Genomic DNA, 72,089 nt, shown 5'->3' on the forward strand with positions numbered 1-72,089 from the left:
AAACATCATAAAAATCTCTAAGATCATGTAATAAAAAGGGATACAACATTCTATGGTCAAGCACACACTAACAACCATAAACCTCATTATATAACTATACTGTACTTTTACATTACAATTTGATCATGTCCATTGCTAGCTATTACATAAGCATGACTTCTTTACTCTATCCGGACTCCCGCACTATACTGTACCTGCAAGCCTGGGGGTAAAGGGAGAGGGGTGAGCTAAAAGCCCAGTGAGTAGAGCTATTAAAACACATTAACACTATGCTCTATGAAATGCATCATAACACAAACAGTTCACATAAGGGTTGGGTGAACTTGTCACCAATTAGTCCAAGCTAACATAGTGCCAGGCCGTAGCATGGGGTCCTGGTCTTCCTGTCATACATACATTACTTACCATTATCCCAGGGCCTCCTCTAGGCTCCTGGTCTTCGAGTCCACAATCGTGCCAGGCCGTAGAATGGGGTCCTGGTCTTTCATTTCCGTGCCAGGCCGTAGAATGGGGTCCTGGTCTTCCTGTCATGGACTAATTGGGTCATCCAACATTCACCCACATCAACAATAATCGATGCAATGCGGCATATTCGTGAATACTAATGCAATCATCCTGTTACATAATCATGATGCATGAAACATGATAAAACATTTAATTTAAAAGATTGAGTTTAGTTCCACTCACCTCTGGCTGACTCTGACAACACCGAAGCAGCTGAACTCACTGCTGGGGTCCTCGGTTCCTCGGGTCCGAACCTACACAGGTGGACTCAAATGAGGGACCAAACAGACGTAAATACAACTCTAATATATTCCCTAAAAACCCCCTAAAACATCCTGAAAACATCACATAAAAACATGCAAGAAATGGCTGAACAGGGCACTTTCGTCGGCACCTTCGACGGCCGAAAGTCCTGGACAGATCCGAAAGTCAGGCACTTTCGGCGGCACCTTCGGCGGCCGAAAGTCCCAGACAGAGACGAAAGTCTCTTTTCAGGGGCAACTTCGGCAGCCGAATGCTGCCTCCACAAAGGGGGTTCGGCGGCCGAAACTCCCTTCGGCGGCCGAACCTGGTTTCTACCAAAAGGGCAGAAACTTGGTTCACATGAACCCCTTGCCTCCCAAAACCTCAAATCATGCATAAATCTCAACTAAAACATGCATACAAGTTCCTAGGGGCCTCAAAACATCAAATACCCCAACTACAACACTTCAAACATACTCAAACAACACACATTGTTCAAAACATCAATATATACCCATAACTCAACATATACCCTAACATGCATTTCTACCCTTAGATCTTGCATAAAACTTATTTAGAACTCATAAGGAGCTTAAGATCGGCTCTTACCTCTTGAAGATCGAGAGGGAGACGACCTAAACTTGGAGATCCACGAAAATGAGCTCCTGAGTTCCCAAAGCTCCAAAACTTGTTTCAAAAGCTTAAATCTTCAAAACCAAGTGAAAACAAGTGAAAATCTCGAAAGATTTAGAGGAAGAACATCAAAAATGAATGAGAGACGGCGAAGAGCTCACCTTGGCCGAAAATGGGAAAAAGCTCGCCCGTTTTCGGCTAAGGGACCCTTTTATAGTGACTGGCCAGACCACGTTCGGGGGCCGAATGTGCCTCCGCATGCATGCCATGTTCGGCGGCCGAACATGAGGTTCGGCGGCCGAACCTGGACTTCCCTCACTCATGCTTTCGGGGGCCTAACGTGCCTCCAAAACGCATGCATGTTCGGCGGCCGAACTTGACTTTCGGCGGCCGAACCTGGGTTTTCCTCAAATTCTATTTTCATGCAAGAACTCATTTTCTTCCATACTTAAAACCATTAAAAACATGAAAACATTTTACAAAAACATGATTTTACCCTTCTAGAGGTCTCCGACATCCGGGATTCCACCGGACGGTAGGAATTCCGATACCGAAGTCTAGCCGGGTATTACAATATTATTCACATATGAACAAATAATCGCATGTGTATAAATTTTGTAAACATATACACTAGCCAAAACTTAGTGAAATATCTCATATAACTATTTAGGTGCTTATTTCAAACCATATCAAAATTTAAGAATTTTATTTTCTTGATTATAAATAAAACAACCCTTATGCCACACGAAATATAAGCATATTTTTAGCAAAATATCCCATACTTTTAAAAATTTTAGGTCAATCTTATAAAAAATTTCATAATTTATAGGAGTCTTTTGAATTTATTATTTTATTTTCTTCTATTGCATTACTCTTAATCCTATTATGAATAAAATAAATGCAAGCATGTGTAAGAATAATATAGTATTTCATAATAATTTATTACTCTAAACTTTTCAAAAATAAAAGACCACTAAAATTCTACTAAAAAAAACTTAGGTGCTACTTAAAGTCAAGTTGTTGTCCCTGATAAAATTCTCAAGTCCTTTTTTTATTTTTCTAGAAACTTTCTCAATATGTGCTATCAAGAATATAGCATAATTATTTATCAAGAATTAAATTAGAAAAAGATTAACATTGAATGGGTCGAAGAATAAAATATTAAAAAATCACATGCATTGCATTAATGCACATTGAACTGTTGGAATCAATGATTAATTTTTTCAATTAATAAATTGCTATCTTATGACATTTTCAATAAATAAGTCAAATAAATTAACATCTTTACTTGCTTTCCAAATACTTTCTAAAATAAATATGGGTTGAACAACTTAATTCTTTTTTTTATATATATCAATAATAATATAAGAGTATGTATTTGTCGATAAGAATATGAATATTATATAATAAAATAAAATTTTTTTCTAATAAATGAAACTAAGAAATAAAGATAAATAGATAAAATTTAAGTAAATAATAGAATTATTAATTTTTTTAGCGATGGCAATATTTGCAATTTGTAAACTAAAAAAAAAACTATTTTCTTATTCATCAAAATCCAAACAAAATCATTATTTTAAACTTATAAAACCACATCATTGGAATACAAAATTTAATTTCTCCAACAAATATTTGATATGTTCGTTTCAATGTTGTTTACACTAGCACATGCAAATATGTACCATCACAATTAGAAAAATTTTGAATTCCAATTTTATTGCTAGTCTCAATGACTAAAACAAAAGAAAAAAAAAATCACATAAATCATCATATCATTTATCTTCTCAAATTTGACATTGCACTATATTTGGCAATCACTTTAATAGTAGAACCTTACTTAATATTTCTCATATTCAAATAATATTTATTCAGTTTGTCAGCGATTATTTCAAGCATTTCCACTTCAAATCATGATGAAATGAAATTCTGCAACTAATATGTTCATGTCAATATACAACCCCAATTTAGATAATGGAAACTAATTAATTAATTCCTTTTTCAGTTTATAGCTTAAGAAAAATTGAGTGAGTTTCGATAATCATTACAAAGTAATTAAAAAAACTAAACTTATTTAAACATAACTGCACTTGAATTTCACAGAACCATATGAATAATCATCAAAAAATTTTACAGGTGAATTATGGCTACTCTTTCTACAATACTTTTTAAATTAAAAATAACTAAAGCCTTAGAAGTAAAAGGATAAATAAAACCATAAAGTCATAGAAATAAAGAATAAAAATTAAAAAAATATATAAAAAGTAAAGAACTAACCTTAATAGGAATTTTAAAAAGTGATATCCACTTTCACATTTCACCTTAATAATTATGGTTGCTTTAATCTTTCAATGTTTGATATTTGAATCTTTGTCTCACGTTTCGGCTTGCTATGATTTCTTTCGTTTCAATCTCTTTATTCTTAGCTACTGTATTTCTTCCCCACCATTAAAAGAATAAATCCTTAAAATTATTGACAAAATATGATAAAATAATAAAATCTGAGTCGCGTTGGACACTGTCCTTAAGGATTTATTTTGCAATCCAGGATTATAACAACAATAATTCATCTCTAATTTGTAACCCATTTGAAATTTTTTGGATTAAAACAATAAAATTTATATCTAATTTGTAACCCAGCAGAAAATATAGAGAAGATAAGGAATAAAGTATAAAAATGAGAATGTTTTTCTTTGTAAAGATGCAAATTATTTATAGTGGAAAAAATAGTCCTTGCAAGCTGTTATGAAAATCTTGAGATAATATAATCAAATATGCATAAAATTATAAAGATCAAATTTAATATTAGATTTAAATATCAAACCTGCAACAGTAAAAAAATCTTATAAGATGAGATAATTATATTTAAGATTTAAAAATGTTTGAAAGATAAAAAATGAATATTTATTAGTAACTTAAAATCTTTTGAAATATAAATTCATTTTTACTACAGTATACTCGATCATTGAGCATGACTGTTTGACCCTTGGAAAGCAAAATCGCCATAGGGGCTCTAGCTATCACGCGATTTGATTCTGATTTGAAGATGCAAATTGTATATATGAGGCTTTGGTAGGAATGGTCATGCTAGTGTGATACAAAACCCCAAGGATATTATATCTTGAAACTCCAAACACGCAAGTGATAAAGAATAAGAAGAAGATGTAGATTCCTAATCTATTGAACCCCCAAATGACCAATGCAAACGAAAACGTAAATAATTGATTAATTAAGAAGTCAAGAACAACAATTCACTAGTATATAAATATATTAATGAAATTCAATTCTTAATACAATAGACATTCAAGCCAAAGCTAAACCTTGAAGAAGGGATTCAAAACTAACAAAATGTTTCTTCATTTAAAAAAATAAATAAATAACTGCCCACACATTTTTGGAGAGAGTAGTTATATCCCCTATAGTTCACCTAACCTAAACAATCAGATTAGTTCTTAAACTTGGGCCTCACATCCCTTATAGTTCGAGAGTCTTTAGAAAAAGTGCACTTTCATCATAACCCAATATGATCTTGTAGAGTGCAGGATTTTCTACATCATTTGATGCAACATGTGTATCAATTCTACTTGGTTTTTTTAAGGTAAGCTCATTTATATAATTAGTAAATTCAAGAATATAAATGTACCTCCTCTGATGTCTGCTTTCTATGTCATTATGTCTTTAAACACTTAAGTCATAGGCATTCAAAGAATATTTTAATTTTTTACCAACAGCCAATATAATACACTACTTCTGTTTTGAACTTCGTATTGTGAACCGGTTATATGTTCCAAGAAATAGCATCTATTGATAGTAAACAATAGCTTTTTGACATATTGAAACATATATATCTATGACTTGTTAAATGTTTACTCACTTGGTGTGATTTCTTTTTCCTCTTCTAGATTTTAATTTCAGACCCAGCTGAAGCGTTACAAAGTTTGTCTATAAAATGCAAATTATCATAGAACTTTCTTTTCATTTTCAAGTCAATAGCCTAGCTTCTAATGTAGACTTGACATTGCAGGGTGGGATAGCAAACAGAGTAGTTGGAGAGACTCGTATTCCTTTTTTTTTAAAATCAACTTATGCGTGGCTACTATTCAACTCTTTCATGGTTGTCAATGCCATATTTTTCTAATTGAATGTACAATTAAGTAAACGGATAAAACTAGGACATACAATTTGATATATTTTTCACTTATGCAAAATGCCTGTTGACATTTCTTTTGTCTCTATAAGAGTTCCTTCTTGACACTTTCACCAAGTGTTTCACAAATATAATTGATTAATGTATCTAAGCAGTTTGATACAAGTTCCAGGAAAGGTCATTCTTTCACTCATATTGCTTTATAGAAATTTGACTTCATGTTAGAATTTATTGTTAAATATATAGAATATTGTAGGTGTGTATGTGTGTGTTTTCATATATAAAGTGCCATGAAAATATATGCATGTAGCTTAAAAGTGAGAACAAGGCTCTTAAAGCCAGAATCAAAGTTGCCAGAAGGCTTAATGCACAAGGAAGCCGGAGAAAATGCAAGTGTGACGAGAAAGATTTCAAACGTCCTAAGCTTCTTCGTCTCGTGAGTCAGATCATTCCCTCTGGTTAGGATGTTGAAATGAAACTAAATACTTGTGGGTCAAATCATTTCCTCTAATTATCTTACTTTTTTAGTGTTAAATTATTACATAGAGACTTATTGATACTGCTAAATTGATACATGAAGAATTATTAAGACAAATCATATTCAAAACAGTCAATATTGACTAATTAGCAACTTATTAGCGACCAATCATTGACAAATGCGAACAAAATAAATTTTTTTATTTTATTGTCAATTTGCGACGAAATAACGATCAAATGAAAGCATTTGTCTTCAACCAATTTATCAACATATTAGCAACCAAACAACAATCATTTTGCGATCATGTTTCAAAGACCAATTTACGACGAATTTAGCAACAAGAAATTTTAATGTTAAATATGTTGTGACACCTGATTAACAATCAATTGGTGGTCGCCATTTGGTCCCTAATTTAGCGACTAATGTACATTTGGTCGCTAAAAATTTAGCGGCTGAGCAAACACCGACCACTATACATTGATCGCAAAATGGTAGCTATTTACAAATAGCGACCAAATTCGCAAATTTAGCGACCAAAATTTTGGTCGCTAAATCTCTATTTTTTTTGTAGCTAACTTGTTATCTCCTACCCATCTCACTTGCTTTTTCTCACTTGTGCACTTACTAACCTTCGGGACTTTTTCTTTATTTTTTTCTCCATTAGCCTCTTTTCTCTCTTCATTCTTCTTTTGCTCGCTACCTGAACACACACATGATCATCATAAATTTCTTTAGGGGATAAAGGAACAAGTGTGATTTTAGTACTATTGTACTCAAATGTATACCTATTCTATACTCATTGTATATAATACGCTTATCAAATTGCCAAAGGCCTACCCAACAATATGTAACAAGCTTGCATAGGTACAACATCATAAAAAACAACATTATTATACTTCCCAATAGTTTACTCTTTCAACTTGAAATAATTGATTAAATATGAGTTGGATTTTTCTTGCAAATTCAACCCAATTTGATTAGATGAAACTCCATTGGCTTTCTATGTATCTTGTACTTTCATTTCCTCTAATATTCTGCTAATATAAGTTTGAGTGATTCTTTGAACTTTTTGATTCTCAATTAATTGGTTCTTGAAGTAATGCTAACTCTGCCTTTACTCCTCTTCTCTAGCCATCCATGCTTGTGCTCACATCTCTCATAGAGGTGTAAGAGAGAGTGTCAGACGTTAAGACATTGGGTCGCATCCCTATGAGAAACAATCCCCTCCATCTTGTATGCTCCTGGATTTTAGTGGGTACCAATTTCCATAGTGAGTTTTAGGCCTTCTGTCTCTCTATAGGCCATGCACTACTATATTTTAGAGTTTATATAATAGTATTGTAGTAGTGGTTATAAAATTATTACCTTAATGCCATTAAAACAATAGTTGGATAGTAAATTAAAATTGATGCAAAGAAAATTTAATTTTTCACTGTATATAATAATATCTTTTAATAAATTTATTTATATTATGTTTAATAAAATTATAATTTTAATTATATTTTTTATTTATTTCAAAAAAACTAAATAAATTGTTGCCTTATATTATACTAATAGAGTTAAATACAATAAACTTCAAATCATTATTATTAACTTAAAAATATAATTTAAATATAAAATAATAATTTTCCACCACTACTTTTGAAATTTTTATTACAATGATAGTTCTGAATTAATATATCAAATTTAACTCTATTGCAACTAATTTTTGTATATATTAATGCAATCTCTCTGTTCTAAAAAACAGAATCTATTTTATTTTATTTGTCTGAATAAAATTATAAAATCAATTAATGTATAAAAATATGGTTAATGTGAAGTGGGTCCCATTTTAAAATTAGGAAAAGTGGATAATATGAAAACCACACCTACTTACGCAATGGTCACGTTACCTACCAAGTTTCACATGTGCACCCGTTATTTGTTATGAGGCTGAGGCTGCGGCTGCGGCTGGAGTTTTCTAATACGTTTAATTCACCTAAACACAATTCTTCATTTGGGATCCACAAATCGAATTCATTAATAATAATAATTATCATCGGACTATAATCAAATTTAAATTTAATTGAATATATATTTTCGCTTATTTATGACATAATCAACATAAATAGAATAAATAACAGATAAATATTCTATTCATATATATAATTCACTGCAGTTTGAATTTATTTTTATTAAATGATGAACAACGATATTATCATATGGACGCACAAAACATAAAAACAATTTTATAAAGTAAAACAATCCCAAAACAAGAAATCAAATTTTATTTAAAGAAAACACTGAGATTGGAGAAAGTTAATAACCTGTAAATAATTGATTTAACTTTCAATTTTTAAAATCTAAGGTCCTGAGTCAATTTGAACCTGAATAATAAGATTTTAGCCTAACATATCACTGGTAATTACTATTCTCTGGGGCAGAGGGAAGGTACGGCAAGGGGGCACGTGCCGTATCGGTGACCGGAAAATGTTTTGAAGGGGGATGAACGTGCCGCAGCGGCGCAGCCGGTGCCCTACCAAAGAGAAGCTCTTGAGTCCGCCATTGACTATCCTCATTCTTTTCAGACTGCAGATGTGATCACATTTTCTCGTAAATAATGAAAAACGACACCAAATCCCACAAAACTCTCAATAATATTGCTGACATCAACATCAATCTTAATATTTCTCTTAACTCCGGAGCACACCAAGCACCGTTGAGAGCTTGCAGGTGGAAGAAACTGTGTTTATTGAAATTAATCTATTAAATATTAAATTATAATTATAATTTATTTAATATTTAAATTTATAAAAATCATAACAATCGAATAAAAATTAATAATATTAATAATATAATTGATTTATATTCAATTATTATTATTTATGTATTCAGATGTTTAATAAATTATAATTTTAATGAGTGTCGAATAGACTAATTCAAGTAATTACAGAAATGTAAACATGTGTTTATTGTGATTGATTAGATATGTGAATTTTTTTCTTATTAATTTTCATATTTAAAATGAAAAATTCATTTCTATATCATCCAATAATAAATTCCTGTTAAAATGTAAAAGTTATGTATAATTATGCTAAAAGTTAATTTGAATTATTTATTGCAAACGATTTATTTTAATCAGAGGATAAGATTTCAAATTTAAATTCTAATCACATCAATTTATTATTCTTTGGAATCAATAATTAAATATTATTTTAATTTTTTGAATTACTTAATATAAATTAATATTTTTAAATTTATAATTTCAAAAATAATTTAATATCATATAATTAAAGCTTATTAATTAAATTAATCTCATTTCATTTTATCAACAAATATAAAATTAATATTATAAATAATTGTAAGATGTATGTATTACATGTGGAATCTATAAATATTTTAATTATCATAGTATAGTTTAATTGATCTATTTATATTAAGGTTCGAACTTATATCTAAATAAGAAATTATCATTTAATTTGGTAAAATGGATAAATTTGGTTTTCATAAAAATTATATTATTATTGATTAATTAATTTATTTGTTAATTTTAATTTATACCATATGTGATGTAAATCCGTTAATAGTTGGTTCTTTAACTTTTTTAAAAAAAATTATATTTTAAAATTTTTTAAAAATTTATTAATAAATCGCTCTGCATTAAAAATATTTTAAATTTTTCTTTAATATTTAACTATTAAAATTAATAAAAAGACTAATTAATAAATTTTTAAAATTTTATAGAAATTTTAATATATATCTCAAAATCAAATGATTAATAAGTTTTTAAAAATATCTTAGCTCATGTATTTTTAATATTACAATATTTAGTCCCTTAATTTTTCCTCTATTATCCATTTAGGTTATTCCATCTGTTTCATCATTACTAGATATTGCAATATTTACAGTTTATTCTCCACAAGTTTGTAAATTATTTATAATTTTATTAATAATTTAAAAAAAATAATTTATCTTTTCACGGACATAACAGAGAGATATATAAAGAAGAAAAGAGATAAAAGAAAATGAAAAAATGAATATGAATGTGAGGTATGAAATGGTAACTAAGTATAAAGAAATTATAAATAATTATAATATTTAAAAATTAAATAATAATTTAATTTTAAAAAAATAACGGGTAAAATAAATAAAATAATCTAAGAATACTATCGAGGAACTAAATAATTCAATTTCGTGAAAATTATCTACGATTTTAATAATGATTTAGCTACGTTTCTATTTATTTTTATTTTTTTAAAATAAATATATGTTATAGAGAAAATTTTACTATACAAAATTTATATAAATTCGAGTAGGATTTATATAAAATCTTATGTATTTATATTGTGAGTCCGCCAGAAGTACATAAGATTTTTTATATATATGGGAAGAACCTTAAAGGCCTTACAAGCAAAAGATGGTGAGTAGATGGGAACGTGTGGCAAAATAGTTCACCAACTCTTCTTCCATTATTTCTCATCCATTCATCTCACCAACAAATTCTCTCCCCTATACTTCTATAAAGAGAAACTCGTATAAAACAATCAACTACAAGAGAATCAGTAGGCAATAGCAACAACAAAAGAGAAAGCTCAAAAAAAAAAAAAAAAAAAAAAAACAAAGGCCAAAACAGCTAGAAAGATTAACAATGGATGATGAAGTGCTGCCTGCAGTTTGTGTTCTTGATGCTTCAACCTATGTGGGTTTCTGGATTCTCAAGGGACTCTTGAGCAGAGGCTACACAGTTCATGCAGCAACCCAGAAAAATGGCAAGCTTAATTATTATTATTTTTTTCTCCATTTTTGGTTGGGTTGGATGATTAATCTGATTATTAATCAGCTTTTATGATCTGGGTTTCTTGCAGAAGAGACAGAAATAGGCAAGAAAATAAGAGATATGGAGAAAGAAGAAGAGAAATTGATAGTATTTGATGTAGATATTTTGGATTACCATAGCATTCTTATTGCTTTAAAGGGTTGCTCAGCTTTGTTTTGCTGTTTGGACAGCCCAGATGGATATGATGTGAGCTGATTCTTGATTGTTTAACATGATTTTTGATAATTTTTTGTATCTGTGATTTGATTTCTGATGAAGCTTTGTGTGATTTTTGAAGGATGAAATTGTTGATTTGGAAGTTAGAGGAGCAATCAATGCAGTGGAAGCTTGTGCTCAGACTGATAGCTTGGAGAAAATTGTGTTTACTTCTTCTTTAACTGCTGCAATTTGGAAGGAAGATGTTTGCTCACAGGAAGATGTTGATGAAAAGTGTTGGAGTAATCAAGAATTTTGCAGGAAATTAAAGGTTTGATTTCTTCAACTAATTTATTTTGACTATACATTTAATTTCATCTTTGTATTTATCGAATATGTTTAATTTTGCTTTTATTTAGTTTTTTTTTTTATCTAAATTAATTTAAATTTATTTTCATTAAAAAATAAATTAAAGATGTTAATCACTTGTAGTGGTGTTTTGTGAATATGACCTTTGAGAGAGTCAAAGGACAATTCCAAGTGGTAATATCTTTTGTTTTCTGAAAAAAGAAAAAGATAGACCAATGAAAAGAAAATTAGGAAATTACGTGATTAAATGGAACTCTTTTTTTTAATAATTATATTAATCTTGGAGTTCCTCTCAAGCTTTTTCACATGTTTTTCAACTTCTTATCTTCTAGGCATCCACCTGCCTCTCACTTAAGGTGCATCAATATATTAATTTTAAGATAATTTATAATATTATTTTTTAAATTTAATTTTTATTATTTTAATAAAAATAATTTTATTTTTATGATTTTATTTTTATGATTTTATTTTACTAATAAAATAATATTTTATTAAATTTCAATTTAAATTAAATTTTACTTTTTTATAATAATTTACCATTATAAAACAGATCTAAAAGGGTGAATATAAATTATTATCTTATATATTTTAATTGTAACTATACATTAATAATAATGCTTTGAAAATTATTATATCTGTCTTTTTATTATTAAATTTAAAATAATAATTTAATAATTTTTTTATAATACATTAAAAGTGCAGTAAAAATTATAATTTTATTAAATATAAAATAACATTTTTTATTAAAATATATTATTATATAAAATAAAAAAATAAATTTTTTAAATAATTTTAAATTATTGTTAATGTATTAAAATAATAACTTTATAATCGCTGCAAAAATATCATTGTTTAAATTTTAAAATATAGTAGTAATTTATTTTTATTAATTTTAATAATTTATAATAATTAAGTTTTTATATTTTAATATTTGTAATAATTTAAAATTTTAATTCAAATTAAATTCAGTAATTTTTTTTATTAATAGTAAATTTAATAGAATGAGGATTAAATGATTTATTATTAAAAAAAAAAGTAAAGTGTAGATTTTGCTAAATTTCATATATAAATTACCTTATATTTTATTCAAAATAAATATATTTTTTAAAACCAAATGAACTCATAATTTTATATTTAAAACTAAATAGATAGTAATATAATTAAAATATTAATGTTTTAATAAATTTCTTAGATGCAATTCTTTATACTTTATTTTTATTTTAATTAAAAATAATATATAAATTTTGAGATTATGTTTAAATGCATTTAGCTTTAAATTTAGTGGGTGTATTTAGGGCCAATTTAGATTTATTTTCAATTTTAAATTAACAGTAAAATCATTTTTTTTTTTGAAATGGAAAATTATTTAATTTATAATCTGAAAATTATGTCCCATCAATACTTTTCAAAACTCATAAATGTCAAATATTTCGTGCTTGAAATTAATCTTTACATAAAATACAAAAATTTATTCAAATTAAAAGATTAATCTTCAAAATCTCATAAATATATTTTTATAAATTTTTGTTAAAATATATTATTAACCAATATAAGATATATCAATACAGCAACTTTTTTTTTTTTTTCTGAAACCACTTCCACTAAAATATTTTATATTTTTAAAATTTTTAAAATTAACAGAAAAATATTTAATAGACTTATTAAAATTGCAAAGGCATTTAAATATATTTTTTAAAATAAAAGAAAATAATAATTTTGATATTATTAAACAGTTGTGGTATGCACTTGCGAAGACACAATCAGAGCAGGCAGCTTGGGCTTTAGCAATGGATCGAATGCTTGACATGGTTTCTATTAATGCTGGGCTAGTTTTGGGCCCTTCTGTTGCTCAACAAAACCCTAGATCAACTATCTCTTACCTCAAAGGTAAATCTCCGATTCACATTTCACAACTCTCCATCTTATTAATTTTTTAAATTAAAAAATTTTGAATTGAAATAAAAATTTGATACTTTTTAGTTTGAGAATTACGAAATGATTTTTGTATGGGAAAAACCAAATGAAAACAGGAGCAGCTCAGATGTATGAAAATGGAGTGATGGCAATCGTAGATGTGGAGTTCCTTGTTGATGTTCATATTAGGGCTTTTGAGGACAGATCCACATGTGGCCGATACTTCTGCTTCAACCAAATTGTTAATACTGAGCAAGAGGCTCTCAAACTTGCCAACAGCTTGACCCCTTTAATCTCTTTACCAACAAGGTAATACATAATTACTTTTACATCCTTCAAATATGACAAAATTAACATATATTCCTCTTTATTTTTAAAACTTAACATATAATAAAATTTAATTATTAAATCAGATCAAAATAAATTTTTTTTAAATATAAATAATCTAATTTTTATATTTTAACTATTTGCAGGTACGAATACCAAGGAAACGAAGTGCAGGCGGAGAGACTAAGGAACAAGAAATTGAACAAGTTGGTTGAGGGTACTGCCTATTAATAATCATTTCATGCAATTTTTGTATGTGTTGTGTGGCTAATATGTTATTTGCAGATGTAATCTCCTACTTCATGCAAATATATTTTACCATTAATAAAGATTGGTTTTATCTTTATTTATTTAGACCCCAGTATTTTAGCAGTATCTGTAAAATTATTATATCATGACTATAAAATTATTATAAAAAAATAATATTTTATTATTATATATAACATGATGCATCCATGGAATGTCAATGTTTGGGGTTAATTGGAAAAATGGTGCAATTCAACGATGTATGTTCATGCCATAATTGGCCTGGAAACTTAATCCTAAAAATTCAAAGACTAAGAGGCTAATAATATTAAACTTCCTACACAGATTTCCCGAATATAAATGGATATCTAGAATCCTAATACCCCAAACATTCATAGTCTCAACCTTTAGGGGGCTTACTCTATCTTTTGCGAGGCTTCGAATATCCAACACCAAAATTAATTACATAATGTTTTGCTTTTTGCGGGTTTGGGACTCATGGCTTCAAACTTGGCTTTGTACTTTCGGTAGGTTATTCCATGAAAATTAAACTATTCATATTAGTAATATTTAAATCTATTTTAAATTTAATTAAAAATTAATTTAAATTATTTAAATACATTTTAAATTCAATTATTATTAGAATAAAATTCAAATCTATTTCGTTTCATATATTACAAATATTTTTTATTAATAATTTTTATTTAAAAATTTTAATATTTATTAAAAAAATTAATTTTAATAGTTAAATAAAAATATATAAAAAATTTTATAAATATTATTGTAAATTATATATTTTTATATTAAATTAATTATTTATATAACGAATTTGATTAATGAATATCTTATAAATAAAATTCAAATTTATGTATTACTAAGTAATACAATCTAATCTGTTTTAACCTCGATTATAATTATTTCATTTTAAAAATTGAATATCAGTATAACTTGAAAACTTGAAAACTCTCAAATTTACTCAAATGCACTTACTACCAGACTAAACATATAAATATAAACTTAATTATAATTGTTAAACTCAATTATAATTATTTAAATCCGTCTTATAAATAAAATACTTGAAAATACTTGAAAATACCGAATCTACTGACGTATCTATTCATAGATTTCAAAAAATAAATTGAGATCCTAATCTCTTTGCTTGAAATAAAAAAATTTCTCAAGAATTCAATTCCTTCAATTTTTATTATTAATTCTCTTATTTAAAATAGAAAATTCATTTTCTTTAAATTTATAAAATTTCAATTTTAAAAAAATAAAATAAATGTATACATAATTTTGTAAGAAAAATTTTAAGAACACAATCAGTTAGTGTTGTTATTTTCTAGATCCAGACCCATACAGAAAATTACGAATAGCATTAATTATAATTAGCATAATAAATTGTATTGTTATCGTTATTTATTATTTTCTAAAATATAAAATTACTGAATGATATTAAAAACTACAAAATTTCTAATCAATAAATTCTAAAAAAGCAATGAGATCTAAAAGTAAAGAAAATAATAAAATCTTGATAAATACGTCAACTATCTTCTATAAGTTTAACATGCTAATTGATCAAATTACTTCAACTATTTAAATATTTATCAATTGCATTTAATAATTAAACTAAATATTTTTAATACCATTATTATTTTTCTCCTATATAATGAATACCTATTTGGTTTAACAAGTTAATTTTAACCGCTAATTTATTCTAATTAATATATCTTAAATATTTAATAAAAAATTATGTCCAACTACTGTACTTCAAATATATAAAATAATTAATGAAAATATATATTAATTTATTATATTAATGAAATGTATAAAAGTATTAATTTATATATAATAACTTAAAACACAATTTTTAAATATAATTATTTTTTGTGTGTGCATAATTTTTTATCCTATAAAAAAATTAATTTAAAAATTATAATTAAAAAAATTTAAAATATAATATAATCTAAACAAAAGATAAAGTAAAATAAACTCCGACTAGAATCCTTTCTAATGTATTTTCCACGAGCAAAATTTAAGTGTGAAGTGATCTAGGAGAATGGTTCCCCACCCAAAAATTAAAAAAAAAAAAAAAAAAGTTTTAGATTTATTTTTTCATTTGTTAAAAACAATTTTTGCAATTTTCATTACTTGGTACTTAAAACACAATCAACGTTCAGAAACCTGAATGTCACTGAAACTGAATTCATGTTATGCAGAAATGAAATGGAAGCTGGGTAGTCTCCTTCACCCATAGCTGTCCTAAAACGTGTCCAGAAATATGGTTAGGCAGGTAAAAATTATGATAAAAAATAATTAAAATAATAAACAAGTAAGATTAGCAGCTGGCTAGCTGGGCGAACTACTACCAATGCTTCTAGGTTGATGATTAGTTAATTTTATAAACAAGTAAGATTAGCAGCTGGCTAGCTGGGCGAACTACTACCAATGCTTCTAGGTTGATGATTAGTTAATTTTAAAAAAGGGGTCATAATTGGAAATTGGAAAAGAAAATAACAATCTGAATGATATTGAAAGAAACCAGTTAGAGATTTGTACTGTCCAGGAAATTATCCCAAAAGGGTTGATATCTAGTGCCCTCTTCTCCTTGATGCTATTTCTAAGGCCCAAGCTTTTCCTACTTCAGTTTGAAACTTCCCTGCAAAAATTTGAGCAATAGTTAGTAAGGTTAAGTTATTCCTCCTACCTCAGAAATTTAAACGAAAAATGTTTCAACTCTCATATTAATGCTTTGACAATACAAAAACATATTCGAAATATTCAGTTGCTTTCTGATAGGTTTCAGAAAAGCTTCGAATGTAGATGAAGGACAGGAAAAATCTTGATCAAAGTGTAGTATTTTCCTCTATTTACTATGAGCCTACTGTCCCAATCAGAGAAAGTAGTTGATCCTGTTTCAGCATATATCTCAATAACTCAAGTACGCTTTCTCTTCCTTTTATGATGCAGCAGTTTTCTAATAAAATAGCCAATATTAGCAGTCCATGCAAAAAGTTTTAAATGAAAAAATAGTAAAGAGAATCCAACTTAAAAAGTGGCACACTGTCACGTTCTATAGATAAGGGAGAAGAATAAGAGTCGTCAGCTGTAAATTGGAGGGAAGAACAGTAATAGGAGGGAAATAACAGAATTAAGAATTGGAGGGAAAGTTGCTAGACAGTTGTTTGGTAGTAATGTAGTATAAAAGAGAAGACACACACTAGTTTAGTCATTAAGAATAATCAATAAAATCTCCCTCTTCTCTCTCTCTCTATTCTCTCATCTCATTTCTCTTTCTCTTCTCATCTCAATTCTATTTCCTGGATTCAATGATTTTAGATCTGATCTACAGACCATTGGTATCAGAGCAGGCTTCCATCGGACCTTGGTGAATCGGTGATTGGCTGATAACGCAAGGACGACTAGAGCTAGCGCGATGCAACAAAACTCGGATTCGACGAGAATTCAGGAATTGGAGGAGCAGTTAGGTTTCTGCAAGAAGAAACTAGGAGGAATCAAGAAGAAGTAAGGAGAAACAAGGAGGAATTGACCCTCAAAATTGAAGAATCCATGAACCACATACTAGGGGAAATGAAAACTCTATTCACGATGCAAGGGATGGAGAAGAACAAAGGATTCCAATGGAGGCAATGAGGAAACTGGAAATTCATCTGCTGCTGCTTTCCTCGGAGGGAAAGGGACACTCGAGACTCCAAAAGGGATTGGGTCACAACAACAGCAACTTCTGCCCAGGGATAACAATGCCGGATCTAATGACATTGAAGGTATGCCTAAAAACCTATCCAAGGTTAAGCTAGTTACTTTTGATGGAAGGGACCCTAGGGCCTGGATAGAAAGTGCATCAAGTATTTTGAGGTGTTTGCGATAGCAAGATGGCATATAGTTGGTGTAGGGCGTCTGTTTCTTGTTGATAGATACCATTGGATTAAGGAGGAAGGTGATCATTCTTGGGAGGAATTTGAGCGAGATCTATGCAGTAGATTTGGAGAGGAAGTGTTAGAGGATGTAGCTGAAGAAATAATGAGGATGAGGCAAGAAGGCACTATGGAAGAGTGTCAAGATAAATTTGAAGATATAAGGATTAGATTGGAGAGGTTGATGCCCAATCCAGGAGAATCCTACTTTCTCTCTAGCTTTATTGGAGGGTTGAGAGATGATGTAAGGCCCATGGTGAGAATGATGCAGCCCTCTACCTTAGCTCAAGCTTTTAAGGTTGCGAAATTCCAAAAACAAATTCTGAATTGTGGCAAAAAGCCTACCTCTTACTTTAAACCATACCAAACAACCCTCAGCAGTGCCACCAATACCTATAATTTTGGCCCTTACAAAAATCTCCAACCACCACCAAGTTTTCCATACTTTACCAAGCCACCCAATATAGACACTAAAGCCTCTGTTACTGCTTCCAAACCATTGCAGCAACCCTCCCAAAACAGCCAATCATCAGTGGCATTTCCTGCAAGTAAGCCCAACTCCAGCATCACCAACACCACTACCAATTCCAATACCATAAGCCAACCCAGACCTTGTTTCAAATGTGGAGACAAATACTTTCCTGGGCATCAATGTAAGCAGCAGAAAACTGTGATGTCCCTATAGACATGTCACGAAGCAGGAGCTATAATCCGAGTACAAAACCAGGAAGGGGATGAAGAATGGCATGATGTCATGGAAGGAGAAATGTCGGAGATGTTGGAAGAAGTAACCTTTTCGGTGCATGTCCTGGAAGGAAGTGAGGGAGCTGAAACTACAAGGGTGATTGGCAAGTACAAAAACAGAGAATTATTAATTCTCATAGATAGTGAAAGTACCCATAGTTTCCTAAGGACCAAGGTGGCTGGAGAATTGAAGATACCTGTGGTAGAAATGCCTGCTATGGCAGTGTCAGTGGCTGATGGAAGGAAGATACGGAGCAACAGTATGACTCCCACCTTTAGCTAGAGAATTCAACAATATTACTTCAGCTTTGACTTCAGGTTGTTGGAGATGAGTGCCTACTGCCTTTGATATAATTTTAGAAGTAGATTGGATAAGATCATTCAATCCAATCCTATTTGACTTCATTAACTCAACAATTAGCTTCCACCAGAAGGGGGAAGTGGTGCTGCAAGGGGTTAGGAGTCTAGAACCTCAGGCTAAGCTACGACAATGTGGGATCTATCAGCAATTAATGAACAAAAGAGGGAGAATTTTCAAACACCACTATTCTACATCAATTTCTCTCAGGAGTCTTATTGTCTCGAAGTAACAAAGGAAGCTGTGGGATGTAGAAATATAATATTTTGTTATTGTCTCACAATAGAGATTACAATCTATTTATACATGAGAGACAGTATCTAAACAGGAAGGAAAATCAAGCCTATGATTATACAATCCCTAAGATTAAGCAACTGACCCATCTATCAATATTTACTTCCTATATTAACATATTTACTTTCTATAACTTATAACACTCCCCCTCAAGTTGGATCATAAATGTTAATCATGCCCAACTTGTTACATATACAATCAACTCGAGTCCCATTCAGAGTTTTAGTGAAAATATCTCCTAATTGTTTTCCGGTTCGAATATGTCCTGTTGATATTATCTTTTGTTGGACCTTTTCACGAATAAAATGACAATCAATCTCGATGTGTTTAGTCCTCTCGTGAAATACTGGATTGGAGGCAATGTGGATAGCTGCTTGATTATCACACCACAACTTAGCAGGCACCGAATTTGTGAACCCAACTTCTTCCAACAGTTGACGTACCCACAAGATTTCACAAACGGCTTGTGCCATGGCTCGATATTCAGATTCGGCACTAGAACGGGAGACCACATTTTGCTTCTTACTTTTCCATGAGACCAAGTTACCTCCCACAAAAACACAATACCCAGTAGTTGGCCTCCTATCAACTTTCGAGCCTGCCCAATCAGCATCAGAAAAACATTCAATATTTGAGTACCCATGGTTACCATAGAATAGGCCTCGCCCTGGGGCCCCTTTAAGATAACAAAGAATCTGTCCCAGAGCATCCCACTGGGCAACAGTAGGAGAAGACATAAACTGACTTACCACACTCACTGAATGTGCCAGGTCGCCCTCCCATCTTTCATGTGTATTCCAGATGCTTGGAGGACTCTGACTCCGCTTCTTCGTTGACAGATCCTGCTCCCACTAATCTTTCACTGTCTGATTTGGATTTGCCCATTGCTCTTCGCAAAGGTAAATGTACTTGCACTTATCCTATTTCAGCTTGTGTCTCTTATGATCAATTATCCTCTTCTTCTCATTGTTTTGCCACTGCTTTAGATTCTATTTCAGTTCCCAAAACTGTTATTGAGGCTTTGTCCCATCCTGGTTGGCGTGCTGTAATGGAAGAGGAAATGGCCCTTGACACTAATGGTACTTAGGAGTTGATGTCCTTGCCCCAGGAAAGCAGGCTATTGGGTGCAAATGGGTGTTTGCCATGAAAGTAAATCCTAATGGATCTGTTGCTCGCCTCAAGGCCCGTTTAGTGGCCAAAGGTTATGCACAAACTTATGGAGTTGACTATTCTGATACATTTTCCCCAGTTGCCAAGCTCGCATCTGTTCGATTGTTTATTTCCTTGGCAACTACACATGATTGGCCTTTGCATCAATTGGATATTAAAAATGCTTTTCTTCGTGGTGATCTTCAGGAGGAGGTGTATATTGAGCAACCACCTGGTTTTGTTGCTCAGGGGGAGTCAGGCAAGGTTTGTAGACTTCGAAAATCCCTTTATGGCTTGAAACAGAGTCCTCGGGCATGGTTTGGCAGGTTTAGTGAGGTGGTCCAACAGTTTGAAATGAAGATGAATAAGTGTGATCACTTAGTGTTTTATAGAAATTTTAATAGTGGAGTAATTCTACTTGTAGTATTTGTTGATGATATCGTTATCACAAGAAGTGACATCGCGGGAATCACATCCCTAAAAGAATTTCTTAAAACACAGTTTCATACAAAGGATTTGGGTTCATTGAAATATTTATTGGGAATCGAAGTTATGCGGTGTAAGAAAGACATCTTCTTGTCTCAAAGAAAATATGTTCTTGATTTGTTAGCAAAAACAGGAAAATTGGGTGCTAAGCCTTGTAGTGCCCCAATGACCCCTAACCTTCAACTTACCATAGAAGACAGTGAGCCATTTGCAGATCCTGAAAGGTATAGAAGATTAGTTGGCAAGCTGAATTATTTGACAGTGACTCGTCTTGATATTGCATATTCAGTGAGTGTGGTAAGTCAGTTTATGTCCTCTCTTACTGTTGCCCAGTGGGATGCTTTGGGACAGATTCTTTGTTACCTTAAAGGGACCCCAGGGCGAGGGCTATTCTATGGTAACCATGGGCACTCAAATATTGAATGCTTTTCTGATGCTGATTGGGTAGGCTCGAAGGTTGATAGGAGGTCAACTACTGGGTATTGTGTCTTTGTGAGAGGTAACTTGGTCTCATGGAAAAGTAAAAAGCAAAATGTGGTCTTCCGTTATAGTGCTGAATCTGAATATCGAGCCATGGCACAAGCTGTTTGTGAAGTCTTGTGGGTACGTCAACTATTAGAAGAAGCTGAGTTCACAAATTCGGTGCCTGCTAAGTTGTGGTGTGATAATCAAGCAGCTATCCACATTGCCTCTAATTCAGTATTTCACGAGAGGACTAAATACATCGAGATTGATTGTCATTTTGTTCGTGAAAAGGTCCAACAAAAGATAATATCAACCGGACATATCCGAACTGGAGAACAATTAGGAGATATCTTCACTAAAGTTGGGCATGATTAACATTTATGCTCCAACTTGAGGGGGAGTGTTATAGGTTATAGGAAGTAAATATGTTAATATAGGAAATAAATATTGATAGATGGGTTAGTTACTTAATCTTAGGGATTGTATAATCATAGGCTTGATTTTCCTTCCTGTTTAGATAATGTCTCTCATGTATAAAATAGGTTGTAATCTTTATTGTGAAACAACAACAAATATTATCTTTCTACACCTACCTCCATTTCGAAGTCATAATCATTCTATCCCACTAATTCTAGTTGCACATCCTGTCAATGTGAGACCATATTGATACCCTCACTTTTCAGAAGACTGAGATAAAAAGGCAAGAACAAGAAATGCAGAAGAAAGACGCACTTGGCGCTTTTGCATAGATTACTGGAGGCTTAATGATATCACTGCAAAGGATAAGTTCTCAATTCTCATCATAGATGACTTATTGGATGAATTACATGGGGCGACAATCTTCTCCAAGATTGATTTAAGGGCTGGTCACCATCAAATTAGGATGGCTCCTCTGGACACACGTAAGATAGCTTTTAGAACCCATCATGACCACTATGAATTTACTGTTATGCCTTTTGGGCTAACAAATGCACCAACCACGTTCCATAATAAGCCATATGTTCCAACCCTACTTGAGGAAATTTGTGTTAGTTTTCTTCGATGACATACTAATATACAGTTGTTCATGGGAGGAGCATCTAAGGCATTTAGAAACTGTATTTGAAATATTACAGCAACAGCAACTGTATACAAAGCTTAGCAAATGTTCTTTTGGCAAGCAGGAAGTGAATTATTAGCAAATGTTCTTTTGGCAAGCAGGAAGTGAATTATTTAGGACATGTGATTTCTAGAAAAGGTGTGGCTGCAGACCCAGAAAAGGTATATGCCATTTTGGATTGGCCGAGCCCTAAAACAGTCAAGGAGTTGAGAAGTTTCCTAGGGCTTACTAGATACTACAGAAAGTTTGTGCATCACTATGGTGCAATAAGCTAGCCGTTCACTAACCTACTTAAGAAAGAAGCCTTTCAATGGTCACAACCAGCCCAACAAGCATTTGAGGGATTGAAAAGAGCCATGGTTTCTACCCCTGTATTAGCACTTCCCAATTTCAGCCAAACCTTTCATGATTGAAACAGATGCAAGTGGAGCAGGTATGGGGGTAGTTTTGCAGCAGAACGGGCATCCCATAGCTTTCATCTCCAAGGCATTTGGACCAAGAACTCAAGCCTTATCTATTTATGAGAGGGAACTCTTGGCAATTACATTTGCGGTCACAAAATGGAGATATTACTTGGAGCAAGGTCTTTTTTTTTAATTAAAACCGACCATGAAAGTATCAAGCACTTACTAGAGTAGAGGTTACACACTCAACTGCAGTTGAAAGAGTGTCCAAGTTATTGGAATTACAGTACAAAATTCTCTATAGGAAGGGGGCAGAGAATAAGGTTGCAGATGCACTCTCCAAGAGACTTACAGTTCAAAGTGAGCAACTGATGGCACTGCAATCTGTGGTCCAGCCCACTTGGATGATCCAATTGGTGGCAAGCTATGAAGGAGATGATCATGCAAACGAGTTGTTGGCTCACTTATCCATAGACAAGTCTATTATTATATCACAAAGGCAAGTTGTATGTTGGTATCAAGGGTAATTTAAGACATCAGCTTCTTGAACTCTATCACCACTCTCCCTTAGGGGGACATTCGGGTATCAATGCCACTTATGTAAGCATAAGCAGGCACTTTTATTGGCCTGCTATGCTTCAACAAGTTATACAGTTAGTAAGAAGTTGTGAAGTGTGTGTAAGATGCAAGAGTGAGCATGTGGCATCCCCTGGCTTATTACAGCCTTTACCAAGCCCTGCTAAGGCTTGGCAATATGTTACCAGGGATTTTGTGGAGTAGTTACCTAAGTCCAAAGGGAAGGATGCTATGCTTGTTATTTGTAGATTCACTAAATATGGCCATTTCTTGGCTTTACAACATCCTTTTTCAGCTATATCTGTTGCTAAATTGTTTTTCGAATTTGTGGTGAAGTTGCATGAAATTCCTAAATCTATAATTTCAGATAGAAACCAAATTTTCACAAGTCCCTTTTGGAAAGGGCTTTTCAAGTTGATGGGCACAAAGTTGGCTTACAGTACGACATATCACCCTTAATCGGATGGACAATCAGAGAGGTTGAACAGAGTCTGGAAGGGTATCTGAGGTGTTTTTGTTTTCAACCTCAGTTCTGGGTAAAATGGTTGTCATTGGCAGAATGGTGGTACAATGCCAGCCATCACAGTGCAATTAAAATGTCCGCTTTCGAGGCATTATAAGGACACTCACCTCCTTCCCTGACGTTTGCACCTGAACAAGATTGTCTAGTATATGCAGTTTCTGAATTTCTCAAACAGAGGCAACATGTGTCTCAGTTACTGAGAGAGAACTTACATGCAAACTAGAATAGAATGAAGCAATACGCTGACTGGAAGAGGACGGAGAGAAAATTGGAAGGAGGGGATATGGTGTATTTGAAATTGCAACCTCATCGTCCTCTCTTGGTCTTAGAAAGCAACTCAAGCTTGCTGCCAAAGTTTTATGGCCCTTATCAGGCAGAAGCTAAGGTTGGAGAGATTGCATATAGGCTTAAACTCCCTCAGAAAGCTCAAATTCACCTTGGGTTTCATGTTTTTTTACTTAAAAAGAAAGAAGGGGACGATAATGTTGTGCAATCATAGTTGCCTATCTACAAGGCTGAAGAAATTATTATTGCTCCCGAGAAGGTTCTCAAGACAAGGGTTATCAACAGAGATGGGCAACGGATACTTCAAGGACTAATCAAATGGGCTAATATGGCTGATGTAGATACAACTTGGGAAGACCAGTCCTTTATTCTCTCTCAGTTTCCTGAATTTCAGTCTTCTTGGAGACAAGAAGAAACTCTTGGGAGAGATATTGTCACGTACTATAGGAAACGGAAGACGAATAAGAGGAGTCAGCTGTAAATTGGAGGGAAGAACAGTAATGGGAGAGATAACAGAATTAAGAATTGGAGGGAAAGTTGTTAGACAATTGTTTGGCAGTTATGTAGTATAAAAGAGAAGACACACACCGGTTTAGTCATTCAAGAATAATCAATAAAATCTCCCTCTTCTCTCTCTCACTCTCTCTCTCTCTCTCTCATTTCTCTTTTTCTTCTCATCCCAATTCTATTTCCTGGATTCAATGATTTTAGATCTGATCTACTGACACACACATCCTATGCAAGTTTCAACCATTGGTAACAATATCGCAAGTTTCCCATCCTTGATCCACTGGTCAGCATATTGCGCCATGAACTTGTTTCAGCAACGAAAGCAATCCTCTACATCCATGCATAAATTAAATTCCAAATTCTCTGGAAAAAAATAGTTTCTACGACATCTTCCACTCTCCAACTATGAAATGAAAAGATTTAAATGAGAAACTATCCTACTGCACTCTTCCATTCGTCTTCTTGGGATGTTGAAGGCATACTATAGGACCATGACACCAATATTTCAGTCCCCTTCAAATTTCTGGTAATTTCATTCTGCATCTAATACTATGTATCTCAACCACTTATCCCTGTGTAAATCACTCAAGTCTTCTACTTAGAAAATAGCACTCCACCTTATATTATTTCCTAGGCCTAAACTTTATCAATATTTTAAGGTCACAATTCACAGTTATATTGTCAGCCTATTAAAAACACCCCAGTTAATATATATACAGTGGGCAACAAGTTATCAAGTCGGTTTAATTGGCTTGTATACTTAAATATGAGACAGCACAAACATATGATCTTCTCTGTTTTTTTTAAAAAAAAAAAAAAACTTTACCATGGCCCATAAAAGAGAAACTAAGGCAAGTTAATATCTCACTCATGAAATAACCAAATCTCCACCATTCACAAAGCACGTTGGATATCACAGCATTCCAAAAGGTACCTTACAAGATTCCCCTGAAATTTGACACTAAATATTACTCTCTTAGATTGAACGAGATGATCCTGTATCTTCCAAATACATAACATATAATCCTACTAATAAAATATGATACACTGTAGTCGTCAAGTTTTAATAGAAAACAACATTTTAATCTTAAAGTTTTTATATACATAATATCCATGTTAGGGACCATAAGTCTAAACTGTATACATATTAAAACTCAAAGATTAAACAGTTGGTCCATTTAAAAGTGAAGGATTAAAGTATAATGAAGAACCATAATCACAAGTGTATATTTTGGTCAAGTATTAATGGATGCATTTCAGAAATACAATACCTTCAGTTGACTGGAAAAACTCATCCAAGTCCCTCTCTTGCTCTGCACAAAGCCAGAAACAACTTCAGTCACCACTCCATATTTATTCAGTCCACTGAAATTTCTAACAGGTTAAAAGAAGAATGATATAATAAGAATACTCTATTTAAAATTATCATTACATTTTCCTTGCTTTTAGTTACCTACACAATAGGGGTTAAATCCACAGGTTTCAAACTTGAGATCTCCAAATTGGAATTCAAATGCTATTTATATAGTGAATGAGATGCATGCACCAAATAAAATGGTTGGATTCACTTTTTGCCTTAAAAAGGTAAGATTTTTTACTTTATAATACTAATGTTCCCAAAAATATGAAGCATTAGATAGCTGTGACCTCTGAAGAGAAGCCTTAACTGATATTTTAGCAAAAAAAAATAAATAAAAGATAATAAAAATAAATTCAAAATTTAAACAAGGCCATGAACTCATAAATAAATCCAAAAAATGGTAGTTATGACATGTCAGTGCATCAGGAAGCAAACTTTTGTACTTGGTTGACAAAATACACAAAAAGATAATGATTGGAAAAAAAAAAAAGAGTAAGAAGTTGAAAAAAGTAAAGTAGCTCTTCATGCCAAAATTCAACTGATGGTCCAGGCAGCTATAAAATCAGCACAAGCATCTTGTTACATATAGGAGAGAGAAATAAAGGAAGAAAGAAGTAGTGACATTAGCAAGGAAGAAGCTACTGCTGCAACGCAAGTAAAGAAGCATGGGAATAGATTACCAGAATAGTGGAAGGGAGTAAACACGGGGAATGAATATTTATGGGTTCTCAATCAGCATTGACATAACAATATCTTCATGAACAACTTTGCTATTAGTTCGGATTCGAGAAGCTAAACAACATAATCATTAAACAAATGCATGACATTTACTTGGTTTTACAATGAGAGGCGGATTAGTACTTTGCAACATACATATCCTATTCCACCTACCCATCATATTTCATATGATGTTAGCGGTGCATGTCTATTGGCGTATTCCACCATGATAAAGCTATGCACCACTTTCTAAGGAATTATAGGAAATAATATTGAAATTAATGATACTAGTTAGTAAAATCAAAAGGGGGAGATGCTCAATTCCAGAAGAGACTAAAATTAAGGTTCAAAAATAATTTGGTTCTACTCAATGTATTCTTCACAGAGACACACACAATGAAGGGGGAAGATAAGATCAAAACAAAGCCTCACCATTTTCATACTCTAAGGCTTGAAGTATCATCTCAACCTACATAGAAAAATAACAACAGTAAGATTAACCAGTGTATGTTTCATTTTGAATAAGAAAAACTCATACATATGCCCCATAAATTTTTAATAAGGGGCAAATATAGAATTGATACTTTGAAGAGACAAACATAATTAAATATATTACATGAATTCATAAATAATAAATGACATTACATAAAAATGAAAGATATATCATAGAAACAAGTATGTTATACACAAAAAGTCTTTTAAAAGTTATAGATATAAGCTCAATAAACTGGTAACAATAAGACAATTGGAGAATAAGAAGTCAAAAGCCAAATTAAATTATAAGAAAAACACTTACTAAATGACCTATTGTTAGGCCTTTCAATAGTGGAACAAATTATTTAATTGGGGATGGGGGTCTTGAAAAATAATTAATTACCCCAATTTTTCACATCAGGAAACTTGCATTTATTCCCAGATAGCACATATTCTCATTTTAAGCAATTCTTTCCCCTTGAAACAACCCATCAAATTCACTAATCACTAGAAAGTCAAGCAAACATTGTCCACATTCCAAAACTTCAATTTTACAAAGAAACTTAATCCATTAAAATTGCTTAGGGCCTAACTCCACAATAAAAGGCCCCTTGTGAGGGGATTGCCAAGTCTTACGTCTTATACTCAGTTGATGTGGGAGTGGGACAACACACCCCTATCATGCATAGGACTAGACAACTGGAGACTGGAGCATTAGGTTTGCAGGATTAGATATATGCAGATAGTCCAATATTGAGACAAGGATTAGTTCCCATGCCACGCCGATGAAATGGCTGAACCTAACTCCACCTCAAAAGGAGGGTATGGAGGGATTGCCAAAGTTCTATATACATATGTGTCTCATACCAAGTCAATATCAGGCAACACCTTTAATACATTAACAATGAGGATGAAATAACTCGACAACTAGGGTGAAATTATTGCATTGTCTATATTTCAAATCTAAATAACACTATTTTATATTATTATTGTGCACACCATTGCACAACCTCATAATATACATTAACTAACAGGCAACAAGTCAAACAAGGAGACACCTATAAGGAATATTAAGGATTCCTTAATAACAAAAAAATATCAAATTTGAAATTGATTATAACAATAAGATGTGTATCATTATGCAATTAATATACCATTGCTAAATGAATACCTTGTCAAAATCCTTCACAATTTTGGCTTCTAGTGATGAATTCTCCTCATACTCCATCCACAACTGATGTATTTCCTTGGCTAAGATTTACAAATCAATCCATTCAGCATAAAATATTATAATTCACCTGGTAAACTTACTTTTCTTTTTTAACTTTTTTTTATTATTATATTTATACAATAGCAAAAAAGAAATATACTTTTTAATTTTTATTTTTTTTTTGAAAAAAAATAAAAGAAAAGAAGAAGAAGAAGCAAATTTACCAAATGAAATCCTAGAAAATAAAGTACCTCTCAACCCTCCTCCTAGTAATTTGCACATTTGATCTAAAGCTTCCTGCTCTTGTCGACTTTTCTCTGCCTTAGATATCCCATCACAAGGGGTTATGTCTCCAACAATGGCTGTTCAAGCAATATTCTCATAAGAAAGCACCAAAAAGAAATAAAGATTAAAGAAAAACCCTTGATTTTAAGATAAACAACAAAACAATAACAAAAGCACGTAGAAGTGGCTTTTAAAATCCTCAAAATCCAATTTAAAAATAAAAAAAATTAAAAACCTTTTAGCAGGTGTTGAAGACATCTGAAGTAGGACATTGTAAATAATCAAACAAACAAATTTGCTTGAATTGTGACTAGGTTGCTTACTAAACAAAAGATTAAATCCAAATATAGTAAAACAAAATCCATTCTGTTGTTTTAGTAAAAGGAAGCAATACATTGATATCGCTGTTTAGACAAAATTCAGGAAAAACATAATTCCTCCAACTCTGTTCTTCAAAGCGGGGAAAACAAAGCCAAAGTAACGTCAGAGATTACCAATCTAGATATACTAGATAAGAGCCCTCATTATCCATTCTTCTCAGAGATTAACAAGTACAAACACTCGTTTTTCTTTTTTTCACTAGGAAATAGTTTAGGATCACAAATGCTTTTCTATTTAGATCACCTCTCGTACAAAATTGTGTAGTTGACAATACTGCCTTATTATTTTGGAGAAGAATCATTGCCCATTTTAAAATGTTACAAAATAAAATGATATTGTACAATTAAAAAACAATTAAAACAAACGCACTTGAATAAAAATACCTTCTGCAATATCATGTACAATTGCCATTTTTATGCACCTGAAATGTATACAAATAAAATAAAAAAAAATAAAAAAAAAAAAAACGCTCCCATCAATTTTTTTTTTTAAATGCAGCTCATTAGAATGAGAAAAAGAGAAGAAAAAAAAACTAACTTGTCTCGATCAATGCCAGGAATATCAGGAGCAATAAGAGCCATCAAACCCATTCTGTACATGTGATCAGATATCGATTCAGGATTATTTACATTTCTCTTCACCCATCCAGCTCTCTTCGTTTTCTAATTCAATCAATCCAAGAAACCAATCAATTCTCAAAACCAGCAAAAACAAAGATTATATTCAGTATTTCATACCTTGAGGTTGTGACACAAAGAAAGAAAATCAATAGCAGAGGAATCACTAGGAAAAGAAGACGCGGCGCCGTCATTCGCAGAAGGAGAAGCTTCAGCGGCCATGCGATGATGTTGATGAGCTCCTGAGGTACTCGGAGAAGGAGAGAAGGATTTGAATCTGCGTTGAGAGCAAGTGAAAGCAAAAGAGGTGCGAAGAAGAAGACTAGCGAACCCTCCACTTCCCATTTTTAACGAGCTCCTTTTTCATTATCATTTTTATTATTATTATTTATTATTTTAGTACCGTGTACAAAAACTAAAACTAAAAATATAATTTATAATATAATACATTTAATAAATCTATAATTTAATTTTATTATTTTAATATAAACAATTTAATCTCTGTTAATAAAATAATTTTTTTATTAAAATTTTTCAATTAAAATATAATTTAATATCTTTAATTTTAATAATTTTTTAATTTTTATAATTTTAATATTTAATTCTTTTAATTTAAATTCATCTTCGTAATTAATAATTAAACATGTGAACCTAATTAATAAAAAAAATTATTAATTAGTTCCTTCATTAGTTTTAATTAGATACAAGGATTTGGTTGATTCGATTTAAAATCAAATTAAATCAAATAAACTGAAAACTGATATTCTAATATTATCTGATTTAGTTCGATTTGATTGATTGAATTTTTTTATAGATTTTTTTTATAGATTCTTTATTTTTAATATTTTAAAATTTAATTAAAATATTTTAATTTTGATTATAATTTAATCTTTTTATATTATAAAAAATAATATATTATTATCACTAATCGATTCGGTTCAGTTTTTTTGATTTTTTTATCAAAATTGAACTGAACCAAAATAACTGAAATTTTTAAAATTAAAAATTGAATCGAATCGAAATAAATAAAAAAGTACTGAATTTCTGAATTAATTCAGTTCGATTGATTTTTTAGATTTGAATTGAAAATTTATTCAGATGCACTTTCCATCAAGTTAAATTTGTTAATACAATTAATCAATTTTTAAAATATCATAAATATTTTAATATATTTTTTAAAATTAAAAAATTAATTAATGAGTTTTTCATAAAAATTAAATATTAATTTTCGCATTTCATAATTATACACTAAAACTTTGCCATTATGTTATTGAGACGTGTAAAAATAATTAAGGGATACAAATTGAAAAAATTGTCAAAAGGTATTAGTTACAATAGATGAAATATAAGATAAATAAAAGATATAAATTGGAAACAAGGGTTTAGTTAATTTATTTTTGAAAATAGAATTTATTTCATATGTTTTTGAAAATGAGGGAATATGAATCTTAATGACTTATTATATAATATTCGTTTTTTCTATAATTTTTATTATTTTTTATTATCTGAAAATTATTATAATTTTATTTAATTTTATTTTTTTAAAAAATTTTTAAAAATAAATAAAAATTATCGGATGGAATAATTTATTTATTGATAATCCCTAAATCATGCATATGTGTGATTTTGCATATATTATGCAAAATCGTTACTATGGATTGTTGGTAATAAGAAAAATAAAATAAAAAATATTTAAAGAAAAGGAAGATTCTAAAGCTAAACAAAGGTTCGAAGACTTAGCCTGATGGAAAGTGTATCCTCTAATCTTGAAAGGTCTAAGGTTCGACTCCCCCAACCCCTATTTTAGAAAAAAAAACAAAGGTCAACGAGAATCGAAATCAAATTAAAATAATTAAAATGACCTGTGAGGGAAAAAAATAAATTTACAAGACTATTGGTCTAATATTCCATGCAAGAGACTTTCAAAATGAGCTTTGAGAATGCAATGGGATACAATTGCCAAAGGATGGATGCTGTAGGCGGTGGACAACACGATTTTAGTCATGTTGTACACCTGTTTGGGAGGTGGTTGAGTAGAATAATATTTTTTAAAAATATGATTTTATAAAGTGATGTTTTTTTATGATTTTATGATTTTTATAATTTTTTATTAGTTCAAAAAAAAAAAGTTTTTAAAGACATTAAAGGTTTTTTGAGAGAAAAAAAACTCTTTAAGGTTTTAAAAATTTTGTTAAAATTTACATAAATAAATTTGTTAATATAAATTATTTTTAAAATTAAAATTAAATAATATAAAATAAATTATTTTATTAAAAAAATATTTTCAACAAAAAATAATTTTTAAATATAAATTATTTTTTGCAAATAAATAATTTTTAAATACCAAACCCATTTTTATAAAATGATTTTTTTTAACAGAATTAAAAATTAGAAAAGTAAAACTTAAAATTTATCAAATTTATTAAATACAATTATCACCGGACTAGACTTGTTAATGCACTCATTTAGAAAGTTATTAAGATATTTAAATTGATTAAAATTTTAAAAAAATTATATATCAAACAAACGAGGAAAAAATAAATAATATATAAAAAAAATAGAAGTATTATATAAATTATTTAATATTATATATGATAAATATAAAATAAATTTATTTTCAGTATAAAATTTAAATTAAAAAATTATATATTTTATTAATATAAAATTTTAAAAATTATATTATAATTTATTATTAATTTTTCATATTTAATTTAATTTTCATAATAAAAATTATGCTAAATTAAAAATATAATTGATGGACTACACAATAAAACATAATTTTCTCTTTTCTCATAGTGGAAGACTCAAATTCGATATTTTCATGACTCCAAACTGCTTTGAAAATAATTTAACACTGAATCAGTCGGAGCTAATATGGCACCTAGCACCAAAACTCTTGAAAAATATATTCAATTTAATACATAATTGACAAGCTATTAATCAAATTAAAATATGATACACATGAAATTACTTTGTGGAAATAACATAAGACATCATGTTATATTTATACAGTTGATGCCATGCATGCAAAGGGAGTAATGAACCAAATACATATACAAATTCTTAGCTCTCATAAATCTTCAAGAGACTCTTAAGAATTCCCAGTTGCATTTTTAGCATTACAATATGCTCAACGGACTTCTGAAACAAAGTTTCTTCATCAACTTCCACACAGCCTGGAATCATCCTTCTTAAAGTATAAAGATTTCTTCTCATTGAAAATGAAGCCAGCTTCACCTTCTTCCTTGCTGCCATAAGGCTCTTGCTCCTCCTCAGGTTTCTTCTATTCATGGATAGAATTGAAATGTAGAGAGAAATTGGAGTGTGTTGTTAGTATAAGGCTCATAGAGACAATGGAAGTTTATATAGATGAGCTTCCCACACTTGGGACAAGATTGAAAAAGGCAATATGGGGAAGGTATGGAGCAAAGGTTGTCTATTGAGTCCTTTGTCTTGTTTTGATTTTATAAATAATTATTTATTTGTTTCCCTTGTCTTTTGGTTACCCACGTGGCCAAATGTATTACTCTAATAAAGTATATAATTAGTTATTAAAAATAATTCCTGAAAAAATAACTTAAAATAATCTCCAATTATATGAACTGAGTCTCTTCTATTTTGATTCATAGTTTTGAGTTCGAATCCTACAGTATTTTTTAGCGAGTCTAAATAGATTTTTAAACATAGGATGGTTTATTTTTTAAAAAAAACTACTACTATTTTAAAATTTTCAAATTTTATTATCAAAATAAATTAAGTTTTCTGGATCATGTTTTCTGAGATATCTCATTAACCATTTAAATATTTTGAATAAAAATTACTATTTAATTTTTATAATATGAAAAAATTCACTAATTAGTTTTTTAATTTTAAAAAATATATTAAAATGTCTTTACCGTCTTAAAAAGTCTACTATTTAATCTTCCCGTCCGTTAATTTTATAATTAAATATTTTACTATTTAATTTTTATAATTTTAAAAATATTTATTAGTTAATTTCATAGATTTTTAAAAAATTTATTAATAGGTCCTTTTATATTAGAAGTATTTAAAAAAAATCTTTACTATTTAACTGCTAAAACTAAAAAAATGACTGATTAATAAATTTTTTAAAATTTTATGGACATTTTAATATATTTTTTAAAATCGACAGATCAATTAGTAAGTTTGTCTGTATCATAAGAACTATAAATTCTCTCATGTTTTAATATCATTACTCGGATCTTAAAATTGAATTTAAATTTTTAATTACATTTTTTCACACAATCTTTCTTAAAGTCTAATTAAAAATCAAATACTATTAATAATTACAAAACAACAATAGATTACCACTTTTTCCTTTAATTACGACTTTCAATAAAAATTCTATCTAAGTGTAAATTATATTAAAAAAATTTTAAAATCAATATACATATATCTTACTATGGCACTAAATGGACTTGGCGACTCTCCATTTCTCTCGATGTATTAAACTCTAACAAATTAAGGCATCAGAGATCTACACAATAGAGAATTTGCTGTGAGAGGAGCTTTTCAATAATGGCTATAAATTGAAAAGGACCACATAGTACAATGGTCGGTGAGAGCATGTTGCATATAATTTTAAGTGCAAGTGGGCTTTCATTTATCCCACCCACCAACAAGATTCGATATAAGTTTTCAGGCTGTTTCTTCTCAGTAGAGCCATATCTGCCTGCCAAGTCAATTCTCTTCCAGCAGTATGTACGCAGATAAGTTAAAAGATTGTTTGATTATGGGCCAACTGCTGCAATAACTGATCAGCTTTTTGGCTGTCATCAAGAGTAGAGAAGGTTCAAGGAATGTGGCAATTGAGAGATCAGGTTTTTGCATAGCCAACTTAATTAGCTACGTGCTAGCTAGGTGTTGGTGAATCTTGATGGTTCTTTGTATCAAGAATGATAATTGAAATAACTGCGTAATATATCTTGTAATATAATATGGTTGTCCAAAGTGATTAGACGTTACAAAATTTTTGAAAGATAACGCCAAAATTAAATATATCCTATGTCTCTTTGATAAAATTTTGTGTAGGAAAATTATAGCGATTTGTCGCATTCATGCATCTTCTAAAGATTGCAAATGCAATAGAAGAGCATGGTATATGGTTGTTGAAATACAAGTATTACTTGGTAGAAATTTATGTCACCATAAAACATTTAAAGACCCTCCTGTCAAAACTACATCGTTTATGTTGTTTTAATTTGCAACTATATATATTGATTAAATTATGTCGTTTTATCGTTGGCTTCTTTTCTGCTAGTATAGGGCTAATGTATAACTCTATAACTGGGTCTCTATGCACATGACGTGCACGAGCTGTTGTTTGGTTTATAAGGAAGCTACAAGCTTCCAGAACATGCTGTAATGATATTTTTTTTCTCTCTCTGAAATAAAACATATTGTTTTTTCTCTCTCTCTCTCTCTCGTTCTTGAACATGGTATCAGAGCTAGGGTTTTAGCTCACGCCGGTGCGTCGCTGGTTGCATGAAGGCGATCCTCTGTTCCTTCCAAAGATTTGATGATGGCGGAGCGAGGAAGCAGTAGTAACGATCAGAAGGCGACCGGACCATCCGAGAAAGCACAGATCGCGAATGCCGGAATGGAAGATCCGCTGAGTCTTCAAACCTCTGACCATCCAGGTATGAGTTTGGTCTCTACTCCTCTCATAGGTTCTAATTTCAGATCTTGGAGCAGGGCTATTAGAATAGCCTTGGGTGCCAAGATGAAATTAGGTTTTGTCGAAGGCACAACTTCGATACCTAGCAAAGATTCTGAGAGCTATGAACAATGGAAAAGATGTGACTTCATGGTCACATCTTGGATCCTTAACTCCATCTCTAAGGAGTTGGTTGATGGCTTCATATACACTGCTTCTGCCAGAGATCTCTGGTTAGAGATTTGTGAGAGATTCGGAGAGTGCAACGGACCTATGATCTATGAGTTGCATAGGAAGATCTCTCTTATATCTCAGGAAAATGCATCTGTGTCTGTCTACTTCACTAAGTTGAAGAGGTTATGGGATGAACTTGGGTTTGTAGAAACGCTCCCAACCTATACCTGTGGAGCATCTAGGGCTATAGCTGACATAACCAATAGAAATAGGCTCATGCAATTCCTGATGGGTCTAAACGAGGTCTTTGGGTCTGTAAGGGACCAAGTGTTAGGGATGGACCCTCTTCCAACAGTAAACAAAGCTTACTCTATGGTTGTGAAGTTTGAGTCTCAAAGGGAAATCTTAGGAGCAATGAATGACAACACTGAATCCCTTGCCCTATTAAACAAAACTCAATCTCAAAACCTGGACAGACCAAGAAGGTCTGAGAATAAGAAGGGACATTGCACCTTCTGTAACATATGTGGTCACACTCGGGAAGGGTGTTTCAAGTTGATTGGCTACCCTGATTGGTTCAAGGGTAAGAACAAGACTGGGACACAACTAGTTAAAGGTTTTAGAAGCACCAAAATTATGGCTGCTATTAATGGAAATAAGCCAGAAGAGGACAAACCTCTGGAATATCTGGACACATCAAATAGAATACTTGAATTGTCTTCTATACTGAGTTCTCTAAAACAAGAAGTCTCCCAACTTGCAAAGGGCAAAGGAATTCTTGGCCCAAGCACATCTCATGGGCCAGAACCACACTTCATGAACTTTGCAGGTAAGTCTACTATCTATGAGGCTTGTAATGCACAAATGCACAATAACATTAGTTGGATCTTAGACACTGGAGCCACAAACCACATGTGTTCTGATAGTACTCTCTTCACTAATCTACAACCATCACACAAGCACATATCTATTTGCTTTCCAGATGGGAAAACAACTCAGGTTTCTCAATCTGGAAAGCTAAATCTTTTTGGGAAGTTGATTCTAGATGATGTCTTATATGTGCCTCATTTTCAGTATAATCTGATCTCTGTTAGTCAACTAATAAGTAGCTATGGCTACTGTATAATGATATGCCATCATTACTGCCTCATACAGGACCCACTGAATAAGAAGGTGGTGGCCATAGACAAGAAACAGAGAGGTCTTTTCAGAATAAATCAGATGAGCTTTTCTCATTCTGATATAAGACATTGCTTACTTGAGATCATAAAATCTAATGCTGGTCTTTACAGCTTTGTAAATAGTACTCTCTCTCTAATGGAATTAAATAAAGACTGCTCAATGCAATATGAACAAGCACATAATTGTGTGGTGACAATGAATGACATGCATGATAGACTAGATTCTGGTCAGAATGCATTCTTACTGCCACTTACCTGATAAATAGAATGCCCATGGAACACTTTGATTGGACCACTCCCTATGAGAGGCTCTATGGGACGTCACTTAACTATTCTCATTTGAGAAAGTTTGGTTATTTATGTTTTGCAACCTCTATGGAAAAAAAAAAGATAAATTCCAAGAAAGAGCTGTTAAAGCTGTAATGATAGGCTATGCTAACACTCACAAAGCCTATAAATTGTATAACATGAATGATAAGTCCTTCTTTGTGAGTAGGGATGTTATTTTCTATGAGAATATTTTTCCCTTTCAAGGGACTGATATGATCGAAAGACCTGTGGTTCCTCTTCCTGTGGTTGAGGATGATCAAATAAATCCATTTTCCTCTCCTTCTAGTCACACCAATGAGGATCTTCAAAGTTGCCCTTCCATTAGAAGGACGCAAAGGCCAAGAAAGGCCCCTGCCTGGATACAAGACTATGTTAACTCTTTAGAAACATCCTCCATGTCTTTTCATCCTCTGCATAAATCTTATATTTGCAATGTTAACAAAATTACTGAACCTAGTACCTATACTCAAGCATCCAAGGATGCACATTGGGTAGAGGCTATGAAGCAAGAGCTTTAAGCCTTGGAAAGCAATAACACATGGGTTCTTACTAGCCTGCCTAAGGGTAAGAAAGCAATAGGCTGTAAGTGGGTCTATAAAGTAAAGTTTAAACCAAATGGGGATGTAGAGAGATATAAGGCCCGGCTAGTAGCTAAAGGCTACAACCAAATAGAGGGTCTAGATTACAAGGACAGATTTCCTCCTGTGGCCAAACTTACAACTGTGAGAATTTTTATTGCACTTGCCACTTCTAGGTAGTGGCCAATTTTTCAACTGGACATCAATAATGCTTTTCTGTATGGACATCTGGATGAGGAGGTGTACATGACACCTCCACAGGGATATCACAAAGCCTAGCCAGGGGATTTTTGCTTGCTAAAAAAATCCTTATATGGGCTTAAACAAGCCTCTAGGCAATGGAACATTGAGTTCACCAGCTTTCTCAAAAGTTTAGGCTTTGTACAATCTCCCCATGACCACTGCTTATTTACACAGCATACTGGAACTTTAACTTTGGTATTACTTGTCTATGTTGATGATGTCATTCTCACTGAAAATTCTATTGATGCTATAACTGAGTGCAAGCTTGCTTTACACTCGAAGTTTACTATTAAAGATTTAGGACCCATGAAATATTTTTTGGGTCTAGAGATTGCTAGATCCAATCAAGCAACCTTCATTAGTCAAACTAAATATATTTCAGATGTATTGAAGGATGCAGGCATGTTTAATTGTAAGCCTGCCTCCTGCCCTTTACCTCAAGGTTTACACTTATCTCCTGATACAGTGGAGCCTTTTGATACACCTGATCTGTATAGAAGGCTCCTTGGCAGATTGCTTTACATTAATCTCACAAGACCTGATATTTGCTATGCTGTCCAGCACTTAAGCCAGTTTATGAGCATGCCCCGAAAGCCCCATTGGGAGGCTGCTTTACATGTGCTTCGTTATCTTAAAGGGTCTTTACATCAAGACCTTTATTTTCCTGTAAGTGCTAACATGTCACTGAATGCATATTATGACTCTGATTGGGCTGCTTGTACCTATTCCAGAAAGTACTTTCTGGTTATTGTATATACTTAGGATCCTGCCTTATCTCTTAAAAGACTAAAAAACAGCCTATTGTTTCTAAATCCTCAGTCGAGGCTGAGTATTGTGCCATGGCTAACACAGTATGTGAGCTCCTCTGGATTAGCTACATTTTGCAGGATTTGCAGGTTACTATCCCATTGACAATCTCATTGCATTGTGACAGCAAGGCAGCCATGCACATAGCTGCGAACCCGGTGTTTCATGAACGTACCAAGCACATTGAAATAGACTGCCACCTGGTCAGAGATCAGCTTCAACAAGGTTTCATACTGCCTCATTATCTTCCCACCGAAGAACAGTCGGCAGACATCTTTACAAAAGCCTTGCCTGTATGTCGTCATGGTAGTCTCACTCACAAGTTGAACCTTTTGCCTTTAACAGCTTCAACTTGAGGAGGGGTATCAAAACTACATTGTTTATGTTGTTTTAGTTTGCAACTATATATATTGATTAAACTATGTCGTTTTATCGCTGGCTTCTTTTCTGCTAGTATAGGGCTGATGTGTAACTCTGTAACTGCTATGCACATAACGTACACGAGCTGTTGTTTGGTTTATAAGCTACAAGCTTCCAGACCATACTGTAACGATATTTTTTTCTCTCTGAAATAAAACATATTGTTTTCTCTCTCTCTCTAGTTCTTGAACACCTCCTCCCTCCTCCGAACATTGGCGAGTTCTCTCTCTTGAATTCTCCATCTATGATTAGTTAATAATACACATATTTAATATATATTTTAATTAAATACTTAGCAAAATTAAAGATAATATTATTTATTTTGGATGATTGTTTTGTATTTCGTATAAATATATAAAAAAATAAAAAAAAATGGTTGAACATAAAGAGAATGAGACTAATCTTGAATAAATATTGTGTCTGAGTCTTGACCAAAAACTTAGGTAAGTCTCTTTGTTGAGATAAAGTGGCACAAGAACAAATATCATGCAAAGCCTTGACTAGAAACTTAGGCAAGTCTCCAATCAGTAGTGACTGCAAATCTAAAGTGACAGTGTCGAATTTCTTATTGAAAGAGCTATCAATTAGTCCAATCTCTTGATATTTCTTTTCTGAAAGTTTAGGAACTTTTTCCCTTTCAAAAAATAATATTTTTACTTAGAAAACTTGAGTATTTTCTCTTTTTGGGATCTCCGACTTTGGTATTTAAAATATATTATATTATTGTGACCATCACCTAAACTTTTTCCTTTTTGGCTGAATTTACTTTAGATTTATATGCTTTTTCAACCACATTCAGCCACTCATTCTTTTGTTCTAATCGAAAATATATTAAATTTTCAGTTCTTAAAAAATTATAAGATCTAAAATTTATTATTAATTTTTATTTCTTCTAATATTTATGTAATTTCAGTTTTTATTCTTATTATTTCTTTCAGTTTTTATTCTTATTACTTCTGTGTTGATGGATCAATAGAGCCCGATATTCATATTAATAATGTGATATATTATTAGTTTAGATGTTTGAGTTTGTAATTGCTTAAAATATTCAATATTAAATAACAATTAGCTAACCCATCAAGAAATTGTATAATCTAACTTAAATAAACCACATGATTGAGTTTGTGGTTTAGAATTAGATCTCTCTAAATATTAAATTAGATGATAAATTAAATCCAATAAATGTTCTTTGGATTATTTGTTAATTAAGATTAATTAATGAGAGTTTTCTAATTAATTTACACATAAAGAGAGATTAATTGTAATGACTCAAAAACCGGTTTGCTGCTGGCGCTAAGGTTCAAGTCAACTTAAGGTCGCCGGAACTCATAGCAAACCAACTATATATCCTGTTACCCTTGATATAATCTCAAACATGATCATAAAAATATATAAAATATTTTCATCTTATGAACCAACACTCACATGTTTATGCAACATAACTGAAAATATAAAACCCGTACTAGAACTCTCATCAAATGCTCCAGTATGGTCATCATTATATATCTCAGCTTGGTCCAAACAAAACTTAAACTTTAAAACTTTTATATAATAGGATCATGAACAAAAGATTATAAAAGAAAACGCGGACAAAGTATAATTCTAATCCAACCATATGTAGTACATGTCCATATACTGTTATATCATAACTATACCATACAATATTGCTGACCACCCGACCTAATTCTTGTAATGACTCAGAAACCGGACCCCTACCGGCACTAGGATCCAGATCGGCATAAGGCCACCGGGACTCGTAGCAAGCCTAACATACATCCTGTATACCTGTTAAATCCCATACATGATCAAACATATACATAAAAACTTTAAACTTTCTCTTTCATTTACCAAGCTTAACCTGTGCATGCACAAACTCATAAACATAAAACCCCACACTGGAGCTCTCATCAAATGCTCCAATGGGGCAACATATTATACATTAAGCTTGGCTTACATAAACATCAATAAAACATTTCATTAAAAGATCATGTACCAAAAAGGGATTAACATACACTAGGGCCAAGCACAATTCTATCCTCAATACAATTCTTTACATTACATCACATTATAACATTTTACAACACATGTCCACATCTAACTATTACTTAAAACATGACTCCTTTACTCTTGTTGACTTCCTGATCTATCCCGTACTTGTAAACCTGGGGGTTAAGGGAATGGGGTGAGCTACTAGAGCCCAGTGAGCAGAATAGTAAAAACATTATATTAAAATTCATGCTTTCATGAAATGCATCACATCACAAACAAATCACATCAAGGATGGACTTGTCACCAATAGCCCTCTACACATTCCAATAGTGCCAGGGGCGTAGAATGGGCCTCACTAGTCTTTCTCTTACATAACATAACATTCCAATGTGCCAGGGGCGTAGAATGAGCCTCACTGGTCTTTCTCTTACATCGTACCAGGGGCGTAGAATAGGCCTCACTGGTCTTATATACCATACCATATCATATCATATCATGTCATCATACGAGGGCTAATGGATCATTCAACACCCATCCACATCAACATTGTATTATGTAATGCAACATATTCGTGAATTCTAGTGCAAACAACCTAATATATTACATGGCATTCGTGATGTATGAACATGCTCGAAATTTATTTGCTTTGAAATGTAAAGATCCATTCTACTCACCTCAGGCTAGCTCTGAAAAGACACTGAAGCAGCTATCTCACTGCTAGGGTCCTCGGGTCCGAACCTACACAGGTGGACTCAAATGAGGGACCAAACATACATGAACATGACTCTAAACTATTCCCCAAAAACCCCCTAAGACACCTTAAAACAATCATAGAAAACATGCAAAGGAAGGCTGAACAGGACACTTTCGGCGGCAGGTTCGGCAGCCGAAAGTCCCTCCAGAGCCGAAACTCAGCCACTTTCAGCGGCACCTTCGGCGGCCGAAAGTGGTTCCAGAGCCGAAACTCATGCATGTTCGGCGGCACCTTCGGCGGTCGAAACTCCCCTCCAGAGCCGAAAGTCCAACTTTCGGGGGTAGGGTTCGGCAGCCAAAGGCTTGCCTCCACAGGCAGGTTCGGCGGCCGAAAGTCCTTCGGCTGCCGAACCTGAGTTCTCCCAAGGTGGCAGAACTCAGCTTCCTCATGCACATTTTGCCTCCCAAATCATTCAAACATGCATTTAGCTATTCTACAACATGCATACACAAGCAAATAAGCATATAGGGATCTCAAACTAACCTAAACCCCAACACAAACACATATAGCAACTCATACAACACACATTATCCATAAACTCAACATTAACCTAAACATGCATTTCTACCCCATAACCCCTCAAAACTTGTTTAAAACATACAAGAAAGGTAGGATCTAAGCTTACCTCTTGAAGATCGAGAGGAGAGACGATCCTAACTTGGAGATGGGAGAAATCTAGCTCATTGGGTGTAATACCCGGCTAGACTCCGGTATCGGAATTCCTACCGTCCGATGGAATCTCGGATGTCGAAAACCTCTAGAAGGGTAAAAACATATTTTCATAAAATGTTTTCATGTATTTTATGGTTTTAAGTAAGAAAGAAATTGAGTTTTGAAAAGAAAAGACCAAAGAGAGCATTTTCAGGTTCGGCCGCCGAACATGGGATAGTTTAGGGGGCACGTTAGGCTTCCGGAAGTGTCTTTCTTTCGGCCGCTGAACTCCATGTTTGGCCGCCGAACTTGGTGAGATTTTGGAGGCAGCTTTGGCCGCCGAAGATGGTTGACCGGCCACCTATAAAAGGCCCTCAGACCGAAAATGGGCGAGTTTTCTCCCCATTCTCGAGCTAGGGTGAGTTCATGTCCTCCTTTGGTTGATTTCATGTTCTTTCTCCAAATCTTTCAAGTTTTAACAAGTTTTAACTTGGGTTTTGAAGTTTTGAGCTTAAGATCAAGTTTTGGAGCTTGGAGACCCAAGGAGCTAGATTTGTCCCATCTTCAAGTTAGGGATCGCACCAACCCTCAATGTTCAAGAGGTAAGTGTAGATCCACACCCTTTTTTTTGTTTTAAGTAAGTTTTAAGGAGTTTTAATGCTTGTGTGTGGGTAGATGTGCATGTTAAGGTTTATGTGGGTTTTACGCCTAATGTATGTTTCTGTGATGTTATGTTGAGAGGTTTAAGCTAGTTTATGCCCTATATGCATGAGGGAGTGTGTATGCATGTTTGGGAGAGAGCATGTGAGGTTTTGGGTTGTTTTGGAAGGATTGGAGGCTGCTTGTGCATGAGGAGGCTGAGTTCTACCATTCTGGAAGAGCTCAGGTTCGGCCGCCGAAGGGACTTTCGACCGCCGAAGGGACTTTCGGCCGCCGAAGGGACTTTCGGCCGCCGAACCTGCCTGTGGAGGCAAGCTTTCGGCTGCCGAACCCTGCCCCCGAAAGTTGGACTTTCTGCTCTGGAAGGGAGTTTCGAACGCCGAACATGCACGAGTTTCGGCTCTGGAACCACTTTCGACCGCCGAAGGTGCTGCCGAAAGTGGCTGAGTTTCGGCTCTGGAGGGACTTTCGGCCGCCGAACCTGCCGCCGAAAGTGCCCTGTTCAAACTTCCTTTGCATGATTTATATGATTGTTTTAAGGTGTTTGAGGGGGTTTTTGGAGAATAGTTTAGAGTCATGTTCATGTATGTTTGGTCCCTCATTTGAGTCCACCTGTGTAGGTTCGGACCCGAGGAACCGAGGACCCCAGCAGTGAGATAGCTGCTTCAGTGTCTTTTTAGAGCTAGCCTGAGGTGAGTAGAATGAATCTTTATGTTTCAAAACAAATAAATAAATTTCGAGCATGTTCATGCATCACGAATGCCATGTGATATATTAGGTTGTTTGCACTAGAATTCACGAATATGTTGCATTGCATAATATAATGTTGATGTGGATGGGTGTTGAATGATCCATTAGCCCTCGTATGATGACATGATATGATATGATATGGTATGGTATGTAAGACTAGTGAGGCCCATTCTACGCCCCTGAAGACCAGTGAGGCCCATGCTACGCCCCTGGCATATTGGAATGTTATGTTATGTTATGTAAGAGAAAGACCAGTGAGGCCCATGCTACGCCCCTGGCACTATTGGAATGTGTAGAGGGCTATTGGTGATAAGTCCATCCTTGATGTGATGCATTTCATGAGAGCATGAATTTTAATATAATGTTTTTACTATTCTGCTCACTGGGCTCTAGTAGCTCACCCCATTCCCTTAATCCCCCAGGTTTGCAGGTACGGGATAGATCAGGAAGTCAGCAAGAGTAAAGAAGTCATGTTTTATGTAATAGCTAGATGTGGGCATGAAAATAATGTAATGTAAAGTATAGTACAATAATGTAATGTAATGATGTTTATTGAGGTTTAGAGTTGTGCTTGACCCTAGTATGTTGGTTAATCCATTTTACACATGATCTGTAAAATGTTTTATTGATGTTTATGTAAGCCTAGCTTAATGTATGATATGTTAACCCATTGGAGCATTTGATGAGGGCTCCAGTGTGGGGTTTTATGATTATGAGTTTGTGCATGCACATGTTAAGCTTGGTAAATGAAAGAAAAAAAAGTTTAAAGTTTTATGTATATGTTTGATCATGTATGGGATTTAACAGGTATACAGGATGTATTTTAGGCTTGCTACGGGTTCGGCGGCCTTATGCCGATCTGGATCCTAGCGCCGGTAGCAGTCCGGTTTCCGGGTCGTTACATTGGGTCTCCAAACTCCAAAACTTGATCTTAGCTTCAAAAATCTTCAAAACCAAGTTAAAACTTGTTAAAACTTAAAGGATTTGAGGAAAATCATCAAAACCAATCATGGGAGGGCATGGACTCACCGTTGGCCGAGAATATGGGAGAAAACTTGCCCATTTTCGGCCATGGAGCCTTTTATAGGTGGCTGGCCAGGCCACCTTCGAAAGCCGAAGGTGACTCCAAAACTCATGCATGTTCGGCGGCCGAACATGAGGTTCGGCAGCCGAACCTGGATTTCCCTCTATGGTCTTTTTCATTCAAAACTCAATTTCTTTCTTACTTAAAACCATAAAATACATGAAAACATTTTATAAAAACATGTTTTTATCCTTCTAGAGGTTTTCGACATCCGAGATTCCACCGGATGGTAGGAATTCCGATACCGGAGTCTAGCCGGGTATTACAATTCTGATCCTACAAACATGGGGTTAGGGGGGAAAGGGATAAACTATAAGAGTCTAGTGAGAGGAAACATAATCATAAAATAGTTTCATAAAACATATGATCGTATGAATGCGTCATAATACAAACAATTCATATCAAGATAGACTTGTCACCTGTAACCCTCATAACTAGAACTAAATGATTGAAATTAATAAGGGTTTATTTTTATTTCAATGATAAATTCCCATAACTGAAAAGGATCTATTTTTCAATTAGAGTTTATTTACATTGATTTTTTCTTCATAAAAATTCATTGATTTTCTCTTGCTATATTTCCATTATTTATTTATTTTTTTACTTAGCTTTAATAATATTTGGTTAAATCCTCCCTTTTTTATTTTTATTGTTTATTGTCCTGGTTGGTGAAAAGAGATTTTTAATATCAATTCTCTGTGGATACGATCCTATTCACTTGTACGCAATTTATATTTGTTGGATTTGAATAGGTTATTTTTAGTGGTTTCGACACCCATCATCAATTGTTAGCTAGGGTTTTCTATTTTCTTTTCTTCTCTGCTTGTCGTTTCCTTCTTCTTCCCACCATACTTCATTGACTTTGTTTTCTTTTTTTTTTTTTTTAAATTGTGTCTTGCTTTCTTCATGGTTATGAAATCTATTGATGTCATGCTTTCCTCATTGCACTTGACTAAGGAGGAAGTGTTTATATGTGTTGTTCCTAAAAATTAGTCAAGTGTTTATATGTGTTGTTCCTAAAAATGTTGACATTGTGCAAACGCAAAAGTTGAAGAACTCCTTGTGCCTTATAGGGAAGGTTTTAACAAGGAAAGAATTTAGTACGCCTACATTACGTGCTACTATGTTAAAAAGCTAGAGACAACAAAATGCTTTTTTGTTCTAGCAACTTTCATATTGTAAATATTCGACTAAACTACGGTATCAGAATTTTAAATTTTTTACGGAATCTCAGAACTGAAAAATTTTTAGAAGAGTAAAATGGGTCTTTTTATAAAATGAATTTGAAGTATTTGAAAAATATGTTTTATAAAAAAAATATGTATTTCAAAAATTTTAAGTTCGAACCTAAACCTCTAGATTTGGCCACCGAAAGTGCCTTTTCAGCCCACCTATAAATTGAGTTTAACCTGAAAATAGAGAGAGGTTTTCTCCTTTTTCGAGGATAGGTGAGTCTAGGACAAATTCTTGATATTTCGCTTTAATCTTCTATAAATCTTTTAGAAATTCATGATTTTATCTTTGGCTTTGAAGAATCGAGCTCGGATTTTTGATTTTTTAGCATGTGGAACCCTTTGGAGTTCATCTTTTCCTCTTCTCCAAATTCTTTATTTTTTGTGGCCATTATTTCTCGAATAGATAAGTTAGAATTCTTGCCTTTCTTCTGTTTGGAGTTTTTAAAGAGATTTTAAGTTGTTTCAAGCGTTTAAGATTTGCATGCAAGTTTTTGAGGGTTAGGTGCAAAGTTTGTTTTGTTTGGATAAATCCTTATCTTGTTGATGGATATTGAAGTTTGTTATGGGTTTGAGTGGTCTTAGGCTCCTTGAGATGTTAAGTTGTGGTTTTTAGTTGTTGCATGTGACTTGGGTTGTGTTTTGGAGGCTGTGATGTAGAGGCAGCATTGGGTTCTACATTGTAGGAGAATCCAAGTTCAGCCGCCGATCCTGCCTGTGAAAGCTGTCACTTTAGGCAGCCTAACTTGCTTTCAAAAGTTAGGACTTTTGGATCTGTAAGGGACTTTAGTCCGTCGAACCTGTTACCGAAAGTTCTCTGTACAGCCGTTTTCAGTCCATTTTTTACGTGTTTTCTACTATACTTTTAGAAATTTTTTGGAGTAGTTTTAAGAGTTGTAGAGGTTATGTTTGTTTCCTCTTGGAAGACCGTAAAGGCCAACAGTGAGGTAACTGCTTCAATGAGAGGTCGGTGTCCGCCAGAGATGAGTAGAACTAAACTAAACTATTATTTTAATCGAATTAAATACTTTTAAGCATGCTCATGCATCACAATCCTATGTATATATCAATAGGTTATTTTGCATTAGAATTTACTAATATGATGCATTGCATAATTAATTATTATTATGGATGGATATTGGATGACTCACTAGCTCTTAAGCATGATATGATATGTTATGTATGACGGATATGGAAGTCTAGGTCGAGGTCTATTCTATGCCCCTGACATTATATAAGAGAAAGATCAAGGTGCTTATTCTACGTCCTTGGCACTATGGATATGTTATGTTATGTTTAAGAAGAAGTCCTGAGAAGCACTGATTTTGTACTGGGCATTATTGGATCTATAGGGAATTACTAGTGATAAGTCTATCTTGTTGTGAATTGTTTGCCTTATGACACATTCATTGAGCATAAGTTTTATGAATTGTCTTATGCCATATTTCTACTCATTAGACTATAGTAGTTTATCCCTTTTCCCTAACTCCAAGTTTGCAGAAAAAGAGTTAGTTCATGAGGTTAGTAATGTTTTTTGGTATAGCTCTTCATTTAATAGTTTAGTTGTGGACATGCAATGTATTATGGTTTACAATTGTGCTTTGCCTGATTTTTCTTTTATGATCCCCTTATTAGTGATTATAATATGTAAAAGTTTCAAGTTTAAGCTATGTTTGAACCAAGCAGTGGTATGTTTAACAACTATACTGGAGCATTTGATGAGGACTGTAGTATGGGTTTATAGTTTTAGTTATGTATGTATGGACATATCGAGTCTTGGTTCATATTATGAAGATATTTTATGTACGTTTTTAAGATCACGGTTGAGATTATATCAAATATAACATGATGTATAATAGGCTTGCTATGGGCTCTGGCGATCTTAAGTCAATATGAATCCTAGCGCCGATTCTGAGTCGTTACAGAGTGGTATTTGTAACACCCGGCTAGACTCCGGTATCGGAATTCCTACCGTCCGGTGGAATCTCGGATGTCGGAAACCTCTAGAAGGGTAAAACCATGTTTTCATAAAATGTTTTAATGTATTTTATGGTTTTAAGCAAGAAAAGAAATTGAGTTTTGAATGAAAAAGACCAAGGAGGCATTTCCAGGTTCGGCCGTCGAACCTCAAGTTCGGCCCCCGAACATTGGATAGTTTAGGGGGGCAAGTTAGGCTTCTGAAAGTTTCAAAGGTTCGGCCGTCGAACCTCATGTTCGGCCGCCGAACTTGCATGAGTTTTGGAGGCACTTTAGGCTGCCGAAAGGTGGTCTGGCAATCCCTATAAAAGGGCTCCATGGCCGAAACGGGCGAGTTTTCTCCCCATTTTCGGCCACGGTGAGTCCCTGCTCTCCTATGGTTCGTTGTTGATGTTTTTCCTCCAATCTTTAGAGTTTTAACGAGTTTTATCTTGATTTGAAGATATTTGAACAAAAAGAGCAAGTTTTGGAAACTTGGAGACCAAAGAGCGGATTTCTCCCCATCTCCGAGTTGGATCGCCTCTCCTCTCGTTCTTCAAGAGGTAAGAGTAGATCCATAGTTCATTTCATGTTTTAAGTAAGTTTTATGAAGATTTATGGGGTAGAAATGCATGTGTAGGTGTTTATGTTGAGTTTTTGGTTAAATGTGTGTTTATGAGCAATGTATGTTGGTTATGTATGTTTGATGTGTTGTAGTTGGGGTTTAGGATAGTTTGAAGCCCCTAGGAGCTTATATGCTTGAGTATGCATGTTGTAGAATAGGAAAATGCTTGATTGAATGAGTTGGGAGGCTTTTATGCATGGAGAGGCTGAGTTTCTGCCTTTTGGGAAGAACTCAGGTTTGGCAACCGAAGGCTCTTTCGGCCGCCGAACCTGCCTATGGTAGCATGTATCGGCTGCCGAACTCTGCCCCCCGAAAGTGGACTTTCGGCTCTGGAAAGGAGTTTCGGCCGCCGAAGGTGCCGCCGAACATGCATGAGTTTCGTCTCTGAAGGCAACCTTCGGCCGCCGAAAGTGCCGCCGAAGGTGCCTGACTTTCGGCTCTGGAGGGACTTTCGGCCACCGAACCTGCCGTTGAAAGTGCCCTGTTCAGCCTTCCTTTGCATGATCTATGTGATTGTTTTAAGGTGTTTTAGGGGGGTTTTTGGGGAGTATTTTAGAGTCATGTTCATGGATGTTTGGTCCCTCATTTGAGTCCACCTGTGTAGGTTTGGACCTGAGGAACCGAGGCCCTCAGCAGCGAGATAGCTGCTTCTGAGTCATTAGAGCTTCAGCCTGAGGTGAGTAGAATAAACACTTATGTTTTAAAGCAAATAAATATAGATTTGAGCATGTTCATGTATCACGAATGACATGTGATATTCTAGGTTGTTTGCATTAGAATTCACGAATATGTTGCATTGCATAATTTGATGATGATGTGGATGGATGTTGGATGATCTTTAGTCCTCAATATGATACGATGTAATATGATACGATATGGTATGGTATGGAAGTCCGGTTGACCCATTCTACGTCTCGACACTATGTAAGAGAAAGACCGGTTGACCCATTCTACGTCCCGGCACGTTGGAATGTTATGATATGTTATGTTTAAGAGAAAGTCTGGTTGACCCATTCTACGTCCCGGCACCTTGGAATGTAGAGGACTATTGGTGACAATACCATCCTTGATGTGATTGGTTTGTGATGTGTTGCATTTCATGAAAGCATGAAATTTAAATTGAATGTTTATTTATTCTGCTCACTGGGCTTTATAGCTCACCCCTCTCTCTTAACCCCCAGGTTTGCAGGTACAGGGTAGACCCTGAGGTCAGTAGGAGTAGAGTCATGTTTTATGTAATAGTTAGCTGTGGACATGAATATGATGTAATGTAAAAGTATAGTATAGAAATGTAATGTAATGATGCTTATGGAAGTTTAGAGTTGTGCTTGACCATAGTACTATGTTAATCCCTTTCTAGTACATGATCTTAAATGTTTAATGATGACTATTGTAAACCAAGCTTAATGTATGTTATGGTTTGTGCATGCACAGGTTAAGCTTGGTGAATGAAAGAATGAATAAAAGAATGAAAGAATGAATGAATGAATGATTAAATGAGAAAGTTTTAAATTTTTATGTAATTGTTGATCATGTATGGGATTAAACAGGTACACAGGATGAATGTTGGCTTGCTACGGGTCCCGGCGGCCTTAAGCCGATCTGGATCCTAGCGCCGGTAGCGGTCCGATTTTCGGGTCGTTACAGATTGGTATCAGAGCCCTAGGTTCATATGGTCGGACCTAGAGTGTCGGGCTCATAAATGTTCTAGAAGGTCAAGTACAATAGGAAAATCATGTCCACTAGGATAGGATGTAGAGTCCTGTCTTGAATGATGATGTGAAATGCCATGATTATATGCATGTGCATTAATGATATGCTATGTATGTGATGTATGTGATGCAAGTTCATGTGTTTCTACATGAACCATTTGATGCTAATGTTTATGTGATGTGTGCTATTTTTCAGTAAACAGGATGAGAGGAACTCGTCGATCTGCACGATTGACTGGAGTACCACCGGAGGATGAGGGCATGAGTGCCCGTCCCCCTGCATTGCCAAGGGCAATGTCTAGCAGGTCTAGTAGGGAAAGAGCAGTGAGAGACCCTAGAAGGTCTTTGGATATGAACAGAAGCAGATCAGTAAGGGGAACAGTTCAAGGAGGAATGTCAGAGGATGTGGGGGATGATATGGATGTGGATCAGAGGAGGGATGGCAGTCTTGGAGTGAGTATGTCGGAGGAGGGTATGGGAGAGTCCCAAGGAGGCACTCAGGCCTCGGGATTTGTTCAGCCACCCCAGTACCCACCCTTTTCTCAAAATCCCGGGTATTCGATGGGAGGTACATCGGATTACCCTAACTTTAACCCCTATCACTCTCACATGCCATACCCACCTTTCTACCCACAGTACCCTATGTACCCACTCCCGTCCTTCTACGCAGGTACAACAAACCCTACCCTAGGGGATGCTGCACCTCCTCCACCACCAGCAGCACCTACTGTCCCAGAAACCCAAGTACCAAAACCTAGCTCATCTGGAGGGAGCAAGGTCAAGATGACTGACTACATGAAGCTGGGTGCTCCCCAGTATGAAACCGGTGATGACCCGTTTGTATATCTTGAGAGGGTCAGAACGATTACAGATGAGATAGGAGCTGATGACAGTAGAGCCATTCAGATGGCTGGGTTCACACTAAAATGCAAGAAGGCCCGAGAGTGGTTTAAGAACTATGTGAACTCGAGGTTGGACAGCCTATCATGGGAGGAGTTTGCAAATGAGTTTGCAGGATGGGCTTTCCCTGACAGTTCTAGGGAGTTGAAGATGATTGAATTTGAGCAGTTGAGGCAGTCAGATGAGATGAGTGTGGATGAGTATACATACAGATTCTTGGAGCTGTTGCCATTTGCTGGGCAGAATCTGGACACAGATCAGAAGAAGTCAAGGAGGTATATCATGAGGCTCCATTCTAAGTATTCCTCCTTGATCCAGTCAGTAGAGAGGGAGAGTTTCCATGCCATAGTGGATATGGCTCGGAGAATGGAGGCTAGTGCAATAATCGAGGGGAAAGTTAAGCAGTCAGTGGCACAGCCTTCTGGTTCCAAGACCCCAGGTGGGGGAAGTTAGACCCTTCCTCTTTGAGTTCAGGCAGTAAGAGGTGGGGCAACACCGCCAGGAAGCCAAAGAAGAACAAGTTCTAGAGCAAGATTAAGTCAGGTCTGGGATTAGGAGGTGGCTCGAGCTCAGGTGCAGATAATGCAGTATGTAAGAAGTGTGGGAAGCTGCACAAGGGTGTATGTCTGGTTGGGACGATAGCCTGCTTCAGGTGTGGGCAGGAGGGACACATGGCTCGGGAGTGTCCTAGAACAGCTTTTATGGCACAGTCTCAGCAGACAGCTTCTGGTAGTGTGGCTCAGCCAGCAGCTCTAGCCACGACTCAGGCTAGTGGCAAAGGTAGAGGGAGAGGGGCAGCCTCTTCTTCAGCGGGTTTCAGAGGTGAAGGTCCATCAGCTCCAGCACGGATCTTCACCATGACACAGCAGGAGGCAAATGCATCAAACACCGTGGTGTCAGGTAATCTCATCATTGGTTGTTTGGATGTTTATGCCTTAATGGACCCTGGTGCATCTCATTCTTTCATTGCTCCGAGGGCCGTCGAGAGGTTGGGATTGATGGTCTCTCGGTTAGAGTGTCCCCTATGGGTCAGTGGACCCAAGTGCGACCCATCAGTGGCAGAGTCAGTCTGCCAGTATAGTCCAGTTTTTGTTGAGGGAAGATGCCTTTCAGCCGACCTTGTGGTTCTAGATTTGACAGATTTTGACGTCATTCTAGGGATGGATTGGCTATCTACCCATGGTGCTACCTTGGATTGCAGAGACAAGGTAGTTAAGTTCAGATGTCAGGATGGGTCAGAGGTTATCTTTAGAGGAGACAGGGGGAGTACACCTAGAGGTTTGATATCAGCCCTTCAGGCTCGTAGGTTGCTCAGGAGGGGTTGTCAGGGTTTTCTAGCTCATGTGAGGGAGCTGGATAGTCATGTTAGAGAGCCCGCCTCAGTGCCCGTGGTCAGTGAGTTCTTAGATGTTTTCCCAGACGAGCTGCCAGGTTTACCACCTGCTAGGGAGATAGAGTTCAAAATTGAGTTGATTCCTGGAACCAGACCGATCTCTCTCCCTCCCTACATGATGGCACCAGTAGAATTGAAGGAGCTTAAGGAGCAGTTGCAAGAGTTGGTAGATAGAGGCTTCATCCGACCGAGTACCTCACCTTGGGGTGCTCCAGTGCTATTTGTGAAAAAGAAGGATGGATCTCTCAGACTTTGTATCGACTATAGGCAGTTGAACAAGGTAACTACCAAGAATAAGTACCCGTTGCCAAGGATCGACGATCTATTCGACCAGCTAGCAGGAGCAGGTTGTTTCTCCAAAATAGATCTGAGATCGGGGTATCATCAGCTGAGGATAAGAGAAGAGGATGTGCCGAAGACAACATTCAAGACCAGATATGGGCACTATGAGTTCCTTGTGATGCCGTTTGGGTTAACCAATGCCCCTGCAGCATTCATGGATCTCATGAACAGAGTATTTAGCCAATACCTGGATCACTTTGTTATTGTCTTCATAGATGATATCTTAGTGTATTCCAGGAATGCAGAGGAGCATGCCCATCATCTGAGGTTAGTTCTGCAAACCTTGAGGGAACATGGCTTGTATGCCAAGTTCTCCAAGTGTGAGTTCTGGCTGAGGAGCATTTCATTCTTGGGGCACGTTGTGTCAGAAAATGGAATCGAGGTAGACCCCAAGAAAGTGGAAGCTGTAGCTAACTGGCCTAGACCCACTACAGTGACAGAGATCAAGAGTTTCTTGGGTTTGGTAGGTTACTACAGGAGGTTCGTTCAGGACTTCTCTAAGATTACAGCTCCCATGACCAGATTGACTAAGAAGAACCAGAGGTTTGTGTGGACCGACCAGTGTGAAGAAAGCTTTGAGGAGCTCAAGAAGAGATTGACTTCAGCACCGGTGTTAGCTCTGCCAGCGAGTAATGAAGACTTTGTAGTGTATTGTGATGCGTCCCGTGTGGGACTAGGTTGTGTGCTGATGCAGAATGAAAGGGTGATTGCTTATACTTCTAGGCAGCTGAAGAAACACGAGTTGAATTACCCTACACATGACCTAGAGATGGCAGCGGTAATCTTTGCATTCAAGATGTGGAGGCATTACCTTTATGGGGTAAAATGTGAGATCTTCACAGATCATAAAAGCCTGCAGTACATCCTGAGTCAGAGAGAGCTAAATATGAGGCAGAGAAGATGGGTAGAACTGCTCAGTGACTACGATTGCAAGATCCAGTACCATCCGGGTAAGGTGAATGTTGTGGCAGACGCCTTAAGCCGGAAATCACTTGGCAATTTGTCCTATATTTCAGCAGAGAGGAGGCCAGTAGTGAGGGAGTTCTTCGAGCTCATCAATGAAGGTCTACAGTTGGAGTTGTCTGGTACAGGTGCTTTGATAGCCCATATGAGAGTGGCACCCGTGTTTCTGGAGCAGGTGGCTCAGAAACAGCATGAGGACCCAGAGTTAGTAAGGATTGCCAGGACTGTTCAGTCAGGCAAGAATGAAGAGTTCAGATTTGACAGTAAGGGGATCCTCCGCTATGGGAATAGATTGTGTGTACCAGATGACGTGAGTCTAAAGGGAGACATTATGAGAGAGGCTCATAATGCCAGATACAGTGTTCACCCTGGAGCCACCAAAATGTATCAAGATCTGAAGAGAGTGTATTGGTGGGCAGCTATGAAGAGAGAAGTGGCACAGTTTGTGTCAGCCTGCGAAATATGTCAGAGGGTAAAGCTGGAACATCAGAAGCCGGCTGGAATGCTTAACCCACTACCTATTCCAGAGTGGAAATGGGAGAATATAGCTATGGACTCCATGGTGGGGCTACCGGCGGCGTCCAACAGATTGGACTCCATATGGGTGATTGTGGACAGACTCACCAAATCTGCTCACTTCATCCCTGTCAGAAGTGGCTATTCTGTGGACAAGTTGGCGCAGGTGTATGTAGATGAGGTTGTCAGGCTGCATGGGGTTCCTGTTTCAATAGTGTCTGATAGAAGGCCCCAGTTCACCTCCCGATTTTGGCGGAGTCTGCAGAATGCTATGGGTACCAGGTTGGATTTTAGCACTGCTTTCCATCCTCAGACGGACGGACAGTCAGAGAGGACCATCCGAACTATAGAAGATATGCTCAGAATGTGTGTGCTAGATTTTGGCGGTTCTTGGAGGCAGCATCTACCTTTGGTGGAGTTTGCGTACAATAACAGCTATCATGCTAGCATAGGGATGGCCCCCTATGAAGCTTTATATGGAAGGAAGTGCAGGTCGCCTGTTTGTTGGGAAGAAGTTGGAGAAAGGACCTTGGTAGGTCCTGAGCCAGTAGAGATCACCAGCAGAGTGGTGCCCATAATCAGAGAAAGGATCAAGACTGCTGTGAGCAGGCAAAAGAGTTATGCAGATATCCGTAGAAGGCAAGTAGAGTTTCAGGAGGGGGATTTAGTATTGCTCAAGGTGTCTCCAATGAAAGGGGTGATTCGGTTCGGGAAGAAAGGTAAACTAGCTCCACGGTACATTGGACCCTTTGAGATCTTGCAGAAGATCGGGAATGTATCGTATAAGCTGGATTTACCCGCTTCAATGGAGAGAATCCATCCGGTTTTCCATGTTTCTATGCTACGAAAGTTTGTGTCAGATCCGGGTAAGGTTCTTAGTGAGCCTGATGTGGAGGTCCAAGAGGATCTCACTTACGTTGAGCAACCAGTGCGGATTCTTGACAATCAGATCAGAAAGTTAAGAAACAAGGAAATCCCGATGGTGAAAGTCCTTTGAAATCACCACAACATCGAAGAGTGTACCTGGGAGACACGGGAGTCCATGCTCTAGCAATATCCTCATCTCTTCTAAGGTAAGTGTTATGTGTTTCATGTGAATGTTTATGTTTTATGCCATGCTATGTTTGTTTGGTGAACATTCGGGGACGAATGTTCTTAAGGAGGGGAGAGAATGTAATACCCGGCTAGACTCCGGTATTGGAATTCCTACCGTCCGGTGGAATCTCGGATGTCGGAAACCTCTAGAAGGGTAAAACCATGTTTTCATAAAATATTTTAATGTATTTTATGGTTGTAAGCAAGAAAAGAAATTGAGTTTTGAATGAAAAAGACCAAGGAGGTATTTCCAGGTTCGGCCGTCGAACCTCAAGTTCGGCCTCCGAACATTGGATACTTTAGAGGGGCAAGTAAGGCTTCCGAAAGTTTCAAAGGTTCGGCCACCGAACCTCATGTTCGGCCGCCGAACTTGCATGAGTTTTGGAGGCACTTTAGGCTGCCGAAAGGTAGTCTGGCAGCCCCTATAAAAGGGCTCCATGGCCGAAACGGGCGAGTTTTCTCCCCATTTTCGGCCACGGTGAGTCCCTGCTCTCCTATGGTTCATTTTTGATGTTTTTCCTCCGATCTTTAGAGTTTTAACGAGTTTTATCTTGATTTGAAGATATTTGAACAAAAAGAGCAAGTTTTGGAAACTTGGAGACCAAAGAGCAGATTTCTCCCCATCTCCGAGTTGGATCGCCTCTCCTCTCGTTCTTCAAGAGGTAAGAGTAGATCCATAGTTCATTTCATGTTTTAAGTAAGTTTTATGAAGATTTATGGGGTAGAAATGCATGTGTAGGTTTATGTTGAGTTTTTGGTTAAATGTGTGTTTATGAGCAATGTATGTTGGTTATGCATGTTTGATGTGTTGTAGTTGGGGTTTAGGATAGTTTGAAGCCCCTAGGAGCTTATATGCTTGAGTATGCATGTTGTAGAATAGGAAAATGCTTGATTGAATGAGTTGGGAGGCTTTTATGCATGGAGAGGCTGAGTTTCTGCCCTTTGGGAAGAACTCAGGTTCGGCAACCGAAGGTTCTTTCGGCCGCCGAACTTGCCTGTGGTAGCATGTATCGGCTGCCGAACCCTGCCCCCGAAAGTGGACTTTCAACTCTGGAAAGGAGTTTTGGCCGCCGAAGGTGCTGCCGAACATGCATGAGTTTCGCCTCTGGAGGAAACCTTCGGCTGCCGAAAGTGCCGCCGAAGGTGCCTGACTTTCGGCTCTGGAGGGACTTTCGGCCGCCGAACTTGCCGCCGAAAGTGCCCTGTTCAGCCTTCCTTTGCATGATCTATGTGATTGTTTTAAGGTGTTTTAGGGGGTTTTTGGGAAGTACTTTAGAGTCATGTTCATGGATGTTTGGTCCCTCATTTGAGTCCACCTGTGTAGGTTTGGACCTGAGGAACCGAGGCCCTCAGCAGCGAGATAGCTGCTTCAGAGTCATTAGAGCTTCAGCCTGAGGTGAGTAGAATAAACACTTATGTTTTAAAGCAAATAAATATAGATTTGAGCATGTTCATGCATCACGAATGCTATGTGATATTCTAGGTTGTTTGCATTAGAATTCACGAATATGTTGCATTGCATAATTTGATGATGATGTGGATGGATGTTGGATGATCCTTAGTCCTCAATATGATATGATGTAATATGATACGGTATGGTATGATATGGAAGTCCGGTTGACCCATTCTATGTCCCGGCACTATGTAAGAGAAAGACCGGTTGACCCATTCTACGTCCCGGCATGTTGGAATGTTATGATATGTTATGTTTAAGAGAAAGTCCGGTTGACCCATTCTACGTCCCGGCACCTTGGAATGTAGAGGACTATTGGTGACAATACCATCCTTGATGTGATTGGTTTGTGATGTGTTGCATTTCATGAAAGCATGAAATTTAAATTGAATGTTTATTTATTATGCTCACTGGGCTTTATAGCTCACCCCTCTCCTTTAACCCCCAGGTTTGCAGGTACAGAGTAGACCAGGAGGTCAGCAGGAGTAGAGTCATGTTTTATGTAATAGTTAGCTGTGGACATGAATATGATGTAATGTAAAAGTATAGTATAGAAATGTAATGTAATGATGCTTATGGAAGTTTAGAGTTGTGCTTGACCATAGTACTATGTTAATCCCTTTCTAGTACATGATCTTAAATGTTTAATGATGACTATTGTAAACCAAGCTTAATATATGTTATGGTTTGTGCATGCACAGGTTAAGCTTGGTGAATGAAAGAATGAATAAAAGAATGAAAGAATGAAAGAATGAATGAATGAATGATTAAATGAGAAAGTTTTAAATTTTTATGTAATTGTTGATCATGTATGGGATTAAGGATGAATGTTGGCTTGCTACGGGTCCCGGCGGCCTTAAGCCGATCTGGATCCTAGCGCCGGTAGCGGTCCGATTTTCGGGTCGTTACAATATTAGAGCCCTAGGTTTATATGGTCAGACCTAAAGTGTTGAGCTCATAGTTGTTAGAGAGCAAGCACAATTAGGAAAATACATGTCCACTAGGGATAGGATGAAAAGTCCTGTCTTGATGTATGTATGCTTATATGTAATGCCACGACGATGTGCTTGTGCATTGATGATATGATATGCATACTGTGGGTTCATGTGTATCCACATGAATCATATGATGCTAATATTTATAAGTTTAATATTGTTTTTCAGAACACAGGATGTGTGGCTCATGTTGATCTACACGATTGACCGATGCCCCACCTTAAAATGAGGGTATAGATGCCCTTCCCCTTACTGCTTCATCAAGAGCATGGCAAAAGTAACAAAAGAGAAGCTTGAAAGGACCCTAGAAGGTCTTTTAATGTGAACAGGAAGAGAATAGATCCAGGTAGGATGTCTGCAGATGTTAGAAAATTTATGGGTAATGATCAGAAGAGAGACGAAAGTTTGGGTATGAGTTTTGAAAGAGAGGGTGTGAAAGAGTTTGAAGGAGGAATAGGAGGCGCTCATGCCTCAAGACCCGCTTATTCACCTCAGTACCAGTTTTAGCAACAGGGATTCGAGTATCTGCTGGGAAGTTCATCAAATAACTCTAACTATCACCCTCATCCCTCACACATGCCTATCCTCCATATTACCCACCATATCCACCCTACCCTATGTATTCACCTTCACCATATTGCCAGAATCCAACAAAACCTAACTTAGGGAGTGTTGCACCACCACCACCTCCTTCCCCAGAAAAACCAATAGTTCTTGAAACCCAACCACCTAGACCTAACCCATCAGCAGGGACCAAGGTAAAGATGATAAATTACCTAAAGTTGGATGCTCCTTAGTATAAAGAGGGAGATGAATTGTTTGAATATATCAAAGAAGTAAAGATGATAGTTGATGAGTTGAGAGCTAGTGATAGCATAGCCATTCAGATGACAGGGTTCACTCTAAAGTGCAAGAAGGCCAAATAGTGGTTCAAGAACTATATGGAACCAAAATTAGACAGCTTATCCTGGGAACAGTTTCCAAATAAGTTTGCAGGATGGGCTTTTACTGACAGTTCAAAGGAGTTGAAGGTGATAGAGTTTGAACAATTAAGACCGACCGAAGAAATGAGGGTGGATGAGTACATAGAAAAGTTTCTAGAGTTGCTGTAGTATATGGGTTAGGCTTATGACATAGACCAGAAGAAGGCTAGGAGGTATGCCATGAGGCTCGACTCTAGATATTCCTCCTTAATCCTACCAGCAGAGAGAGAGAGAGTTTCCACACCATAGTGGATACAGCTAGAAAGATGGAGGCAAGTGCCATCATCCAAGGAACAATGAAATAATATGTTGCACAATCATCCGATTCTGAGGCCCCGGGAACGAGAAAGTTTGATCTCTCTTCTTTGAGTGCAGCAACCACAGGGAATAGAAAGTGGAATAAGTCCACTAAGAAGACCAAGAAGAACAATTTCTGAAACAGGTTGAAGTCTGGTCTGGGAATGGACAGTGGTTCAAGTTCTGGTTCAAATAGCTCTAGATGTGTCAAATATGGAAAGTCGCATAGAGGGCCTTGTCAGTCTGTCAGTTCAGTCTAGTTATAGATGAGGACAGGTGCCTTCCAGCCGATCTCGTGGTTCTAGATTTGACTGATTTTGACGTCATTCTAGGGATGGATTGGCTATCTACTCATGGTGCTACCTTGAATTGCAATCACAATGTAATTAGGTTCAGAGAACAAGATGGATCAGAGGTTGTCTTTTGAGGGGACAAGTCAGGTATGCCTAGAGGTTTGATATCTACCTTACAGGCCTATAGGTTGCTTAGGAGGGATTGTCAAGGATTTCTTGCTCATGTCAGAGAGTTTGACAGTCAGGTCAGAAAACCAGCTTCAGTGCCTATAGTTAGAGAGTTTCTTGATGTTTTCACAAATGATCTTTCAAGTTTACCACCTGATAGGGAAATAGAGTTTGAAATTAAAGTGTTGCCAGGTAGGGGTGAGCAGTATTCGATTAAAATCGAAAAAATTGACTGAATCAAATTAATTCGATTCGGTTTTTAATTTTAAAAATTTTAGTTATTTCGATTCAGTTCGGTTTTGGTAAAAAAAATCATAAAAACCGAACCGATAGTGATGATAGTATATTATTTTTGATAATATATAGAAATTAGACCATAATCAAGGTTGAAATATTTCAATTAAATTTTAAAATACTAAAAATAATGTGTAAAAAATAAAAAGTCTATTGACTCGCGGTTGTCGAAGTCGATCAAAAATAACCTCTACGGTTATCAACAATCTTACAACTGCAGATAGTGGTAAAGGATTGAATCCATAGAGAATTGAGTACTTATCTATTTTTCTCAAACAAGATCAAGAGGACCAATTGAAAGCACAATTGAAAGCAAGTAGCAGAATAAGAGTAAAGTGCAATAAAGTAAAAAGGGGGTTTTGAGAATGATTTGACTAACAACTATTGAAAGCAATTAAAACAGCAAGTAATCAAAATAAAAGAGGAAATCAATATGAGAAAAGTATAGTTGAAGATATGGATCCACTTTGGTTGTTTGGGTTGATCATTGAAACTTATATTCTCTTAATTGGTTCAATAGATTGGTTATGGGGATGGAAAACGCTTCTCACCACCATGTCTCTCCTTATGATTAAATCAATTAGGGAACGTCCTCTAATCAATTACTAATTAACAAATTACCAAGGAACGTCCTTGGGCCTTAGGCATCAAAACAATTGTCAATTGCATGAAGAAAGAGAGAGATCCAACCTTAGCTACTCAAACACATGAGATGTTGCTAGATCATATAATTCCTTAGTTTTTACACCAAGTGTTCTTATGTCAGAATATTTTCAGCAATTACGGACTAAAAAATATCCCAACTAACAATCAATTAACTTTGCAATCAAGAATCAAGTGGCCAATTTGATCAAAACAACAAAGCAATCTTAGATTTAAGCGCACAATTACATGAATATTGAACAAACCAAAAGCAAACACTTTATGTTCAGATCTCACAACCCTTTAAACAACCTTAGTTTCAACCAAACTTCAATTAGAATTAGGGTTTCAGCCACTCATGGCTGAACCAAAACAGAAAATAAAAGAAAAGAAAGCAAGAAGATGAAGAACCAAAGGGGAGAAGCCTTAGAGAGCCTTGGCCGAACCTTGGAGGAGTTGTGTGGATGAAAATCTGCCTTTCCTGTCTTCTTGAAGCCTTTAAATATGTCTTGGGAGGCTGCCTAGGGTTCCTTGGCAGTCCATGAGTCTTTTAGAAGCTATCCAAAGTGCCCTTGGTCCCATATGTGCCTTCTTTGTGCATGTGTGAAGGCAAAAACGTGGAGCATGCATGGGATTGCAAGTGGGGGCTTTTTGGTCTTTGAATTGCTGCCCAAGGTCTTCAAGGTGTTGCCTAAGGAGTCCAAGAGGTTGCCTATGCACTAATAAGGAAGGTGGAGCCTCCTTTTGAAATTTGAATGTGCATGGCATGAAGTGGGAAACATGTGATCTTTGGATTTGGCTTCCTTAATAAGCTGGATCTTGAAATCCAATATTTGAATGTGAATCTTGAAGATTTGGATTTCAAAATACTTCCCTTGTTTGGCTCCTCAAATATGGCAACTTGGGATATGGCTTCTTGAATGAGGAAAGGGAGTGTTGAGAGGGACTTTCGGCTGCCTAAAATTGCTTCCGGAAGTGGGACTTTCGACTCTGGAGTGAAGGTTCGGCGGCCAAAGGTGCCGCCGAAGGTGGCCGAGTTTCGGATCTGAGGGAGACTTTCGGCTTCCGAAGGTGGTGGAGTTTCGGATCTGGAGGCCACTTTCGGCTTCCGAAGGTGCTTCCGAAGGTGGTGGAGTTTCGGATCTGGAGGCCACTTTCAGCTTCCGAAGATGCTTCCAAAGGTGACTTTTCTGTTTTTGACGCTTTTTGGCATTTTTAAGAGCATTTTCTCCGGATTGTCTCTTTACACCTAATACCTGCAAAACATGATTAAAACCACAAATTAGGTAGAATAGATGTAAGTAAACATCAATATCATCATGATAAAGTGGACTAAAATATGCTCTACCAAATACCTCCACACTTAGCCTTTTGCTTGTCCTCAAGCAAATAAACATAGTTAAACAAGTTTTCTTTGCTTTAGATCCTTATTTCCACTTAAGCTCTTACTCAAGACACCTATTTTGAAGCATTGCAGTGAAGAATATATGCATGAAGATTACTCACCTTCTTTCCTTGTTTCCCTTTACTTACCATGGCTAGGATTTGTTTTCCTCAAGAGAGACCATACATGCACATTTTTGTTAAGACCTTTTCTAGCTTTCGGAGTGACTTGCCCTTACCTTGAAGTACTTTATTCAGGCTTTTTGCACTTTTAATTTTGCTTGAAAAAGTCACCAACCTTTTGACGTGAAGGTACATATTTGTGATACCCACCCCCAGTTACTCAGTTGGTCACCTTTCCAAGTGGCTACTAGCTTTGTTCATAGTCTTTTGACCATTGGAACAGTTTTTTATTTGTGCTTTTGAGGTCTTTGCCTTTACTGAATTTTCTTTCTCTTAATGATTTGGGCAAATCAACACCAATTGCTAACGCAAGTCATGTTAAGTTCATTTACACAGTTTTCAATTTATTCTCATCAATTGAGGGTCATCAATATATTTTTCACCATGACAAGCTCAAAGATTCAATTCAAAAGGTAATTCTCAGACATGAATATAACTCACTGTAATTGATTCAACATAAGTTTAAAGAGTCATCACATCAATGGGGTCATGGAAAGAAAAACTCATTTAACATAGTTCATTAGTTTGAGTAGAGCAAAACAAGAAGAAGAAGAAGGTTGTGGTTGTGTGTGTATTATTGAAAGCATAAATGAAAAAAGAAATTGAAAAGAAATTAAACTGTGGCTATTCAGAACTAAGCAAATCGCAAAACTGAAAGCGAAAAGAAAAAAAATTTTGCATCTGAAAGCATTCGCAGATCTGAAAGGAAGAAGGGAGAAGAAGAAGAAGAAGAGGAGAAGAAGAAGAGATATGCACCCCCACACTTAAATCATGCATTGTCCTCAATGTATAAGAAGAGAACAAAGGAAACTGAATACTCCCCTGGGGTGTGGTGCATGGCATGCGATTCACTTAGGCTGGCTGAGAGAGTGGAATTTCTTCCACTACTTGCACTGCGAATCCTTCATAGTATGGCTTCAGTCGATGCCCATTTACTTTGAAGATCTTTCCAGTTTCTATGCTTTTGATGTCTACAGCTCCATGGGGATAGGCATGTTCCACAATGAATGGTCCAATCCACCTAAACCGTAGCTTTCCTGGAAACAACTTCAAACGGGAATCAAAGAGTAAGACTTTATCACCAACCTCAAATTGTTTTCTTGAAAGATGACTATCATTGGAGGCTTTGGTTTTTGCTTTGTAGTTCCAAGAATTCTCATATGCATCTCGTCTTATTTCCTCTAGCTCTTGCAGTTGCAACTTGCGATGTTGTCCAGCTTCTTTAAGGTCCATGTTGCAATTCTTTACAGCCCAATAGGCCTTGTGTTCAAGCTCAACTGGAAGGTGACAAGCTTTTCCATAGACCAATCTGTAAGGAGACATATCTATGGGGGTCTTGTAAGCTGTTCTGTAGGCCCATAAAGCATCTTCTAATTTGGCACTCCAATCCTTTCGGTTAGGAGAAAATGTCTTTTCAAGGATGGCCTTGACTTCTCTATTGGACACTCAGCTTGCCCATTTGTCTGAGGGTGGTAGGCTGTGGATGTTCTATGGATCACATTGTGCTTTCTGAGAAGGTTTTCCACTACCTTGTTGCAAAAATGGGTCCCTCTATCACTGATGATTGCTTTTGGTACTCCATGTTTGGCAAAGATGTTGGTTTTTACAAAGTCAACTACTGCCTTGGCATCATCAGTCTTTGTTGCTCTAGCTTCCACCCACTTGGATACATAATCCACGGCAAGGATGATGTAAGTGTAACCAAATAATGGTGGGAATGGGCCCATGAAGTCTATACCCCATACATCAAATACCTCACAGACCATGATGGGGTTTTGTGGCATTTGATTTCTTCTGCTCAGATTTCTTATCTGTTGGCACCTAGCACAAGATCTGCAAAACAGAAAAGCATCTCGAAAAATAGTGGGCCAAAACAGGCCACTTTCAAGTGTTTTATGAGCAGTCTTTCTTGGACCAAAATGTCCACCACAACTATATGAGTGACAAAAAGTAAGCACATAAGCTATTTTTTGGTCTGGAATACATCTCCTTATCATTTGGTCAACACAATGTTTCCACAAATATGGTTCATCCCAAACATAGTATTTGGCATCTTTCTTTATCTTATCCTTGGTGTGCTTTGGCATGTCAGAAGGTAAATTACCTGTGGCCAAGTAGTTCACCATATCTGTGTACCATGGTTCATCAGTTTGGGCAAGGAAGATTTGTTCAAGTAGGTCATTCTTACATTTTTTAGATTCCGAGTGGTGCTCTTGGCTTGACTGCAAAGGCGGACTGGAAGAGCTTGCTTGTGTCGGAGGCTGTGGAGCGAGGTTCGGCGGCCGAAAGGCTTCTGAGTTCAGCGGCCGAAAGTTAGTAGTGTTTGGCGACCGAGAGGCAGTAGCTTCAGCTTGCGCAAGGCCTTTCTGAAGTGGTGCAACAGTGTTTTCCTCATTTTGTATTTGACTGCAGTTTATCTGTTGGATGCTACAGACTGTCTCCTTAAGTTTTGGCTCTTTCTGGCTCTCAATCTGTACCTGATCAGTATCTCTGCAGAAATCACTGTTAAGAATATCATCTTGATTTTCATCAAAAATTTCCTGACTCAAACAGTCAACAATATCAAGACCATAAATAGGGAACATATCATGTGGATATTTCATGGCATTATAGACATTAAATTTAATGACTTCCCCTTCAAACTCCATATTTAAAGTACCATCATGCACATCAATTTTAGTTCTAGCAATACTCAAGAAAGGACGTCCAAGAAGGATATCAGAACTAGCATTACAACTGTCTTCCTTAGTTTCAATCACATAAAAATCTGCAGGAAAGACAAGTTCATCTACTTGTACCAACACATCTTCTAGAACACCTAATGGATATACCACAGATCTATCAGCTAGTTGGATCACAACTTTTGTGTCTTTCAGTCCACATGCATTCAGAAATTTATAGATGGAAAGAGGCATGACATTTATGGATGCACCAAGATCACACATAGCTTTTTTGATTCCAACATTCCCTATCTTACAAGAAATTGCAAACATACCTTTGTCCTTGCACTTAGTAGGGAGCTCTCTTTTAATGACAGCAGTGACAACCTCACCTACACTTACTTTCTCTCTTGCAGCTAGCTTTCTTCTATTGGTACACAACTCTTTCAGAAATTTTGCGTACATGGGAATTTGCTTGACAGCGTCTAGCAAAGGTATGTTGATTTTCACCTTTTTGAAAGTCTCAAGGATCTCCTTTTCTTCTTTTTCTTTTTGTGTTCTTTCAAATCTTTTTGGAAAAGGAGGTGGGATCTGAAAACTTACTTTTTGATGATTCTTTTGCGCAGGTGGTGCTTCAGATTGTACTGGCGAGGCTGGCTCATGGAGATGGGGTTGCGCAGATGGCGCAAGGGTGGTTTCAGATGGGGCAGGCTCTTGTGCAACTTGCTTTTCTTCCTCATATCTGGCATCTTGAAGCTCTTTTTCACTTCTCAAAGTAATAGCATTGACATTCTGTCTGGGATTAGTTTCAGTTTGAGAAGGGAGCTTACTTTGGGTTTCAAGTCTATTTATGGAGGTGGCCATTTGTCCTAGGTCTTGTCGCACGCCTTGCATGGTGTTTATCAGTGTTTCCATCATCTTTTCAAGGCTCTGGTTGGAGTTCTGAGGTGCTGGTTGGGCTTGATTTCTTTGGTAGTTCTGGGTGTTGTTGGCCCTTCCATATCTGAAATTGGGGTGGTCTCTCCAATCTGGATTATAAGTGTTTGAGTATGGATCATGTCTAGGCTGGTTGTTATATCCTCCAATGGCGTTAACTTGCTGGTTATCTTCTTGTAGAGTAGGTGACAGAACGGTTGTCGAAGCCGGTCAAAATAAATAACCTGTTTAACTACCAACAATATTAAAATTGCAGACAGTGGTAAGAGGATCGTATCCACAGGGAATTGATACTCGTTTACCTTCCTTGAATAGACCAAATTAAAGAGAGCAGAAAAGAAAAGAAAGTGCAAGTGCATGTAAAGTAAAAATGGGGGTATTGAGATTGATTTGATTAAGCTAATGAAAAGAGTAATTAAAAAGTAAGCAGAAAGTAAATTGAGGGTAAAACAATGATGGTAAAAGCTCTAGTTGAAGATTTAGATCCACTTTAGTTGATGGGATTGATCATTGACTCAAAAGTTCCTTTGTTGATTCAATAAATTGGCCATGGAGATTGAAGAAGCTTCTCACATCCATAGTCTCTCTTTTAGATTAAATTAATTAGGGAAAGTCCACCAATCAATTACTAATTAACAATTGCCAAAGAACGTCTTTGAGCCTTAGGCCTTTTGCAAAAGTCAATCGCATAAAGTAATGGAGAGAACCAATTCTAGTCACCCACATGCATGGAGACAACACTAGATCATGCAATTTCCTTGGTTGTGCACCAAGTGTTCTTATGTTCAAACGATTCAAGCAAATACGGACTTAAAATCATTCAAAACAACAATATATCACTTTGCAACAAAAATCAATGGAGATCTTAAATAACAAAGCAATAATATCCTTAAGCATGAAATCACAAGAATACTGAATAACAAAAGGTAAAACAATGAATGTCCAAGTCTCTCAATCCACAACACAATTAAAGCTTCACTTGATCTTCAACTAGAATGAAAGGTTTCAGCCACTCATGGCTGAAACAAAAACCATAAAGAAAGGTAGAAGAAGAAAAGAAGAAGCCGAAGGTGGTGGAGGCGCGGCCTTGCTTGATCCGGATGGAGAAGGAGAAGATGAGTCTGAAGTGTCCAAAAAAATTCGTGGCTGCCAAAGAGAGTACCTTTTTATAGAGTTTTGATGCTGCCTAGGTCTTCCTTATTAGTGTAGAGGCTGCCCAAGTTGCTGCCCAAACTCAACTTGCTGCCCAAGTTGTTGCAGAAGAGGAAAGAATCGTAGTGCATGCACTTCAGAAGGCAGGTGCGCGCAGATGGCTTTCAGAATAGGAAAGGAGCGTACCTTGTGTCTGAAAAGGAAGGAAGAGCGATCCAAGGATGCCAATAGAGGAAGAAAAGTCGTGGCTTGCTCTGCAGGAGAGAGGCATGCGCGCGGATAGCACTGAAAGGGAAGGAGGCGCGCGGATCAGGCTTTGCAGAAGAGGTAGGCGCGCGGACAGCACTGTATAGGAAATATTTGCTGTCCAAACTTCCTATTTAGATGGATCCTCTATTGAATTATGAATCTGGACTGTATGAAGGCCAAGTGCATAGAGATCTCCTTCCTGAATAGGGAGTGGCGCGCAGATTGTGTTGCAAGAGGCAAGTGGTGCGCAGTCATTGAATGCAGAAGGGAAAGTGGATCTGCCAAGTCTTTCCTTTTTAGGTGGAGCCTTCGTTTGAATTTTAAACGTTGAACGCAGAAGAGGCAAGTGTGCCTTCATGAGATCTCGCTGCCTAAATTGGAAGATATGACTGCTGCAGTATGTGCACATCTTTGAATAAGGAAAGAAATATCTGCGATTTGAATTTTAAATAATCCTCTGACCGAGCTTTCCTTATTTGCTTTTGCCTCTGCACTTTCCTCATTTGAAGACTTTCCTTTTCTGAAAACTTGCCTTATTTGAAGACTTTCCTTTCTTGGCACACGTTCTAAACAAGGCAGGAAGGATTCTGCAGTTCGAATTTCGGACAGTTTGCTGGCTGCGCTCTTTGACTCTTTCCTTGTTTGGCACTTTCCATATATGAAACTTTCCTTATTTGGAACTTTCCATATATGAAAACTTTCCTTTTCTGGAACTTTCCATATTTGGCACTTTTTGGCAGTTTTAACCACATTTTCTCCAGAATGTCTTTTCACACCTAGTTTCTGCAAAACATGAACAAAACAACCAAATTAGGCAGAAAACGTGCAAATAATTATCATTAAGATCATGATAACATGGCCCAAAATACGCTCTGTCAGTAGGATATTGATCAGTTGGATATCCTACATATGAACAGATCCCACATGACCTAGGTGGCTGGGCTGCTTGCATTTGTTGAGCCAGTTCTATGGTAAAACCTTTCATAACAGCTGTCAGTTCAGAAATAGTAGGTGAACTTACCTCATTGACTCCTCTTTGCATTTGCTTTTCTTCTCCATATTGCCTAGATGAGGCTGCAAGGGTAGATATCAACTCTCTTATCTCCCTTGGTGTCTTGTCTGCAATGGATCCTCCACAAGCTACATTTATGAATTTTCTTTCTGATGGGAGCAATCCTCCATAGAAGAACTGTATGAGAGACCTGTCTGACATATCATGTTGTGGACAACCTGTACATAGTCTTTCAAACCTTTCCCAATAATCATATAAGTCCTCAGTTTGTTTCTGTCTTATACTAGTAATTTCTCGTATTATGCCAATTGATTTAGATGGTGGGAAGTATTTTTCCAGAAAGGTTTGGACCATATCATCCCAATAAGTTATAGATCCAGGTGGCAAATAAAATAACCAATCTTTAGCAAAGTCATCTAATGAAAAGGGAAAACCTCTTAATTTAACATGATCTTCAGATATACCTTGAGGTCTCATAGATGAACAGACAATGTTGAATTCTTTCAAGTGTTTGTGTGGATTTTCATTCTCTCTACCTCTAAATTTAGGAAGAAGATGAATCAAACCTGTTTTCAGTTCAAAGGGAACTGTCAGAGGTGGATAGGTGATGCAAAGTGGTGCTTGATCACCTACAGGTGTTGTCAATTCTCTCATGGTCCTTTCCCTTGGTATTTGTGGTCTTATGGCTGGATTTTCTTAAATTATTTGGTTCTGGACAGCATGTCCATTGGGGGCAGCAGCTTGTGCATTAGGTTCTGCCATTAGTGCAAAGTTCAGTTGCTGGAGCAAGGAAGGTTCGGCGGCCGAATGTTGATGGGGTTCGGCGGTCGAATGTTGGGCAGAATGCTCGGCAGCTTGCTTTCCTAATCTTCTGATGGTGCGTTCAATTTTTGGATCAAAGGGCAGAGTGTCCCTGTGTTCAGATCTGGTCATGAAAGAAAAATAAACAAGTTAAATCAATTCCCCGGCAACGGCGCCAATTTTTGACTCGCGGTTGTCGAAGCCGGTCAAAAATAACCTCTACGGTTATCAACAATCTTACAACTGCAGATAGTGGTAAAGGATCGAATCCATAGAGAATTGAGTACTTATCTATTTTTCCCAAACAAGATCAAGAGGATCAATTGAAAGCACAATTGAAAGCAAGTAGCAGAATAAGAGTAAAGTGCAATAAAGTAAAAAGGGGGTTTTGAGAATGATTTGACTAACAACTATTGAAAGCAATTAAAACAGCAAGTAATCAAAATAAAAGATGAAATCAATATGAGAAAAGTCTAGTTGAAGATATGGATCCACTTTGGTTGTTTGGATTGATCATTGAAACTTATGTTCTCTTAATTGGTTCAATAGATTGGTTATGGGGATGGAAAACGCTTCTCACCACCATGTCTCTCCTTATGATTAAATCAATTAGGGAACGTCCTCTAATCAATTACTAATTAACAAATTGCCAAGGAACGTCCTTGGGCCTTAGACAACAAAACAATTGTCAATTGCATGAAGAAAGAGAGAGATCCAACCCTAGCTACTCAAACGCATGAGATGTTGCTAGATTATACAATTCCTTAGTTTTTACACAAAGTGTTCTTAGGTCAGAATATTTCCAGCAATTACGGACTAAAAAATATCCCAACTAACAATCAATTAACTTTGCAATCAAGAATCAAGTGGCCAATTTGATCAAAACAACAAAGCAATCTTAGATTTAAGCGCACAATTGCATGAATATTGAACAAACCAAAAGCAAACACTTTATGTTCAGATCTCCAACCCTTTAAACAACCTTAGTTTCAACCAAACTCCAACTAGAATTAGGGTTTCAGCCACTCATGGCTGAACCAAAACAGAAAATAAAAAAAAAAGAAAGCAAGAAGATGAAGAACCAAAGGGGAGAAGCCTTGGAGAGCCTTGGCCGAACCTTGGAGGAGTTGTGTGGATGAAAATCTGCCTTTCCTATCTTCTTGAAGCCTTTAAATATGTCTTGGGAGGCTGCCTAGGGTTCCTTGGCAGTCCATGAGTCTTTTAGAAGCTGTCCAAAGTGCCCTTGGTCCCATATGTGCCTTCTTTGTGCATGTGTGAAGGCAAAAACGTGAAGCATGCATGGGATTGCAAGTGGGGGCTTTTTGGTCTTTTAATTGCTGCCCAAGGTCTTCAAGGTGTTGCCCAAGGAGTCCAAGAGGTTGCCCATGCACTAATAAGGAAGGTGGAGCCTCCTTTTGAAATTTAAATGTGCATGGCATGAAGTGGGAAACATGTGATCTTTGGATTTGGCTTCCTTAATAAGCTGGATCTTGAAATCCAATATTTGAATGTGAATCTTGAAGATTTGGATTTCAAAATACTTCCCTTGTTTGGCTCCTCAAATATGGCAACTTGGGATATGGTTTCTTGAATAAGGAAAGGGAGTGTTGAGAGGGACTTTCGGCTGCCAAAAATTGCTTCCGGAAGTGGGACTTTCGGCTCTGGAGTGAAGGTTCGGCGGCCGAAGTTGCCGCCGAAGGTGGCCGAGTTTCGGATCTGGGGGAGACTTTCGGCTTCCGAAGGTGACTTTTCTGTTTTTGGCGCTTTTTGGCATTTTTAAGAGCATTTTCTCTGGATTGTCTCTTTACACCTAATACCTGCAAAACATGATTAAAACCACAAAATTAGGTAGAATAGATGTAAGTAAACATCAATATCATCATGATAAAGTGGACTAAAATATGCTCTATCATCTATTAAAAAGCACAACCAATCAAACCAAAATGAATCGAACTGAATTAGATCAGTTTGATTCAGTTTGATTTCTGCTTAAAATTAGTTCGATTCGATTTTCACAAATACAAAAATTTTAATTTTTGATTTATTTGATTCAATTCAGTTTTAAATCAAACCGATCGAATTCTCACTCCTATTGCCAGGTACCAGACCCATCTCTATTCATCCTTACAAGATAACACTTGTTGAGTTGAAAGAGCTAAAGGAACAATTGCAAGATTTGGTAGATAAGGGTTTTATCCGACCTAGTACCTCACTCTGGGATGCTCTAGTGTTGTTTGTGAAAAAGAAGGATGGACCCTTAAAACTTTGTATTGACTGCAAAAAGGTAAACAAAGTCACTACCAATAAGTACCCTTTACCAGAATTAATTATTTATTTGACGAACTAGCAGGAGCCGATTGTTTCTCCAAGATAAATTTGAGATCTGGGTCTCACCAGCTAAGAATCAGAGAAGAAGACATGCCTAAAACACCTTTCAGGACCAGATATGGGCATTATGAGTTTCTAGTAATGTCGTTTGGGTTTACCAATTGTAACGACCCGGAAACCGGACCGCTACCGGCGCTAGGATCCAGATCGACTTAAGGTCGCCGGGACCCGTAGCAAGCCTAACATACATCCTGTATACCTGTTAAATCCCATACATTGTAACAGCCCGGAAGGACCTTCGGCGGCCTAACGTGCCCCCTACACTCATGCATGTTCGGCGGCCGAACTTGACTTTCGGCGGCCTAACCTTGGCTCGTTCAAACAAGACTTTCGAAGGCCAAAGGCGCTCCCGAAGCCTTTCCATGTTCGGGGGCCGAACTTCACTTTCGGCGGCCGAACCTGGCAAACGCCTCCTTGGTCTTTTCTTTTCAAACTCAATTCTTTTTCATTTAAAACCATGAAATCATGTGAAAATATTTTAGAAAGC

At 35.8% G+C, this 72,089-nt stretch overlaps 3 protein-coding genes across 5 annotated transcripts; 1 reads left to right on the forward strand and 2 right to left on the reverse strand.

Moving 5' to 3' along the window:
• The first annotated feature begins 10,378 nt into the window (after positions 1-10,378).
• On the forward strand, positions 10,379-13,913 carry LOC110630909 (cinnamoyl-CoA reductase-like SNL6). The gene is made up of 6 exons (XM_021778550.2): positions 10,379-10,750; positions 10,847-11,004; positions 11,096-11,284; positions 13,056-13,209; positions 13,353-13,545; positions 13,710-13,913. Exons 1-6 carry the CDS (start codon positions 10,630-10,632, stop codon positions 13,792-13,794), a joined length of 900 nt encoding a protein of 299 aa, XP_021634242.1. The 5' UTR covers positions 10,379-10,629; the 3' UTR covers positions 13,795-13,913.
• A 2,178-nt stretch (positions 13,914-16,091) lies between these two features.
• Positions 16,092-30,056, reverse strand: LOC110630785 (5'-deoxynucleotidase HDDC2). 3 transcript variants are annotated; one of them, XR_002490415.2, is made up of 9 exons: positions 29,802-30,056; positions 29,602-29,726; positions 29,448-29,485; positions 28,650-28,760; positions 28,360-28,439; positions 27,147-27,183; positions 25,909-25,950; positions 16,256-16,468; positions 16,092-16,178 (listed from the first exon to the last, which is right to left on the reverse strand). XR_002490415.2 is itself a non-coding variant. In XM_021778366.2 (8 exons), the coding sequence occupies exons 1-8, from the start codon at positions 30,024-30,026 to the stop codon at positions 16,401-16,403; spliced, it is 726 nt and encodes a 241-aa protein (XP_021634058.1). In that variant the 5' UTR covers positions 30,027-30,056; the 3' UTR covers positions 16,092-16,400. The 3 variants fall into 3 exon arrangements, 2 of the variants coding, with proteins under 2 accessions (XP_021634058.1, XP_043806471.1); XM_021778366.2 differs by having other exon boundaries at positions 16,092-16,468; XM_043950536.1 differs by lacking the exons at positions 16,092-16,178; positions 16,256-16,468 and adding an exon at positions 25,536-25,585.
• A 2,495-nt stretch (positions 30,057-32,551) lies between these two features.
• LOC110631011 lies at positions 32,552-33,016 on the reverse strand. Its single transcript, XM_021778702.2, has one exon. The coding sequence runs from the start codon at positions 32,970-32,972 to the stop codon at positions 32,745-32,747; it is 228 nt and encodes a 75-aa protein (XP_021634394.1). The 5' UTR covers positions 32,973-33,016; the 3' UTR covers positions 32,552-32,744.
• Between the last annotated feature and the right edge of the window lie 39,073 nt (positions 33,017-72,089).

The sequence above is a fragment of the Manihot esculenta genome, chromosome 14, assembly GCF_001659605.2.
Source record: "Manihot esculenta cultivar AM560-2 chromosome 14, M.esculenta_v8, whole genome shotgun sequence".
Classification (NCBI taxonomy): Eukaryota; Viridiplantae; Streptophyta; class Magnoliopsida; order Malpighiales; family Euphorbiaceae; genus Manihot; species Manihot esculenta.

Excerpts from the sequence above, each read along its gene's own strand:
- LOC110630785 (XM_021778366.2), bottom strand. The coding sequence starts at position 30,026 with ATGGGAAGTGGAGGGTTCGCTAGTCTTCTTCTTCGCACCTCTTTTGCT. Across the intron at positions 28,761-29,447 it reads TGTACATGATATTGCAGAAG|CCATTGTTGGAGACATAACC; the intron begins GTATTTTTATTC and ends TTGCTTGAACAG. Across the intron at positions 27,184-28,359 it reads TTGTGAAGGATTTTGACAAG|GTTGAGATGATACTTCAAGC; the intron begins GTATTCATTTAG and ends TTTTCTATGTAG.
- LOC110631011 (XM_021778702.2), bottom strand. The coding sequence starts at position 32,972 with ATGAATAGAAGAAACCTGAGGAGGAGCAAGAGCCTTATGGCAGCAAGG.
- LOC110630909 (XM_021778550.2), top strand. The coding sequence starts at position 10,630 with ATGGATGATGAAGTGCTGCCTGCAGTTTGTGTTCTTGATGCTTCAACC. Across the intron at positions 11,005-11,095 it reads ACAGCCCAGATGGATATGAT|GATGAAATTGTTGATTTGGA; the intron begins GTGAGCTGATTC and ends TGATTTTTGAAG. Across the intron at positions 13,210-13,352 it reads AACTATCTCTTACCTCAAAG|GAGCAGCTCAGATGTATGAA; the intron begins GTAAATCTCCGA and ends AAATGAAAACAG.